This window comes from Helianthus annuus, chromosome 12 (assembly GCF_002127325.2).
Source record: "Helianthus annuus cultivar XRQ/B chromosome 12, HanXRQr2.0-SUNRISE, whole genome shotgun sequence".
Lineage (NCBI taxonomy): Eukaryota > Viridiplantae > Streptophyta > Magnoliopsida > Asterales > Asteraceae > Helianthus > Helianthus annuus.
In genome coordinates this window covers 151,833,050-151,905,138 of record NC_035444.2, presented here as the reverse complement: position 1 = coordinate 151,905,138, position 72,089 = coordinate 151,833,050, and the positions used below count along the sequence as shown (strand labels likewise).

The following is a 72,089-nucleotide window of genomic DNA, read 5'->3' as shown; positions in this document are numbered from 1 at the left end:
TCGATTATAACTATCCAACGATAGTCCAGGTGCTACTCAATTGAACTTGTACTTTGATTATTTGTCGTGATTTCGACTTGAATATTAGAGTGCTGTTCGAATTTGGACTATGCTCTGTTATTCGTTGTGAATCCGATTGAATTATCGAGTATTGCACTGATTAATCGTTGTGAGGGTTTAATCTCGTGAATTGACGTAACTGTTGTATTAGTTACTAACCTGCCTGTGTGTGCATTGTGTTAAAATTAGGTTTAATCAAGGCTAATCAGTAGGCTTATCTATTGTTCGTTAATCTGCAATGTGAGTCATTCTTCTTTTTAAACTATTTTCTCACAGTTTGTGAGTAAGTATTACAAAACTCCAAATTATTTTCAAAGTTATAATTACAGGGATTAAGTCTATGTAATCACCAAATTACAGCCGGTATGTGGGGTTTTGTATACATTACTTATTTCCCGTCACACTTGGACAAACGGGTGGCCAAGGGGTGATCTGACCACAGTCACAGACACCATTGGACAAATGGGCTAGCCAATGGGTGGTCGAGTGACAAATACTGTGGGTAGTTGGTTTGATATCAGAAACATTGTAATTCCCCTTAATACTGTAATTTATAACTAACAGGTCGTTTTAGAAAACAGAATGATTCACTCAGTATTTCCCGCTGACAAAACCTTTTTCCAAACATGTTTCAGGTGATCTGTGTGATCCAGGAAAAGTGCAGTAAAGCACTACAAGCTCAGAGAAGTGGCTCATTGTGAATAAATAAATAAAAAATGTTTTGGCAAATAATGATTTCTGTGTGAAATCAACGTATTGTAAATTATGGGATTTTATCCCTAAAAACTTTGTGTAATATATTAAAACGAGCATTTTACGGTGAAAAGATCCTGTAATAAAAGACTTCCGCTGCCGCATAAATTAAATACCACGGGTACCACTGGACTGCTCGCGGCTCCCGATTCCGTCCAGGGTGGGTCGGGGGTCGTGACAGAAGGTGGTATCAGAGCTAATAATTAATAACTATTGAGCCACTGATCGAGCCACTGATTTAAGCCTATTGCGGATTTAAGTATTTGACAAAATACTTAATCCTATTAGTTATCATTCTGTGATTATTTGTTGTACTAACTGATTATTTGTTAGTTACAGTATGGGTAAACAAAAGTTGTCTGCTATCTACCACAAATTAGATATTGTATCTTCTTCTAAAAACCCAGTAAACCTAGAAGAAGGAATCTTTGTCCGCAAGGCAAACTATGAGAATCCTCTTTCCCCAGAGAAAAGGGATTCGATACTTAAAAAGAGTCAGGAGAAAAAGAAACCCCGAACAAGAGAGTTAGGTTTAACCCAGAAGTCCAAGAGTTGGGTAATAGTACACCTTGGGAAGATAAAATAGACAAGAAATGGGCAAATCTCTATATGCTAGCTACTATAGCAGAAAATGCCAACCTCTAAATATCCGATAAGTTGGGTCTAGTAAAAGAAATCACTATCCAGTAAATAAATAAAGTCTTAGTGTATTTATTTCTGCTGTCCTTTGTATAAATTAGTATGCAATAAAACTTCAGTGTTTGTTTGTTAAGCTTTGTTCCAAAGTTTTAACATTGCATTCTTGTATTATGCATATATACTATGCAGCATGAATGAGATGTCGGAAGCATTCCAGAATCTCAACTTATATCCAGTGCCTATTGAAGTCTCTCACGACTTTACTGGTTACATTGCTGACATAGAAGAATCTGTGGAATTCAAAGCTCCACCGCTGGAAAAAGCCAAACCTAAAAAGAAGAGAAGATACGTAGGGTGGAGGAAAGTACGCCGTAGGAAACCAACTACTAGGAGACTTCCTAAAATAGAAAATCCTGTGAGCATGAACAAGGGAAAGGAAATAGAAACTGGAGAAAGTTCGAAACCACCAGAAAAGGAATTAGGAATAGATCTTAAGCAAAAGGGAATAGAAATTGGCGAAAGCTCTAAACAGTCTGAGGAAATCACGTTCCAGGACGAAATAGACCGCCTACTGGATAATTGTGATGTTCTAGAGCCTATCAATGATAATCTTTTCTCTTATCCTGTTACAGCTCAATTCCCACTAAACCTAGGACCAGCTATTCCAGACCCACTAGTTCACACCAGACCATTAGGCCAAATGGAGGAATGGTGGACTAATGACTGGCAATTCCAAAATATAGTTAATAGTCCCTATAGTTTTCTCCCACAGTTTGATCTAGAACCTATCCCTAATCCGCCAATGAGCTATGAAAATTTAGCTGAGTTACGTCAGTTTGGTGAAGAACTGATAGGTACAGGTAATAGGATCAGGGAAATGGGGGAGCAACTATCTTGGAAGTACGACGAGAGGGAGCGTCGTTACTAAAACTGCCAGTGGACCAAAAGATAGGAAGGGCTGGAAAAAGTTTGTCTGTATTATAACTAATATAGTAAAACTGATTCTGTAAAATGGGCAATAAAACCTTGTAAGATATGGTGTGTACGGATGCATATACAATATACAAAAACAAAATGAAAGTCGAGAAATCGACAATTTTGGTTATATTTGTATGTTGTAGTAATTTATGTATTCATCTGTGCTAAATTGTTATTAATAAGTTAGACACTAATAAATTCCTACTAATTAGCAGATGGAAAACGCTAACAATGAACCAATTAATGAAGTAAATCAATCTGAGCAAGAACCAGAAGATCAATATATAACCCGACAAGATATTGAGCACTTTATCGCCCAAGGGATAGCCAATGCTATTCCAGAAATTGTGGCTGCTGTTCAGAAACCTGCCGAACCACAATTAATTCCTAGTAAACGTATTCCAGAAGATAACGGCAGTAACAGCATAAATGGAGGCGGCAATCATGACGATCATGATCCGCAACAGGCCCCACTCCCTAAAAGAATAAAAGCTGCAACGCCTGGTTGCACTTACAAAGAATTTCTTGCCTGTAAACCCGCAGAATTTGCAGGTAATGAAGGGGCAACTGCAACACTGCGTTGGTTAGAGAAAACCGAGGCAGTAATTGCAATAAGCAAATGTGCCAAAGAGGATCAAGTGATGTATGCATCAAATCTGTTCAAAGAAGGAGCACTCGAATGGTGGAACACGGTCCTCCAGGCAAAAGGAAGAAGGGTAGCCTATGCAATGAATTGGGAAGAATTTAAGAGTCTTGTCGAAAGAAAATTCTGTCCCGAATACGAGAAGGAACAAATGGCAAACAAGTTCCTGAGTCATCGTATGTTAGGTGTAGACTGTCGAGGATATACTTCGACATTCTTTGAATACGCAAGGGTGGTGCCAACCCTGGCTTCGCCAGAACCGGTACTCATTTCCCGTTACATCTGGGGGTTAATTAGTGAAATCCGAAACATCGTTAAAGCTGTGAGACCTCGTACCATTGACTATGCGGTAGAATTAGCTAACACCCTAACGGATGAATTGGTGCGCACAAGAGAAGAAGACCGGAAGAAGGAAATAGCTCAGAAGATTACCCAAGGGTTTCGTATGGGTAATATCAAGAAAAGAGGAACAGGGCAATCCTCATCACCTCCTTTCTGCAGAAATTGCAAAAAGAAGCATTATGGACAATGCAATATAGTTTGCAATTTTTGCAAGGCAAAAGGACATCGTGAAGAAGACTGCAGGAAGAAAACAAGAATTTGTTATAACTGCAGAGAAAGGGGACATTTTCAATCCGAATGTCCTAAGCTAGCTAAACTAGTAGACAACAAAGCTAAACCCGCTGAAGGAGCAACCAAGAAAAATGCGCGTGCATTCCAGCTGACCACTCAAGAGGCCGAACTTATTCCAGATGTAATAGCTGGTACGTTCCTAGTACATGACGTATTTGCAAAAGTATTATTTGACTCTGGTGCAAACCAAAGTTTTATTAATACTTCGTTTTGTCAAGCTCTTAAGTTACCTTTAACCACTCTTAGGCAAATTTTCACAGTTGAAACCGCAGAAGGAAATTCTGTAAACATAGATAAAATCTGGCAAGAAGGAAAAATAGAACTATTAGGCCATAGGTTTTCTGCAAATTTGTTACCAATGAATTTAGCCGGATTCGATATAGTATTAGGAATGGATTGGTTAATAGCCAACCATGCACGAATCCTATGTGACAAAAATGCTGTAGAAATTCAAACCCCTACAGGAGAAGTAATTTTAATCACTGGAAATAAACCTCGAAAGCCACTGAAATTTATCTCAGTAATGAAATTGGCAAACTATTCGAGAAAGCAGGAAATGGTGTATATGATTTCAGTAATCATTAACACTAAAGATAAGGAACTTCAGGATATTCCAATAGTCTCAGAATACCCAGACGTTTTTCCAGAAGAATTACCTAGGTTACCACCTGATAGAGAAGTAGAGTTTAGAATTCATTTAATTCCAGGTACTGCACCAATAGCCAAAACACCATATAGATTAGCGCCTACCGAAATGCTAGAATTGAAAAAGCAGTTAGATGAATTACTAAGCAAAGGATTCATACAACCTAGTTCATCCCCTTGGGGAGCACCAGTGTTGTTTGTGAAAAAGAAAGATGGATCGAGGAGAATGTGTATCGATTATAGAGAATTGAATAAGGTTACGATTAAGAATCGATACCCACTACCTAGGATTGATGATCTTTTTGATCAATTGCAAGGAGCTAGGTATTTCTCTAAGATAGATTTAAGATCTGGATATCATCAGTTGAAGGTACAAGAAGAAGACATACCTAAAACTGCCTTCAGAACTAGGTATGGTCATTATGAGTTTACAGTCATGCCCTTTGGATTAACAAATGCACCTGCAGCGTGTATGGACATGATGAATCGAATCTGTAAACCATACTTGGATAAATTTGTGATCGTTTTCATCGACGATATACTTATTTACTCCAAAAGCCAAAAAGAACATTGTGAACACTTACACGTTCTCTTAACTTTGATAAGAAAAGAAAGGCTTTATGCCAAATTCTCGAAGTGTGAATTTTGGCTGCAAGAAGTACAATTCTTAGGTCATGTGGTAAATCATAAAGGTATCCATGTAGATCCTGCTAAGATAGAAGCAATTACAAAGTGGAAAGTTCCACAAACAGCTATGGAGATAAGAAGTTTTCTAGGCTTAGCTGGATACTATAGACGATTTATCAAAGATTTTTCTAAGATAGCCGTACCATTAACTAAGTTAACCTGTAAAGCTGCTAAGTTTGAATGGGGACCTAGACAAGAAGAAGCCTTTAATATTTTAAAGCATAGATTGACGAATGCACCAATCTTAGCTTTACCCGAAGGAACAGAAGACTTTGAAGTATATTGTGATGCTTCAAAATTAGGCTATGGATGTGTGTTAATGCAACGCAAGAAGGTAATTGCGTATGCTTCTAGACAATTGAAAAAGCACGAAGAAAATTATACGACTCATGATTTAGAACTAGGAGCCATAATTTTTGCCCTTAAGATATGGAGACATTATCTGTATGGAAGTAAGTTTACTGTTTATACAGATCATAAGAGTTTAAGATATATATTTGGGCAAAAAGAGTTAAACATGAGGCAAAGAAGATGGATGGAGATGCTAAGCAATTACGACTGTGATATCCAATATCACGAAGGAAAAGCGAATGTAGTTGCAGATGCCTTAAGTCGTAAGTACCATGAGAAACAGAAACGAGTCCGTGCTCTGAGGTTAAATCTACAAGTAGATTTAATGGCACAAATCAAAGAAGTTCAGAAAACAGGAATCAAAGATGATGCTGAAGGAATGAAAGGTTACCTAAAAGAACTAGAACAAGGAAATGATGGAATTTGGAAATTCCATAAGAAACGAATTTGGGTACCTAAGCAAGGAGAGTTAAGAAATAAGATTTTAGAAGAAGCTCATAAATCTAGGTATACCATGCACCCAGGAAATAATAAGATGTACCAAGATTTAAGAAATAATTTCTGGTGGATAGGAATGAAAAAGGATATAGCCGAATACGTATCCAAGTGTTTAACTTGTTCACAAGTTAAAGCTGAACACCAGAAACCTTCAGGACTACTACAACAATTAGAAATGCCTGTATGGAAATGGGAACTCATAACAATGGATTTTGTTACAAAGTTACCCAAAACCAAAAGAGGTAATGATGCGATTTGGGTAATCGTCGATCGATTAACCAAGTCAGCTCATTTCCTACCAATGAAAGAAACCTTTAGCATGGAAAGGTTAGCACAACTGTACGTGGACGAAGTAGTATCCCTACATGGAGTCCCGCTCTCCATTGTATCGGATAGAGATAGTCGTTTTACATCTCATTTCTGGACAAGTTTTCAGGAAGCAATGGGAACTCGACTAAATCTAAGTACTGCCTATCATCCACAAACAGACGGACAGAGTGAAAGGACAATACAAACTCTAGAAGACATGCTCCGAGCATGTGTAATTGACTTTGGTGGTAATTGGGATAGCCACTTGCCATTAATTGAATTCTCCTATAACAATAGTTATCATTCAAGCATCGAAGCTGCACCATTCGAAGCATTGTACGGACGTAAATGCAGAACTCCAGTATGTTGGGCAGAAATCGGAGAAAGTCAATTATCAGGTCCTGAAATTGTACAAGAAACTACTGACAAGATAACTCAGATTAAGGAAAGACTGAAAACAGCCAGAAATCGCCAGAAAAGCTATGCAGACAATCGTCGCAAGCCACTCGAATTCCAGATAGGAGACAAAGTACTGTTGAAAGTATCTCCTTGGAAAGGAGTCGTACGATTTGGTAAGAAAGAAAAACTGAGTCCAAGATATGTTGGACCATTCCTAGTGATTCAACGAATAGGACCAGTAGCTTATCGTTTACAACTACCAGAAGAATTAGCTGGAGTACATGATGTATTTCATGTATCCAATCTCAAGAAATGTCTATCAGATGAGTCCCTGGTAGTACCTCTTCAAGATGTAGAGGTGAACGAAAAGTTGAAGTTTATAGAGAAACCACTACAGATCGAAGATAGAAAAGTCAAGTTTCTCAAACACAAACGACTGGTGTTGGTCAAAGTCAAATGGAATTCAAAGAGAGGACCAGAATACACTTGGGAACTGGAATCAGAAATGAAGCGCAAATATCCTCATTTATTCCAATAAATCTCGAGGACGAGATTTTTCTTAAGGTGGGGAGGATGTAACAACTGTCACGAAAATCAATAATTAGGATGATAATTAGGCAATAAGAAAACCCTAATTGAAACACCCAAGTAATTCCGCATAAACCCTAAAATTTTCATAACAATCGGAATCAGGATCAGGGCCCCTAAAACTCAGGGGGGGTAAAACCTAGCTAATAATTATCTTAAAATTCTTGCTGGAGAAGTAAAATTCGTTTGTTTGTCAACTCATCTAAGCTACTGGACACGAAACAAACCTAGACCCGTCGCGCCACGCGACGGGTACACCTGTCTCTCTCGCGTGGCGCGAGGGAGCGCATTTTTCAGATATAAATAGGGGATGTTGGCACTTGAAATTCTGTGAAAATTCGACGTCCAAATTCCGTTTATACACGGAGATATCGTCTGAATACTACACAACCACACACTAAACTCGAAGTGCTGCCACAATCAGGGTAATAACTCGATCGCTATTACGATTCAACGTCCGATCGATTATAACTATCCAACGATAGTCCAGGTGCTGCTCAATTGAGCTTGTACTTTGATTATTTGTCGTGATTTCGACTTGAATATTAGAGTGCTGTTCGAATTCGGACTATGCTCTGTTATTCGTTGTGAATCCGATTGAATTATCGAGTATTGCACTGATTAATCGTTGTGAGGGTTTAATCTCGTGAATTGACGTAACTGCTGTATTAGTTACTAACCTGCCTGTGTGTGCATTGTGTTAAAATTAGGTTTAATCAAGGCTAATCAGTAGGCTTATCTATTGTTCGTTAATCTGCAATGTGGGTCATTCTTCTTTTTAAACTGTTTTCTCACAGTTTGTGAGTAAGTATTACAAAACTCCAAATTATTTTCAAAGTTATAATTACAGGGATTAAGTCTATGTAATCACCAAATTACAGCCGGTATGTGGGGTTTTGTATACATTACTTATTTCCCGTCACACTTGGACAAACGGGTGGCCAAGGGGTGATCTGACCACAGTCACAGACACCATTGGACAAATGGGCTAGCCAATGGGTGGTCGAGTGACAAATACTGTGGGTAGTTGGTTTGATATCAGAAACATTGTAATTCCCCTTAATACTGTAATTTATAACTAACGGGTCGTTTTAGAAAACAGAATGATTCACTCAGTATTTCCCGCTGACAAAACCTTTTTCCAAACATGTTTCAGGTGATCTGTGTGATCTAGGAAAAGTGCAGTAAAGCACTACAGCTCAGAGAAGTGGCTCATTGTGAATAAATAAATAAAACATGTTTTGGCAAATAATGATTTCTGTGTGAAATCAACGTATTGTAAATTATGGGATTTTATCCCTAAAAACTTTGTGTAATATATTAAAACGAGCATTTTACGGTGAAAAGATCCTGTAATAAAAGACTTCCGCTGCCGCATAAATTAAATACCACGGGTACCACTGGACTGCTCGCGGCTCCCGATTCCGTCCAGGGTGGGTCGGGGGTCGTGACACCTATTGTGCTTCACACAATGGGAACATTCAATGGAGAGAAAGCAATAAACCTATCAATGTTTCATATGATATTTGTAATCCTTATGATAATGATTCTTATGTGTTAAGACCATCACTATTGGTTTTCATAATTAATCAAATATTATTCTTGTTATCATCTAGAACTAAGTATCATTAATTAGTTTTAGGAAAAATTACAAGTTTTGTCTTTTATCTTTATACCACTTTTCAGGCGGTGTCCTTTTTAACGAATGTTGATAGGCGGTGTCCTTTACTAGGTATTTTGTTGCAAGTTTAGTCCTTTACACCCAACCCAGTTAAAAAACCTTGTTAATTGTTGACAGGCGGTGTCCTTTACTAGGTATTTTGTTGCAAGTTTAGTCATTTACCTAGGTATTTTGTTGCAAGTTTAGTCCTTTACACCCAACAATTAACAGGGTTTTTTAACTGGGTTGGGTGTAAAGGACTAAACTTGCAACAAAATACCTAGTAAAGGACACCGTCTGTCAACATTCGTTAAAAAGGACACCGCCTGAAAAGTGGTATTAAGATAAAGGACAAAACTTGTAATTTTTCCTTATTTTTAATCCCAGTCAATTTCTATATGCTTTTTTCTTTATGCTTGTATGATTTGCTCTAAGATGACAATATACGAGTAGGGATGAGCGTGGTACCGGTACTGGTACCGAAAATCATCAAAAGTGGGTACTGGTACCAAAAATGTTTACCGTATTTGAAGGTAAAAATCGGTAATATACTGGTACCGTACCAAACAGGTACCGAACCAAAAGCACCGATACCAAAAAGGCCAAAAAATGGGTACCGAATTGGTACAGAAAATAATTCGATAAAAATGGGTATCGAATTGGTATAGAAAATAATTCGGTACGGGAAATTCGGTACCGGTACCAAATCTCAAATGCTCATCCCTATACGTATGTAACATTCATTAGTTCTTTCATAAAAAAAAAGTCCTGGCCTTTTAATAGTTATTTCTTTTGCTATCATATGAAGAGAAAGTGGAGAGTTCAAATGAGAAGAAATTATAAATTAAGAATAAAAAGAATAAAAGGTACAAAGGTAATTTGAAAAAATCATTTAATGAGTCTATTCTTTATTTTTGCTTTTCAAATTAATAATTCAATGAGTCATCCTATAAAATAGTTTTGCACCTTACACAATAAAAACAATCATGCACATGATCCTACATATTCAACGTTTCCTACACCATAAAAACAATGTTTCCTACACTATAAAAATAATGTTTTAAAAGTGTTGGGGTCCTACACATTATGTACGTTACACCACAAGATTAAAATTCCACCGTAACACAGTTTGTTAAGGGTGTAAGAAACTTAAGGACCACCGTAGTGGCCAGCGTAAATTACGGTGGAGCCCAGCCAGAAATGTAACTCCCACTTTATTGGACAATTATTGGTGTCTTTTGTTCATTTTGATTATTGGTTACGTTTGGGAGCAGCTTGGAGGCGAAATTGGGCGGTTCTTGAGTGATCTTGAGGATTCAAAACATTAAGTTTGTGTTTTTAATTTCCATGAACAATACTTTGAATGTTATGATGATTCACCACACCATGAGTAGCTAATTCGATTGGTGATCATCCCTTGTGTAAGGTTTACTTGAGACACTTATGTTTATGCTTTGATTTCTAGAATAATAAACTTTGGATGTTTGTTTAGTTTGTTATGGTGTTTGGATAATCGTTTGTAAATTGTTAATTTGTGGTTGATCGTAGTTCTAATCCATACGTTCTTGGTGTCGTTGGCAATCGAGATATCGTGGGAGGGATTAGGGTTAGATATTTGTTAATTGGTCATCAGGTAACAACCTCGCGTTCTAGGAATCCGAGTACTTAGTTCCCTTTTATCACAAACGTTTAATAAAAAATGAGCCATGTCTATGTGGTTCTTTCTAGTTGAGCATGAACATTAGTTCACTTAAAACCTGAAACTTAGGATGATCGCTACCTCTTTAATATGTTTACAAAACTTAATATTGATTTGCAATTTAATTTAGTATAATTTAGTTAATCAAACCAATCAATCCAAATTCTGAAATTTACTTTTTGCAACTTAGTTTAATCTAGTTATTTAGAAAAGCTACTTAGATAATACATTTTCCACAAACTCCCTGTGTTCGATACCCACTTACCTTTATCTATTTAGTTGTAATTGGATTATTTTTGAGTGAGTCTTCGACCTCACGTCAAGGAGGAGATATAGGAAAGGTCTAGATAGCATTGAGTGAAAATTGCCTTGGAAGTTGCACCAAGTCACATCATATCTTCATCACATTGAAATCTTGAACCATTAAAAATATATCCGTTGGATTCGGGATATCCAACAGTTATATTTTTGGGGACAATTGTTATGGGTGGAATTTTGAACCCATATCCTGATAGTATATCTTGATTTTATGTTTCTAATTTGTGATCAGGATACCGAACCAGGATATTAGTAACATCCTGCGGAAGTATCTTGCTCGTTACTAATAGTTTGCTTGTATACTTCAGCTACAAGAGACTAACGTTCAGAGGGACCAAGTCTTCCTGAAGAATCGCTCAAGTTTGTTAAAAGGAGAACGTTGATGCCGGAAGAAGAGGTCTACAACGGTCACAAGTTGCTGCAAAAGACATTTTGGGCGAAGGAAATACTTGGGTGAAGAATCTTTCTACACACAACATTGATGGTCAAAGGAGGTTTGTCAATCAATTTATTATCTTAGTTATTACTTCTCTTTTACCCAATTTGTATATATTGCTAACAAATTTTTTCAAATTTTTTCTATGATAAGTACAGTGTTGTTGGATGGCATTATATACTTCAAGTTGAACATATTTCCTTAGGTGACGACTGTTTTTTCAACTGGTCTAAAACGAATTCCAGCAAGTAGAAGTGTTAAACCATATTTCTTAGAATTACTTATCGATCCCTTTTTTTTACGTTTGTAGTACAGTACGATGACTTGGTTTTTTTCAATATTTAAATTCAGATTGCCATGATAATTTCATAGGTACAGTCCGTTTATTTTATGATAAGTAACATAAATCTTTTTTTATCAAAAGTATAAACATATCATTTATTTAGTCAACCGAAGTATTAGGCATTCAATCATGTCAAATTTTGAAATCCACCTAAATATATTATTGGTAGGATGTATATGATTGCAAATATTATAAAACTCCAATATTTGGTAAATTGATTTCGAACAATTACATATATTATATAACAGATTATAATAACCAAAAACCATTGATTTGCATTGTAATGGGCTTTTAAACAAAACGAGTGTATAAATAAAATTAAATCTGGATATAATTCGTTCTCAGGGTCACGGTGTAGTGGCTTGTGATATGTTGGTTAAGTCGTTGGTGTGTGTGTGAACAGGGTTTGGCGTGGGTTCGATACCCGGCGGTCTCCTTTTTGTTTATTTTTCATATTTATTAGTTTTTAAAAATTCCACAAAAGGCCCTTGAATCTTAACTACCACATTAAGTTCAATAAAAATTCCACAAAAGGCCCTTGAAACTTAACCAAGTTAATGAAAAATTAAGCTTTTTAAATTATAAATCTTTATTTACTTAATTAAATATTAAATGATTAAAATAAATAATTAAATAATTAAATCAGTAAATAAATAACGTGTTTTATGTGTTATTAATTCATATTTTTATGTTTTTCTTAGAAATCCCAAAATGCGAAAATTTGAATTACATATATTATATAACAGATTATAATAACCAAAAACCATTGATTTGCATTGAAAATATTTGGTAAATTGATTTCGAAATCAATTTAGCATTGATTTGCATTGGATCGAACCAGGCCCATACAAAATCTTATGAAAGCCTTATTTGTGTTTCTTTAGTATAAATTAGTTTTCTAACCTATGTACTATCTGTTTTGTAAAGGTTTCAAAGTTTTAATACAATGGTTTATTTGCCATTTGATATAGTACTATTTGAGATTTTAACAAGGCTAAATGCTAGATCAATTGATCGCTATAAATGTGTATCTAGAGAATGACGTGACGGTCTATCATCCTTTGAGTTTCTTCTTCTTCTTCATTCTACCTATGTTGAAAATTATCTGGTAAGATCTTTATCTTATCTTATTTGTAGTATATTCATTATGATTATACAAATTTTCTTCATATTAATGTCATATTTTAAATATTTATGGACTCAGGATTATCTTCGAGACGAAGGCTTCTATGTCGTTAATGAGCACTATGCAGAATTTTGGTCTTCTGAACAGCTTCAGAAATATGACTTTTTAGATGAGAATTAGTAGTTCCTTGCTTTTAAATTTTGTGTTTTTGTTTTGGATGAGTCAATCGTTGTTTTTATTTTGAATAATAATATAAGTTTTATGCATTGTTTTATTAAAACCATTTATTCACAATTTTCGATTTATAATATTCAAATATAAATGACATTGTCTTAATAAATGACATATATTTTTTGATATAGTATTTTAGTAATATATAAGTTGAAAATCATTTAAAGTTTATATATATATTCAAAGTATCTAATATCTAATTATCTAATTAACAATACGAAATTTAGAAATGAAGTTAATTGTCAACAGATCTAACATCCACATGTGAATATGTTAAATTTTATTGTTATAACATTTATAAAAAAAATTAAACCTATATTATCTACTACTTCTAATAAAGTAAAATAATGTTTAGCCACTTGTCATTAGCTTAAGCCAATACTTGCCATGTGGCATTTGATTAATACCTCATTTTCTCAAATGACCGCCAAAACACAGCATCCCTCACGCCTTTTTTGTTTTCCTTCTTCTTTCTTTAACCTAATTAATGTTCACCGCTTCACACAATCAACTCTTCATCTTCACTCCAATCTTCTTCCAAGAATACTATCGGTTTCCATATAACAATGAATTATTTCACTGGATCTACATATATAGATGGTTCTACGTTCTTCATCGTCTTCATCTACTTCTTCTTTTTCTTGATTCGATTTCAAAATTTCGAATATCGATCTACAAATCTGTAAGTTGTTTTTGTTAAATTCCTTCTTTAATCATTATTCATGTGTTCCTTCGTTTAATTACTGTGTTAAAACTATGTTTCTGTTGATTTAACCCTAAATCCGATTTCATTGAAAATCTGTTGATTTTGGGGTTTGAATATTATGTTTTTGTTATAGAATATGATGTTTATGCAAAACCCTAAAACCGATTTTCATGTATAATATTGTTTATTTCTCATTTTTATTTATTCTACCAAGTATATACGAAACCATAGATCCGATTGTTATGGAATATCTTTGTTAGGTTTTATTTGAATTGATGTCTAATAAGTTTTATTTGATTGTGATGCTTAATAAGGTTTTGATTGTGATTCAAAACCCTAAATCCGATTGGGATTGAAAAATATGTTGATTTTGGGGTTTTAATTTTATGGTTTTGTTAAAGAATAAGTTGATTATGCAAATCCCTAAAACCGATTTTGATGCAGAACATTTTTTATTTCTAATGTTTATTTATTCTATCAAGTTTATACGAAACCCTAGATCCGATTGTTATGGAATATTTGTCTTAAGTTTTATTTGAATTGATGTAAAGTAAGTTTTATTTGATTGTGATGCAAAATAAGTTTGTGATTATGATGCAAAAGCCTAAATCTGATTGTGAGGGATTGTGATGCAAAAGCCTAAATCTGTTTGTTTTTGTGAGGGATTGTGACGCAAAAGCCTAATTCTGATTGTGATGCAAAATAAGTTTTATTTGATTTGATTTTGTATTCTATGAACCTCATTCGTGTATATCATTGTTATGAATTATAGTTTTTTATTTGATATGATTTTGTTTATGTGTTTTCAGTCTGATTTATTGGTTTTGGTTATGTTATACAAACCCTAATTCTAATTTTCATGGAAAATCTAATGATTTTGTTTTTATTTCACATGTTTATGTAATCTATGAACCTCCGTTTATATACTGTGTTAAAACTGATGAATGATTTTTCGTGTTAATGTTGTTTTTTTTGCTTAACGGTTTGATATTGTGATTGATCATCGGATTATGAGTGTTGTGTTTTTAATTTGTTGTTAGGCTAGATAAATTTGTGGAAATTTAGAAGTGTTTGGTTGTTTTTATTTCATTATATTGTCGAATCTTTGTTCCACCTTTCTATTGTTTTGTTTGAAGATTGATTGAATACATATGTGTTCTTGGAGTTTAATGGTTTGATCCTTGATGTTTGACAATTTAATTTCGGATCATGATAACGGTTCGATACTATCCATCAGTTTGTTACAAAATTATTATTGTTAATTATTATTTCCTTATTTAGAGGATAGATAATAACTTGATTTTAAATTCAAAAAATTGATTTGGATGATAATATGGAAGTAAACGATTTGGAGTTAATAACATTAATTGGATTTCCTTTTTAGGTGGGTTCAATGTACCTAGACATGTTAGTTGTTTAAAATTTAAAATTTTATATATAATTTTGATTAAATTCTTCCAACATATTATAGTAACTTTAAATTTAAATTATATTTGACTTATTTTTAAATAAAGTTACCTGAAATAGAAGTTGACTACATTCATTTTTTATAATTGCTAATTATCCCATAATTTTTAGTAACCTCTAATCAACAATTATTGGTTTCTAAATAACTAATTATATTCAAATTATTCAACAATTATATTAAAAACATTTATTGATTGTTAATATATATGCTTTAAATCATTAAAATAATAGATACGGAATTGACTTTTGAACTTTCAGTGTATTTTAGATGATTATGTCCCTCAAGATACTAGCATTTGTATGTTTTCAAATATCGTTTTAATTATTAGAAGTCTGTTTAAAGAATATATTAATATTCTTAAAAAACGTCAAAAAATGTGTTTTTAGTATTTTTGGCTGATAATTTCCTTATTTAGATGATAGATAATAACTTGATTTAAAATTAAAAATTTTGATTTGGAGAATATTATGGAAGTAAACGATTTGGAGTTAATAACAATAATTGAATTTCATTTTTAGGTGGGTTCAATGTATCTAGAAATGTTAGTGGTTTAAAATTTAAAATTTTATATAAAATTTTGATTAAATTCTTCCAACATATTATAGTAATTTTAAATTTAATTATATTTGACTTATTTTTAAATAAAGTTACCTAAAATAGAAGTTGACTACAATCATTTTTTTTATTATTGTTAATTATCCTTATTTTTAATAACCTCTAATCAACAATTATTGGTTTCTATATAACTAATTAGATTCAAATTATTCAACAATCATATTATAAACATTTATTGGTTGTTACCATATATGCTTTAAATCATTAAAATAATGGATGCGGAATTGACTTTTGAACTTTCAGTGTATTTTAGATGATTATGTCCCTCAAGATGCTAGCATTTGTATGTTTTCTAATATCGTTTTAATTATAAGAAGTCTGTTTTAAGAATATATTAATACTCTTAAAAAACATCAAAAATGTGTTTTTAGTATTTTTGGCTCATAATTCCTTATTTAGAGGATAGATAATAACTTGATTTTAAATTTAAAAATTTGATTTGGAGGATAATATAGAAGTAAACGATTTGGAGTTAATAACATTAATTGAATTTCCTTTTTAGTTTGGTTCAATGTACCTAGACATGTTAGTGATTAAATTCTTATTTGTGTATTTTTAATTAGGGGAAATCTTGGTTTTTGAAATATGTTAATTCGTTTTTAGGAGTTTATGGATCAAAGTAGTTGGGTAAAAAGTCAATATGGATTCAGGCTTTCGATTCGGTTGACCCAAATCATTTTTAATTTAGTAGTATTTTCATTTGCTTGAATAAAATGATCTATGATGTTTTGGCATGTTTTCAGTATTTATATTATCTGTTTGACCCACTTATAGAGAAAACATAACATGAATCACAACCCAAACATAAAATCTATATAACTTTTGATACTATTATCTGCAATTCTTGATTTTATGGCTTTTAAACGGGTAGCCATGAGGTATTATCATTTGTCATCTAAGTGAATCTTATTTGAGTAGTAACATGCCAACTTCATTAATTTTCCACTTCAAATACTTGGCAATTTCTATGGTTTTTTGAGGTTTGTTTGTTTTTAGTTCCAAATTCTACTTTTATTTTTCCTTCTATAAATCTATAATATGCAGGGCTGTAACCGTAATGAATGAAACATTAAAGCATGCCGAATGCTTGCCGACTCGGACATGCTTTGCCATGACGCAATATTGTGAAGGAACCCTTGACGCCATCAGGTGATTGTGCAATTTTGGGTGTGTCGTCGTTCCTTCACAGAATTTTCGATATGTATTTTTTTTTTAGTTTTCTATCTTTTGAGTTTTTACTTGCAAGTCCTTATTCTAATTCAAGATAATGTGAAATATTTTTGAGTTTTTCTTTGTCGTTCCTTTGTTAAGATAATCATAAACTTTATAGGTTTCATCATTTTTTTTTTAATTTTAAGAATTGTCATTGTGTTGTCTTTCATCTTTTGCAACTTTTCATTTTCTTTAACACATCCAAACATGTCTTCCATGAGATCTTTCAACAGATTATCAGGACACTGGAATCAAAAGGCGCTGGATCTGAATCTTATGCAGGTTTTCTTTTGATGAGTTAGATATTTACATGATAAAAACCATGTATTTTATGGAAACAGACTGAATTAAAACTATATTGAAGCTTTGCAAATTTTTATGCCCTTCAAAGTTGTTCATGTTCGTCAAAGCTCCTTTTTCTTTCAATATGCCTCTCCACTTTCTTCTCAAGCATGATTATAGATTCAATAAAAAGGTAATGTTTAATTATCGGAACATTTTTATTTGAGCATGTTGATGGCTTCAAAAGACCTATATTATTTTAAGTACTTTTAGAATGACCAGCTCTTTTTAAATTATTAAATCGTATCGAGTTTTCTTTACTAATGGTTCCTCTTATGAGCAATTTACTAATAAGTGATAACATATATATTGTATATATTCATACAAATCTATAACCTAGAGCTTGATACTGGACGTTCATATTTATTTGTTTGTTATCTATTTTTTTTGCCACATTTACAACTCCATCTAGAGTTTCAAGTTATAGTTGCTTTTAGAGGTTGCAAGATTAGTGGGATGGGTAATTGGTCAAAACGGGTAGTAGGTTTGGATCATATGTGATGCTGTCCTTTTACAACTCTATTTAGATTTACAAGTTACACTTGCATGTAGAGGTGGCAGGTTGGGTCACATGCTAAAACAATTAAATTTTTGTTGCTTAGGCAAAGCTTTTTAAAGGCGTTTGGAGGAAAGGATACTAGAGTTGACCAATCAAGTCAAGGTAAGACTAACAAATTTTATCAAGCTTGGATCTTTGACTACAACAAATGATCAGTTCGAAATAAAAGCAGCCTGATATTTTCTAAATGTCGTTACAATTGATCATTTTATCTTAAGGCTTCCTAATCGCTTAAATACACTAATTTGCAGTTTCTCCTATAAGTAATAAAAATTCTTCTTATTGTGGTGACCTTATAAACTCCATTTCCTTAGTCATGTCCTGAACAAAATGTAACTGAAATCTGTGGTATTGTTTTGCTTGGAATGGTCTGAACCTTTGATCATATTTGCTTTATGCAGTAGCAACTGATCTATGAAGGACTGGAGAGGCGAAAGATCGGTTTTTTCAGCATTATTCCTATCGGCACCAAAGCTGCCAAGGTATAGACCCACATTTAAAACATTCTCAAACTTACATTGCTTCATTTATTACAATTTAGGAGTGTTTTGTTTAAAAAAAGACCAAGTTCTTATCAAATGGATATAAAACACAACCCAAATGGGTTTGAGTGAAGAGTCAAAAAGTCATGGCTCTTCAACTTTTAACATAAACAAACTGAGTCTGTTGAAATAGGGTTTGTATACTAATAGTTTTTCATCCATATTTATAAACCTTTTATAAATAAATAATGCACTAAGTGTGATAATTAAAGACAATATTATCACATTAATAACATGCATTTAGGAGTTTTATGCACAGTTATGATGAACCACAACTCAAATGGGGTTGAGTACCAGGTGAAAACGTTAAACAAGTCCTCTTAACACAACTTTTATTAAATAACCGGTGCAACAAAGATTATTATTATTACAATAATAGTTGTAATTAACTACCTATTTGATCCGTTTGAGATAAGAGACAAATCACATGGTTTAGCGACTCATCTTTTGCTTATTCTAGCATCTGTCAATTTAGGAAAACCAAGATTGTAAAACATATTTCATTCCTGTTCTTTGTAGGTTATCGAGAAAGTTTTGCTAGCCCTCAATGGCACATTGAGCCAAATCGCCTTCCGTGTGACAACCATGGATGTCTCGGACTTGACCATGAGAATTGAAAGGTCGTCTACTTATGCCTAGGACAAGGCCGCCACAAGCAACTTTTGAAGGTTTGTAAAATGAAAATAATCAAATTATCTTTTCTCCGTTATATAAGGTTTAATGTCGTCGGGAAAGGTGATTTGATGAAGGTTATACGAAGCTACTAGGTATTGTTTCTCGAATGGTTGGTCTGCTATGGTTCGTGATGTTGGTCTGGAGGATAAAGATGTTATTGTTTTCCATGTTGTTGATGCTCAGATGCTAAAGTTCACTCATTTTAAGGCTGATTGTCTTTACGATGTTAAAAACAAGTTTTTTTTTGTAGAGATGTTATTTCCCGAGAACGATAACTTGGTAATTTATACTTTACTACTTAGGATGAAGAACCAACTGACCTTTTTATTGACGATTGCATTTATTCTTTATTTAGTGGTTGCCGAAAGAGTTTATGAACAGGTATTTCAAAACCGACACTTTGGACGATAACTTTACAATTCGTTTTGGAGGTACATACATGTGGAATGTCAAAGTGAATAGGCTCTGGGGATCGAACTACTTCATTCAAGATTTCTCACAAATCAACAAAGAACTTCATCTCATATCAGGTGATGTAATCGTTTTTTAGTTGGTTGCGAGACGTATTTTCAACATTCTGGTTTTCCGTCCTAATGGAAAATAGTCTGTTGTTCCCGAGGTTGCCAATAGTGTTGGTGTTGAAGAAGAGGAAGACACATAACAAATGGATGTTAGTGAAGATTTGTTATTAGACGGCGAAAATCAAGACATGGAAGATGACATTGTAGACGTTGAACATGATGTGCCAGTTATTGTAGCGGATCCTGTGTTGGAACCAGACTTTGTTGACGTTCCATATACTCCGGCCGTTGTTCATCAAGCCAACCAATACGAACTAACATGGTGTCCATCTTTTCGTTTTGTAAGTTTTTCATACTCTACATGCTTTATTTTAATATTATGTAACGCTTTGAAGTTTGTATTTTGTTTATTAGTTTTTTAATTTGTTTATTTTATCGGACTGTAATGCAGCGGTTCCCAAAGGCATTTGCAGCAAATGTAGATATGTCTGTCCTTCATGAGATGAGATGGTAGTTCAAACTGAAGACGGGTTCTCAATGACACTAGAGATCCGGCAAGAAATGGCACGTTGGAAAATGCTGCAGGCTGGGTTGGAAAATGGAGCTCAGTTTTTGCTGCGATATTATAGGGATCAAAACACGTTGCGAATTCTTAATCCGAACCCCTAGGTGATGTATCTATTGACAGATAGCGTCAGAAGTAAACAACTAATATCGTTACCAAGCATGTCGTATGTGTGGTAACAGTTTTGGAACAATGATTACTATATATGTTTTGTTTACAAAAACTTAATGTGTAACGAACATTATGTCGATGTACTTTTGGGACGTGCTCAAGTGTCTCAAAATATTAGGTTTAACAATCAAATTTTAACGGTTCTACGTTTAAATTATTTTGTGTGTTTAGTTGGTGTTTAGCCACCCGCGAAAGTCGCGGGGTCTTAGGCTAGTAATTATATAATTAAGAATACTAAATTTAGAAATGAACTAATGAACCATCGATTGGATAAGTGTTAAAGTAACTTTTCAATTTTTTTTAATTTTAGACATATATTCTAATAATTAACAAACTGTAATTCAACATTTATAAATAATTAATAATTTTTAACTCCAATTTAATAACTTCCTAATATATTTAAAATTCTGAAAGTTACATTTTATAGTAACTTAATTGACGGGCAAATTTACATTTTATATTATTGGTAAAATCTAATCATATATTTAAATAATAATAATCAGATGTTGTAATTAATTAGCATTCATTTTTTTTCTAAATATAGTCACGTTTATTTTAATATTGAATAGGTTGTTTGACCTTTATTTTATAATTGATTTAAAATATTTAATCGGTGGACTTATTATTTTTTCAATGATTCCTTGAAGGCATAATACAAATGTTTTTGTTCAATCCAAAATAACATAAAAACTGAAATTATTATTCAAACAAAGGAAACACTTATTATTATTTCAAACAAAGAAGCCATAACTCAAATGTTCCAAAAGACTAATTGTCTTTATCAGCAATGTTGCCTATATAGAACATACGTTTTGTAGTAGAGGTAGGCAATGTAGCATCAACATCATTCACTTCACTAACAGTGCGTTTGCTATTTTCATTCTTCTGCACATCATCACTGATGATCGATTCATTCTTAGTCGTGTTATCTTTGTTCATTGCCTCGTATTCTTCTATTCTTTTGCGATACATTTCAGGAGGAAAAAATTCTCTATAAACAACTTTATACAGCGACGGGGTATCCTCCCAGAGAGTTTCCTGCGTTTATAAAGGGAAAATAATTTTGAAGTAATAACAACAATGTTGATAAAAAGTAATTTAAATGGAATGTAAGTAAACACAACAATAATATATTACCAGATAATCTTCAGCATAGTTAAGGTGTAGCCACACAAACTCCCATGATGATAGCTCCTCACGCCATTCTCTACATACACATTTGTAGCGATTAATGGATCTAGCATTGAGCCTCATTAAAATCTCAAACAGTAGAATATCAAAAGGAAGAGAAACCATTATGTAAAAATGTTGAAACCTACAATTCAGTATGCTATGTAGATTCTTTATATATAAGATCAATTTGGGCCTAATTGAAGAAACATAAAAAACCCGATTCAAAATGAAATATGGTAATTCCTTTATAAATGTTAATGTGGATTCTTTATATATTTTATATTTATAATTTAAAATTAAATTAATTCATTGTAAGTTAGTCAACCGTAACATTGGTTTATGAATGGAATTTTGATTTCATTTTTACGAATTCATTTTTTAATTAATAAATTCTCTAACCAACCGCCCATCTATTAAGTAATAATTCAATAATTCGAAATATATGTTTTGTAAAAGTCACTGAAATATTTGTTCTAAATTAAATACTACAACTAACGTTATGTTTGCAATCAACTTATTCATATTTAAATAATTCAAAATATAAAAATCACATCTTTATATTATTGCTAAGATATAGATGGTTCAACATTTTGAAAAAGTGGAATATTTGCAATAACTTTGAACAAAGATTTCAATGGATTAATTGATTCTATTAAATAGTAATCACCATTTCAATCGATGGATATGCGCTAAATTGAATTTATGTTTCAAGTTTATTTTCATTTTACTTATATAAATTAGGTTATTAATATATATGTTATACTCAGTAATACATTATATGTTTCATTCGTTCATACAATGGTTTATATTCCTTTTGAAATGCTACTCTTTGAGATTTTAACCAAGCTAAATGCTATATCAAATGTGTATCCAGAGAATGACGAGGCGGGCTATCATCCTTTCATCTTGGTCTGAATCATTCTACATACGTAGAAAATTATCTGGTAATATGTTAAAAATTATATGGTAATTGTTACCATTGATAAATCGCATTGTTTGCATATATTATTATACTAGGTTATAACCACGTGTATTACACGGGTTGAATAAATGAATTTTATATACCAAATAATAAAACATTATCTTTTTAAAAGCCTCCTTTATTGCACGAGTTTAAGAAATGTAATTTTATATATTAAATAATAAAATAAGTTATATCTATAAGAACCATATGTATTGTACGTGTAGGATCGTGAAACGACCTAACGAGTCGATCAGAAGAGTGCTCAGACAGAATCAGAGGCGGAATTCATTGATTATGTCTTTGTTTAGCTTGATTTCACTATTAACTGTCTCTTGTATTGATCAGAATGCGATTACAGACTCGGAGACACCTCGACAGCACCTCGGCGTCGGAAACATGAACTGAATTGACTGCTACTGATTCCGCTCAGACTTGTCCTATTTATAGACCTTCTGATTCCGCTTGAACATGTTTCAAGCAGAATCTCAACATTCATTTGGAGCGGAATCTGACATTACATTTGGAGCGGAATTAGAAATTTATGTGATTTCGCTTGAAATGATCATGTGTCATTTCAAGCGGAATCACCCCTAATTCTCACTTTTTTCGTTTTACGTGCACTGTACAATCAGTTCTAAACTAAGACTCGAACGAAGATGAAGTCGACAGACAACTGCACCAACAGACTCCCCCATTGAATGTTGACGGAATCTTCAGTGAGAGTCTTCAACATGACGACTCTTCAAACTTGATCGGTCTTCTTCAGGAATTTTTCATGGAATCATGTACCCGGATCTTTCTCTGGCTCTAACTCTCGTCAGACTCCCCCTTTCACCAAGCTGGGATCGCGGTCTGGAATTTTTTATCACCTTTGAAATTACATCCTGGCTTTTTCTCTTATTAAGCTCTTCTCAGGTTCTGATGCATCTCCTGGCTTTCCGTAGCAACAGGATCAGAAACCTTTTCATTTCCTACACACATCTCAAACACTTATAAACAAATTTTCTCATTTAAGAACTTATCAAAAATTTGAAACTGTCTAAATTCTGATTCAACTTAATGAATCATCTAAACATTTTCAAAATTTTCAACTTAAACACTCTTATCCAAACCATCAGTTCGTCATGTTTAGCCTTTAAATTTTGAAAATCAGCTCTTCATCATCAGTTGTCGAAAATCTTTTTGGATTTTTCAGACTAACAGAAATTTAAATGCAGAAATGAAATATGTACAAACAGTATTTTTGTGAGTTTGTGAAAGAGGATCATATCAGTTTTGAGACACATCACAAACACCGTTAAGCTTTTAATCATTTTAAGTTTTAAACGATTCACATAGATTGACGATATATTTGTCCTCTTAAGCTCAATCTAAAAACTTTTGAAATGCTTACCGATGCATTAAGGTATATTAATTATGCACTAAATTCTTATGGACCCCACGATCTAAACATATCCCCTCATCATGCAATACACTGACTCAAGTAATGCCTTTAAACTTTGATAAACTGTGATTTGTGCGAAAAATAAAGCAGAATGTTTAAACATTAACAATCAGGTCGATACTTCCATATACGTAGAGAAAGTCCAATGTTTAAACAAAATAAAGAAACTAAAAACAAGTTGAAATTGTTTAGGCTTTAACCACCAGTTCGATACTCACGTATACGCAGAGGTGATCCAAATGACGAAAACGGTGCTTCAATTCGGGTGTTTAAACTTCCAATTAACAAAAATCAAGTCGTTTGAAGCACCGTTTCGAGGTAAGTTTTACATAAATCGAATCGTATCCTCGTTCTGATCAAAATCCATAAAACATTGGTTTGTAATTCGGAAAAAAAGCTTAACTCCGTTAAGCTATTTTTAACGGCGGACTATTATCAGCCAAAAGTGGACCAGTTCGGATTATTATCGGCCAATAACTGAGTTGGAATTATTATCGGCCAAATTGAGCAAGTTGGGATTATTTAAATCCAATTTGCCTAAATTTTAACCATATAAATCATAAATAGATACGGTAGCCCCAGATTTGATGAGTAATGAATAAGGTATATTTGGTCATATATACACAACTTATAATTGAGTTTGAGATTAAAATTACAATAGTTAATAAAACGTCATCCACTGATACAATGCCTATAGTTAAAAACAGCGTAACCTATCAAACTTATCAACCAATAAGTTGAAAGTGGTATGACACAAATTGAAAGTTGATAGTGCTATCGGCTAGAGATGAGCATGGTACCCGTTCGGTACCGAAAAACGAAGAAAATGAGAACTGGTACCGAGTATACCTAGTACGGTACCAAATGTTCATCTCTATTATTGGCCAATTGATTTATTTAGATATAAAATCACTAAAATTAAACTATTATCAAAATATACCACAAATCAGAAATTCAAGCAAATTAAACAATTGACTCTAGTATTAGGGAGAGGCCGCGCGAACGCAGGCCTCCACTACCACAAATTATGACATAGGCTCGACCACTTAGGCCGACCTTAGGCGGGCACCCCTCCTAAGTGCAATGGAGGTCACCAACCTAGGCCATGGACCTTTTTGATCACCCATTGACCCCGTCCAGGTAAGTGAGTAACCCAAAGGCCTCTTTTCCGTTTTATATCACACCACTTACCCTTGGTATGTATGTCTCACCGATGCGGGATACCCTCAAATGTGCTACTTCTGTTTCTCTACAGTTTTTTTCACAACTTGTGAAACATTAGCAACTACTCTTTCGGAATATGTATAATTGTATATTTTCTTTTTTAGATTTAGATGTTTATGTTTTGGTAGTTATATCTTTCTTTTTGTATAGGATTAGTTTTGTATTTGCCAAGTTTAAAGGCAAATAACCTTAGTTCTGTGTTTCGGTAATCTTATTTGGCCCAAATCAAACCGATAGACTTACCGCTTTTTGTTCCAACAACGATAATTGGATCATTAATGGAAAAATGAAGAAAAAATCAATCGAAGATCATGAGAAAGCATGACGAACAAGACGTGTACTATTGGATTGAATACGACATCAAAAAATAAGTTGTTTTTGCTAAATGTGAAATCGTTGTGCTTTTTATTGAAGTTTTATTTGTGGTTTCACAACTAGCCAAAACAATTTTCTTGAAACAACTATGCTTTTTAATTAATGTTTTATTTATGTGTCTACTTTTATCAAACATGTTTTAATCATTTTCTCTCAGCTGTCTATTATTACAGTTTTAGTTCATTTCAAACAACCCCTTGACAATTTTTATATTATCTCTGTTGGGCCGGACTTTCAATCACGAATATACAAAACCAAACACAAACGATTTGGAGACTAACACGTCTCATACTCTTTTATTATTAAACTTAACTCGACAAATAAAACTGAGTACATAACCATCTATTTATGCTAAACATGAACTAATCATAAACCTACTCAAACTCTATGTAATATAAACATATATAGAGGAAAGTTCATTTGAGAAGAAAATTTAATTGAGAAGAAAAAGAACAAAGGGTAATTTTGTAAAACATTAAATAGTTTTTTCACTTATCTCATTTATTATCATTTTGACTAATTAATTAGTCATAAAGTCTAGTATCATCCACACTAACTTTTTTTACCTACACACATCAAAAGTTATCTTACATATTTCGAAATTCATCCTACACGTTGAAATTTATCCTACACAACTTTTAACTTATCCTACACAACTCGTAATTTATCTTACACTTTAAATTATTTTATTTATTTTTTTAAAAGATATATATATATTTTGAAGATAAGTTACAAAAAAATTAATGTAGTTAGCTATTAAAAAGGAAGACTACAAATTAATGACCTATATAGATTTACCAATGTACCATTATAGTAATATTAAATACTTATATTAAATGAAGTAAAATAAAGCATTATTATTGTTTGAAATTTCTTCTTTTTTTCTTCTTACAAAAAATTTCTTCTCATTTGAACTCTCCACTATAAACCTATCTATTAAACAAATAATTCAAACTAATTTTATCTCTAACTAACTTTAATTATCTTTAACCCATATTAACTTTCTGGATAATCCTTCAAATCAGAATTATCTCTTCAATCTCACATAAAATAATAAAAAGATGAGGTTAAAGCAAGTCACATTTTTTTGTAATAACACAATAATAATCTTCCACTTCTATTTACCCATAGATGCTTAACTGTTTTCATCCCATATGTGTTTAGAAAGGAGAAAGAAAGTGTACATGACAAAAGGTGTATAATTAATAATCAAAGTCTTAACCAGATGAATGTGTTATATTTACAATAATTACTTGGTTGTATGCAGTTTATATATATATAGGTATATGTTGATCTCTCTATTGTTCGATGTTATGCAATGCGCATATTCCCCTCGATTTGAAGCACGCTCAAAATTATATTGCTAAGTTAGATTGTTCAGTTGGTCGACGACTTACTATTACTATTTGCCAATGTTGACATTGTCAAAATTATATTGTTTAACATGAAAAAAGGACAAAGATATGGGAGTAAATTTGAGAAAAAGGTTAAATAGTCATTATGTTCAAAGTTTGAATGATACTTGGGATGTTTTAGATGGATGCATCTGAAATTTACCAAAACAAAAGACAATTTCAACTCTTAAAAATTGCAAAGGACACCTTTACCAAATCAAAACTAAAAAAGAGTTATTTATGGTGAAAATAAACTAAAAGCCAAAATTCCTTTAACTATTTGTATTTGAAAACATTGCCAGATAGAAAGGGTCAAAAGCTGAAAATAAGAAAACCTTATTTTGTGTCTCAATAATGATAATTAGAACACTAACGGAAAAACATTGAAAAATCGATCGACGATCATGAGATGACATCAAACTATAAACTGTTTTCGCTAACAGTGAAACCACTTGTGCTTTTTATTCAGTTTTATTTGTGGTTTCATAATTAGCCGCAACGGTTTTCTTGAAACAGTTGTGTTGTTTCATTTGACATTTCTATTGTTCGATGTTCTACCTCTTTAATTGATTATGGGTGTAGTTTTTAGATGACTTAGTTTTGCTATTCAAAACGTGGTAGCAGCTCAGCTTGTTGCCAGTTTATCTTCTATTTCGGTATAATTTCCAAGTTTTTAAGTTGAAATTTGTGACAACTCGAGTGTTTGACTTTCACTTTCGCATTTATTGCGCGTTGACTTTGACTTTGACTGTTTAGTTGTTGGATTGTGGACTTGAATTATACGAGTTGTGTGTTAATGAAAATATATATATATACGTTTTGATTGTTTGATCGTGCATAGTTGTTTGTTACATTGTGAAACTTGTAAACTAGTTAGCATGAAACACATTACATTACACAAACAACCTTCGAAGGATGTCCACGAAACATGGTGCATGAATCGAAGGATGACGAAACACATCCTCCGATCCGGAAGATCATCCTTCGGATTGATAAGTCTCGAAACATATCATTCGGGCCATGAAGGAATCCTTCGACATCCTTCGGCCCAGTCATTCAGATGGGCTTGGCCCATTTCTGTAATACGTATATATACGTATAAGCACATAACCGGCTGTCATTTCTGTCATTTTTCAACCCTAAGAGCCATTTCACTGTGACGGCAGACTAGAAACCACCGGAACCCTTTTTGCGTGACCAAACCCTCATCTCGGTTAGTAAATCTATTTGATTTGATTTGATCGTTCGCTCCTCTGCGTATGTGCTCATGTGTCGTGTGTTTTGGTTGTTGAAGTAATCTGAAATTGATGCATGATTAAATATTAGGATTCTTGTTACGATATTGATGATATAGTTTTCATATAGGATTGTTGTTGACGGATATGTATATGATTCTATGTGAAACTCGTTACGATTGAATACTGATTTCTGGGTGGCGTTAATCTGGATTTAGTCATTATTTCTGATAGGGTTTGATAATGTATTACTGTGTGTTAACCGGTTTCGGGATACGCATAAACTAGGGATCACGATGGGTATTAGAATTATGATGATTGCATGATGATTAGATGATGATCCTATGATTACTGCATGATTGTTGTTTGATCGATAATGTTGATTGACGGCTGTTAGCATGCTTAGGGTTTCTGAAATTGTAACTGTTGTTAATGTAACTGATTGTATCGAACGATACTTGTCTACTCGAAACATAGTTATTGTCGAAAGATAATGTATATGCCGAAAGATAATAGTAGTGACCGAAAGATAGTTTGACCGAACCATAATTTGACCGAAGGATAGATTTGATCGAAGGATAGCATGCTTCGAAACATGACAAAACTGTTGGTCGAAAGATGAATTATGAATCGAAAGATATTAGGGTTTTGATAATGCTTTGAACAGTAGAACATATGTTGAATTAATTGTTATGCCATGCTTGGTGATGAACATATTCGTGTAATACTACGTGTTGTGCCGATATGCAAACTGACTGTTATGTGAACATTAAATTGCATGCGTATCGTTGTGAACATGAACTGATTTGTTATACGTGCATACGATAGGACGTGAATGAATTACTTGTGAGTGCATAACCTAGCATACCGAGCAAACCAAGGTGAGTTCACACAGCCAAGGCATGGGTTCCCAGGGTGGGAATGGGTTGGATGATTACTTGTGCATACTTTGATACTGTAACGAACGATTAAACTGTTGATGCTTACGAACTACTCAACTGCCTTCGCACCCACCCTGGTCGGTAAAGACTATGGTCGCGAACGAACTGATCAATTGCCTTCGCACACACCCTGGTCGGTAAAGACTACGGTCGCGAACTAACGAACATAATCTTCGCACACATGCCTGTGAGGCCGCGATGGAACTGATACGATACGAAACTTAATTGAACAAACGCACTATTACCCAAACTAAACTATAAACTGTGAACTCGCTCAACTAGTTGTTGATTATCTGCTGCATGCCTTGCAGGACCTTAGGTACTTATGGAGCTTGCACAAGGAAGGAGCAGGTCGTTGTGGGAATTGGATAGCGAACGTTAATTGAACTCATAACTACATTTGAGAATTTTATTACTATGCTTCCGCTATTTAAACAATGTTTGGTTTCGAAACATCAGTCATATCTTTATGAATTGTATTAACTACTTTTGATTATTAAATACTATGTTTGATATGATTGATGGCTTGATCCTGGTCATGTCACGCCTCCAAGCGGTGGTACTCCGCGTGTGGGATTTTGGGGGTGTGACAGATTGGTATCAGAGCCATTGGTTATAGAGAACTTGGTTTTAATGTGGGAAAACGTTTTATTAAAACCAGACTATAACCAGAACAGTGCTCTCAACGATCCACAACGACGCTTCGCTCCACGTGCAAGACTCAACTTCCTAGGTAATAAGGTTTATGTTTATTGCCTACATGCTAGAATTTGCATAGAACTTTGCTCGTAGTATGCTTACATTACCTTGCTCACAACTTGACATTGCATGAGAATACTTATGTGCTTACACTCTTCTGTCATCGCACTACTCGCGAACCTTTCTCACTTATGTTGCCTTTGATGTGAAGATCAATGGCCGCACGAATTACCATGACTCAAGCCCAGCTAGAGGCTCTCGTTGCTGCGGCAGTTGCAGCCGCCCAAGCAGGTAGTATACCCTGCAGTATAGACACTAGGATCTTTAGATCCTACATTAATTCTCGTACTTAACTTTGCCCTATTCGTACACAATAGGTCAACCCGCTCAGCAACAACCTGGGTGCACCTTCAAGAATTTCATGGATTGTCGTCCTAGTTCGTTCAGTGGCACGGAGGGAGCAGTTGGACTCCTCCACTGGTTTGAAAAGCTCGAGTCGGTTTTCGAAATGTGTGAATGCCCTGAGGCTCGCAGGGTGAAGTTCGCCACTGGCACACTTGAAGGGATTGCGCTCACTTGGTGGAACGCACAAGTGCAGATCTTAGGGTTGGCAGCTGCTAACGCCACCCCATGGAACGACTTTAAGGAACTCATCAAGCGTGAGTACTGCACGCGTGAAGATATTCATAAGTTGGAGGATGAGCTCTATAATCTGAAAATGGTTGGTTCGGAGATCGAAGCTTACACCAAGAGATCGAATGAGTTGGCTGTGTTATGTCCAACTATGGTGGACCCTCCTTACAAGCGTATCGAGTTGTATCTCAAAGGTTTGGTGCCAGAAATACAGAGCCACGTTACCTCGGCTAACCTCAACAATATCCAGGAAATACAGCGTCTCGCTCACCGCATCACCGATCAGGCAGTGGATCAGAATAAACTGCCGAAGCGTGTCGGCGCTACTGCTACAGCTGTTACTACAGTCACTCCCACTGCTGCTACTTCTGCCACACCCAGCGAGAATAAAAGAAAGTGGGACGGGGATTCCAGCAGGGGATCAGCGTCTGTTCAGTCCCAAACTCAGCAACGTCGCACCAACGATTACCAGAGTCCGAGTCAGCAGTCATCGGGCAGTCAGGGACATAGTGGTTATAAGGGAAATCACCCGTGGTGTAACAGGTGCAACAAACACCACAGTGGAAGATGTCGCAGGAGTCAATGTCAAAGATGCCACAAGATGGGCCATGAGGCCAAAGATTGTAGAAGCGCGCGACCAGTGAATCAGAACCAGCAACTTCCACCGCCAGCTCCACAGAATCAGCAGCAGCAGCCACAGCGTGGAAACCGGGGGTGTTTCCAGTGTGGGGCTGAAGGTCACTACAAACGCGATTGTCTCCAGTTGAACCAGAATCGCAATAACAACAACAACCAGGGCAACGGGAATAACAACAATCAGGGTAATGGTAACAACAACAACGGGGGAAACAACAACAACAACGGCAATGAAGCTCGTGGTCGTGCTTTTGTGTTGGGTCGAGGAGATGCAGTGAATGATCCCAATGTGGTTATGGGTAAGTTTCTTCTCGACGATATTTATGTTACTGTCTTATTTGATTCGGGTGCTGATACAAGTTATATGTCACTGAAAATGGGTAAATTATTAAAACGTACACCAACACCCCTAGACACCAAACACGTCGTAGAACTAGCCAATGGTAAAAGTGTAGAAGCCACACAGGTAGTCAAGGGTTGTAGTATTGTTCTAGCGGGTCAGACTTTCTCGATTGATCTCATACCCATAGTTTTGGGTAGTTTCGACGTCGTCATCGGAATGGATTGGTTATCCCAACATCACGCGGAGATCTTATGCAAAGAAAAAGTTATACGTATTCCTCGCTCCAGTCAAGAACCTCTCGAAGTACAAGGTGACAAGAGTGGTGCAGTGGTTGGCATCATCTCATTCCTAAAGGCGCAGAAATGTTTACGAAAGGGACATACTGCCATTCTGGCACTTGTCACTGACGCATCAACAAAGGAAAAGAAGCTGGAGGATATACCAGTTGTGCGTGATTTTCCTCAAGTGTTTCCTGAAGATTTACCTGGTTTACCTCCTCATCGTCAAGTCGAGTTTCAGATTGAGTTAGCTCCTGGAGCAGCACCAATAGCCCGCGCACCGTATCGTTTAGCTCCAACTGAACTGGAAGAACTGTCGAAACAGCTGCAAGAGCTCTTGGAAAAGGGCTTTATTCGTCCAAGCTCTTCGCCTTGGGGAGCTCCAGTGTTATTTGTGAAGAAGAAAGACGGTACGTTCAGAATGTGTATAGACTACCGTGAACTCAACAAGGTGACGGTGAAGAACCGTTATCCTCTTCCGCGCATCGACGACTTATTCGACCAGTTGCAAGGGTCGTGTTACTATTCCAAGATCGATTTGAGGTCAGGGTATCATCAGCTGAGAGTCCGGGATGAGGACGTCTCCAAAACTGCTTTCAGAACCCGATATGGTCACTACGAGTTTCTGGTCATGCCATTCGGGCTTACAAACGCACCTGCAGTCTTCATGGATCTTATGAACAGGGTGTGCAAACCGTATCTCGACAAGTTCGTCATCGTTTTCATCGACGACATTTTGATTTACTCCAAGAGTAAGGAGGAGCACGAGCAGCATCTACGTATTATCTTGGAACTTCTTCGAAAAGAGCAACTGTACGCAAAGTTTTCAAAATGCGACTTCTGGCTTCGTGAAGTCCACTTCTTAGGCCATGTGGTAAACAAGGATGGGATTCATGTCGATCCATCCAAGGTTGATTCGATCAGAAACTGGCCAGCACCGCGTACACCGACAGAAATACGCCAATTTTTGGGTTTGGCAGGTTACTACAGGCGATTTATTAAAGACTTCTCCAAGATCGCGCAACCACTTACTATGCTAACACAGAAAGGTGTCGTTTACAGATGGGGTAATACACAGGAGACCGCTTTCCAGTACTTAAAGGATAGGCTTTGCAGCGCGCCTATTCTCTCACTGCCCGAGGGCACGGATGACTTCGTGGTTTATTGTGACGCATCAATACAAGGGCTTGGTTGTGTATTGATGCAACGGGATAAAGTTATCGCATACGCCTCTCGGCAACTAAAGGTTCATGAACGGAATTATACGACGCACGATTTAGAGCTGGGAGCTGTTGTTTTCGCGCTTAAGATATGGCGACACTACCTGTACGGTACCAGGTGCACGATTTACACCGATCACAGGAGTCTCGAGCATATTCTTAGGCAAAAGGATTTGAATATGCGTCAACGAAGATGGGTTGAACTTCTGAACGACTACGAATGCGCCATCAAGTATCATCCAGGCAAGGCCAATGTTGTGGCTGATGCCCTCAGCCGGAAAGACACTCTACCTAAGCGCGTGCGAGCGCTACAGCTTACCATTCAGTCCAGTCTTCCTGCACAGATACGAGCTGCTCAGTTAGAAGCACTGAAACCCGAAAACGTCAAGGCTGAAGCCTTGCGCGGTTCGAGGCAGCAAATGGAACAAAAGGAAGACGGCGCCTACTATGTAACGGGGCGTATTTGGGTCCCACTTTATGGCGGCTTACGCGAACTTGTGATGGATGAAGCGCACAAGTCTCGCTACTCGGTACATCCAGGGTCGGATAAGATGTACCACGATATCAGAACAACTTATTGGTGGCCAAACATGAAAGCTCTTATCGCAACTTACGTCGGCAAGTGTTTAACTTGTGCAAGGGTTAAAATCGAGTACCAGAAACCATCAGGCCTGCTTCAGCAGCCTAAGATACCGCAATGGAAATGGGAAGAAATCTCCATGGATTTTGTTACGGGCTTACCTAGATCCCAGCGTGGGAATGACACTATTTGGGTGATCGTTGATCGGCTCACAAAGTCTGCTCACTTCTTGGCTATCAAAGAAACGGATAAGTTTTCTACTTTAGCAGACATTTACTTGAAGGAAGTTGTTTCGAGGCACGGAGTGCCCACCTCTATTATTTCGGATCGCGATGCACGATTCACGTCAGAACTTTGGCAAGCGATGCACAAATCTTTCGGCTCACGATTAGACATGAGCACAGCATATCATCCTCAGACGGATGGGCAGTCTGAGCGAACTATTCAAACTCTAGAAGACATGCTTCGAGCGTGTGTCATCGATTTCGGCAACGGCTGGGAAAAGCACCTCCCTTTGGTGGAGTTCTCGTATAATAACAGTTACCATACCAGCATTCAAGCCGCTCCATTCGAGGCATTGTACGGACGTAAATGCCGGTCACCTCTCTGTTGGGCAGAGGTGGGGGATAGTCAGATTACGGGTCCAGATATTGTTGTGGACGCCACAGAAAAGATAGCACAGATACGTCAACGCATGGCGGCAGCACGCGACCGTCAGAAAGCCTACGCGGATAAGCGTAGAAAACCATTGGAATTTGAGGTCGGGGACCGGGTTTTATTGAAAGTTTCACCCTGGAAGGGTGTGGTACGTTTTGGCAAACGGGGCAAACTAAATCCGCGGTACGTCGGACCATTCGAAATTACAGAAAAGATTGGCAAGGTAGCCTACAAGTTGAACCTACCAGCTGAACTCGGAGCAGTTCACAATGTCTTTCACATATCGAACTTAAAGAAGTGCCTATCAGATGAAAACCTCATCATTCCTTTTAAGGAACTCACTATCGACGAGCGGTTGCAGTTCGTCGAGGAACCAGTTGAAATCACGGACCGGGATGTTAAGGTCCTCAAACACAAGAGAATCCCTCTTGTTCGAGTTCGTTGGAACTCCCAGCGTGGCCCGGAGTATACATGGGAACGCGAAGACCAGATGAAAGAAAAGTACCCCCAGCTATTCGAAACCAATGCATCCACTTCTGAGGCTGAAGCTACTACTACTGAATTTCGGGACGAAATTCCAAATCAACGGGGGGATGATGTGACACCCCAGGAAAACCAGTGAACGATACCTAGCTTCCTCAGTAAGTGCGTACTAAATTTCGGGACGAAATTTCTTTTAAGTTGGGGATAATGTGACAACTCGAGTGTTTGACTTTCACTTTCGCATTTATTGCGCGTTGACTTTGACTTTGACTGTTTAGTTGTTGGATTGTGGACTTGAATTATACGAGTTGTGTGTTAATGAAAATATATATATATACGTTTTGATTGTTTGATCGTGCATAGTTGTTTGTTACATTGTGAAACTTGTAAACTAGTTAGCATGAAACACATTACATTACACAAACAACCTTCGAAGGATGTCCACGAAACATGGTGCATGAATCGAAGGATGACGAAACACATCCTCCGATCCGGAAGATCATCCTTCGGATTGATAAGTCTCGAAACATATCATTCGGGCCATGAAGGAATCCTTCGACATCCTTCGGCCCAGTCATTCAGATGGGCTTGGCCCATTTCTGTAATACGTATATATACGTATAAGCACATAACCGGCTGTCATTTCTGTCATTTTTCAACCCTAAGAGCCATTTCACTGTGACGGCAGACTAGAAACCACCGGAACCCTTTTTGCGTGACCAAACCCTCATCTCGGTTAGTAAATCTATTTGATTTGATTTGATCGTTCGCTCCTCTGCGTATGTGCTCATGTGTCGTGTGTTTTGGTTGTTGAAGTAATCTGAAATTGATGCATGATTAAATATTAGGATTCTTGTTACGATATTGATGATATAGTTTTCATATAGGATTGTTGTTGACGGATATGTATATGATTCTATGTGAAACTCGTTACGATTGAATACTGATTTCTGGGTGGCGTTAATCTGGATTTAGTCATTATTTCTGATAGGGTTTGATAATGTATTACTGTGTGTTAACCGGTTTCGGGATACGCATAAACTAGGGATCACGATGGGTATTAGAATTATGATGATTGCATGATGATTAGATGATGATCCTATGATTACTGCATGATTGTTGTTTGATCGATAATGTTGATTGACGGCTGTTAGCATGCTTAGGGTTTCTGAAATTGTAACTGTTGTTAACGTAACTGATTGTATCGAACGATACTTGTCTACTCGAAACATAGTTATTGTCGAAAGATAATGTATATGCCGAAAGATAATAGTAGTGACCGAAAGATAGTTTGACCGAACCATAATTTGACCGAAGGATAGATTTGATCGAAGGATAGCATGCTTCGAAACATGACAAAACTGTTGGTCGAAAGATGAATTATGAATCGAAAGATATTAGGGTTTTGATAATGCTTTGAACAGTAGAACATATGTTGAATTAATTGTTATGCCATGCTTGGTGATGAACATATTCGTGTAATACTACGTGTTGTGCCGATATGCAAACTGACTGTTATGTGAACATTAAATTGCATGCGTATCGTTGTGAACATGAACTGATTTGTTATACGTGCATACGATAGGACGTGAATGAATTACTTGTGAGTGCATAACCTAGCATACCGAGCAAACCAAGGTGAGTTCACACAGCCAAGGCATGGGTTCCCAGGGTGGGAATGGGTTGGATGATTACTTGTGCATACTTTGATACTGTAACGAACGATTAAACTGTTGATGCTTACGAACTACTCAACTGCCTTCGCACCCACCCTGGTCGGTAAAGACTATGGTCGCGAACGAACTGATCAATTGCCTTCGCACACACCCTGGTCGGTAAAGACTACGGTCGCGAACTAACGAACATAATCTTCGCACACATGCCTGTGAGGCCGCGATGGAACTGATACGATACGAAACTTAATTGAACAAACGCACTATTACCCAAACTAAACTATAAACTGTGAACTCGCTCAACTAGTTGTTGATTATCTGCTGCATGCCTTGCAGGACCTTAGGTACTTATGGAGCTTGCACAAGGAAGGAGCAGGTCGTTGTGGGAATTGGATAGCGAACGTTAATTGAACTCATAACTACATTTGAGAATTTTATTACTATGCTTCCGCTATTTAAACAATGTTTGGTTTCGAAACATCAGTCATATCTTTATGAATTGTATTAACTACTTTTGATTATTAAATACTATGTTTGATATGATTGATGGCTTGATCCTGGTCATGTCACGCCTCCAAGCGGTGGTACTCCGCGTGTGGGATTTTGGGGGTGTGACAAAATTAATCAGTTGATTATTTGGTTTATCTTCTATTTCGGTATAATTTCCAAGTTTTTAAGTTGAAATTAATCAGTTGATTATTTGGTTTATCTTCTATTTCGGTATAATTTCCAAGTTTTTAAGTTGAAATTAATCAGTTGATTATTTGGTTTATCTTCTATTTCGGTATAATTTCCAAGTTTTTAAGTTGAAATTAATCAGTTGATTATTTGTGACTGCAGTACGCATAAACAATTCGATCATTGCGAGCACGGTGATCCTTCTTGATGATGAGAAATGAAACCCCTCAATTTGAAGAACGCTCATCAGATCATCCACCGACTGTTAGTGAATGCTTAGCTCAACTTCAATAAGCACTATGACGAGATGATTGCTAAATCTGATCGTTCAGTTGGTCAACAACTTACTATTACTATTTGCCAATCTTGACATTTTTAAATTATATTTTTTTAACATGAAAACAAGGACATAGATATGAGAGTGAAATTGAGAAAAAAGGTATAAAGCCATTAACTTCAAAGTTTGAAGGGGAATTGGCCTATAATAATCTCACCTAGACCTTATTGGCCATTAATAATCCCACCTTAGAATATTCCCCCTGCCAGTCCCACCTTTCACCTATTTTTCCTACAATGGTCCCCCGTTAAAAAAACTTAACGGAGTTAAGCTTTTTTACAAATTACAAACAAATTATTTAGGGCTTTTGATCAGAACGATTATACGAGTCCATTGATGTAAAACTTACTTCGAATTGGTGCTCCAAGTGACTTGATTTTGGTTAATTGGAAATTTAAACACCCGAATTGAAGCGTCGTTTTACATCAATGGACTCATATGGTCGTTTTAATCAAAAGCCCTAAAAAATATGTTTGTAATTTGGTAAAAAGCTTAACTCCGTTAAGTTTTTTTAACGGCGAACCATTGTAGGAAAAATAGGTGAAAGGTGGGACTGGTGGGGGGAATATTTTGAGGTGGGATTATTAATGGCCAATAAGATCTAGGTGAGATTATTACAGGCCAATTTCCCAAGTTTGCATGATATTTGGGATGTATCTGAAATTTACCAAAACAAAAGACAATTTCAACTCTTGAAAATTGCAAAGTACACACCTTTACCAAATCAAACCTAAAATAGATTTATTTGTGTTGAAAATAAACTAATAGCTAAAGTACTTTTTAACTACTTGTTTTTGAAAACATTGCCAGTTAGAAAAGGTCAAAAGTTAAAAACACCAACATTAAAAAAATCAAGCAAAACAAAGGAAACTCTAGACTTAAGAATTGGGAAGAGGCCGCGCGAACACAGGCCTCCACTGCCACAAATTATGACGTAGGCTCGACCACTTGGGCCGACCTTAGGCGGGCACCCCTCCTAAGTGCAATGGAGGTCACCAACCTAGGCCATGGACCTTCTTGATCACCCATTGACCCCGTCCAGGTAAGTGAGTAACCCAAAGGCCTCTTCTCCTTTTTGTATCACACCACCAACCCTTGCTTCTTTCTATACACCGATGTGGGATACCCTCATATTTGCTACTTCTATTCTTCTTCAGTTTTCACAACTTGTGAAACATTGACCCCGTCCAGGTAAGTTTGTAGTTATATATCTATGTTTTGTAAGCAGACGCTTTAGGATTAATTTTGGTTTGCCAAGTTTAAAGTGAAGTAACCATATTTTGTGTTTCAGGCCCGAATCAAACTGTCAGAATTACCCGCTTTAAATGTATCTAACAAAGATAATTGAAAGATTAGTGGAAAAAAGGAGAAAAATCAATCAGATGCAGGACGTTGACAAACAAGACATGCACAATTGTATCGAAAATGACATTATAAAATATACTGGTTTTCCTAACTGTGAAACCCTCGATTCAAAAGTAGTTATATCATGTTCATATCTTTTAACAACTGTAAGCAGTGGCGGACCCAGAAATTATTTGCTGGGGGTGCGGATGAGGTGTTCAGCCATATTTTCAAGGGGTGCGGTCGAATTTTTTGCCTAAAATATACACTAAATTTTTTTTCAAGGGGTGCGACCGCCCACCCTGGCCAAAGGCTAGGTCCGCCCATGACTGTAAGTTTTAGGAACTTGTTTGAAGTGGTAATCTGGTATGGCATGTTTGGAGTACATGTTCTTTTTAAGGTTCTCTAAAAAGTCACAGGGGCGGATATACATTAGAACAAGGGGTAGCCCCCTGCCCCCCGCTACCTTTGACACTCAGGCGGTAGTGTAATTTTTTTTTTTCAAAATTTGACGTTTTCTTGATTTTGCTACCCCTATAGATTTTTTTTATTTTTGAAATGTTGCCCCTATAGTTATTTTATAGATCCGCCACTGTTTATGTTTAGATGGTATGTGAGAGGTGATAACTTTTATTTTAAGCTTCCATAATCTACTTCATATAGTTTTCTAAGAGTGGGGATCTTTTACAGACCAAATACGCTTTAATTAACTACACTTGTCGATTAGAGAGAAAGTATACAAATTTGAAGCGAAAGTAAGTCATGTTTTGGTGGTAATAAACTTTTAATAATCCTGCACTTCCATTTAGCAAATGAATTACTACATAGATGCTCAACTGTTTTCATCCCCCATGATGAATTCGAACATTGTATCCCTTATTCACGTTTCTATGGCCTATATATTCTTATTCCTTTTTGGTTTTGTGACATAAAGAAAACAACATTCAGTAACCCCATTGTAATACACCTTTTGATCTTTTACCATAATGTCTTTTATTATGGTATCAGAGCGGTCTTAGAAGATCCTCTAATCATGATTTGTGATGATCAAATGGCCTGTCCTATTCCAGGAATAACAGAGGCACAATATCAACAACTTTTGAAGATATTCAGAAGCAGAGAAGGAAAAATCGATGAAGAAAACTCACCGGCAGCCAACACAAGAGGTAACATTTGTAGAGAAGGAAAAATGATCATCGACTCCGGAGCAACCGAACATATTATTTGTGATGATTCGTCACTAAGAGACAAGACGAAAAGAGGTTATGAACCGCCCGTTACTATACCCAATGGTGAAGCCATCGCCGTTGAAGGTAGAGGAAATTACATTATGCCTAACGGGATGATGCTTAAAGATGTTCTTTATGTTCCCAAGTTTAAGTGCAATTTATTATCAGTTGGTAGATTGTCACGAGACCTCGAATGTGCTGTAACCTTTTTCCCAGATTTTGTTGTTATGCGGAGCTTACGTTCAAGGGCATTGATTGGAGTAGGTCAATACAAAAATGGCCTATACGAGATGGAGTTAATGGGAGACAGGAGGCAAGCCATGATGACAACGCTTAGCACATAGCACAAAAGGTTAGGCCACCCATCAAATTCCAAACTACAACATGTTGATTTCCTCAAAAATTCCACTTTGAAGTCTAAAGGTTTTTGTGATTCGTGTATTAAAGCCAAGTTTGCTAGACTACCATTTCCTGTTAGTACAACTAAAACACATGCTTGCTTTGAAGCCAAGTTTGCTAGACTACCATTTCCTGTTAGTACAACTAAAACACATGCTTGCTTTGATTTATTGCATTGTGATATATGGGGCAAATACCGCACACCTTCCTTTACACGTGCAAGCTATTTTTTATCAATAGTCGATGACTTTAGTCGAGCAACTTGGGTGTTTCTCCTCAAACACAAACACGAGGCAAGCACGTGTCTCAAACTTTTTCACAAAATGGTGCAAATACAATTTGAGAAAAATATCAAAAGAATTAGATGTGACAACGGAGGAGAATTTACCTCAAATCATATGCTCGACTTTTATGCGAAACAAGGAATGGTGCTTGAAACAACTTGTCCACATACGCCACAACAAAAAGGCGTGGTGGAACGAAAGCACAGACACTTGTTGGAAACAGCACGAGCATTAAGATTTGAGGCAAACTTGCCCATAAGATTTTGGGGTGAATGCATCCTAACGGCTACGCATGTGATAAACCGAATGCCATCGGAGGTTATTGGACACAAGACGCCATATGAAATATTGTACAACGAAAAACCTGATTACGAGTACATGAGGGTTTTTGGTTGTCTTGCGTACTACAAAAGTACGGAGACAAAAGGAGATAAATTCGTAATGAAAGGGAAACCTGGAGTTTTTCTAGGCTATCCACCTGGAATGAAGGGATACAAGATTTTGGATATTCAAAATAATAAGATTGTTATTTCAAGGGATGTGAAGTTTATAGAAGAAATCTTCCCTTTTGCAAATGGCAAGGTAGAGAAAGAAGAAATATTTGTTTTACCAAACAAGTGGATCGATGACCATGTAATCGAGGTGGACCAGTCTAAGTCCGAGTCCACTGTGAGCCAAAGTGAGCCCAACTTAGGAGAAGATGCAGATGAGCAGGCTGGCCTTCCACCAAATACCGAAAATGGCACATCCATTGAATCAGCAGAAGTGATTGGGCCTGAAGCCCATGTTGAAAATGAGGGATTGGAAGAAAGCCCACAAACTGGATTTTTTTTGAACCTAGCACTGAGGAACGAACAGGTTGGTCTTGATTCAGAAAATATAATACTTGAACAAGTTCAGCCAATTCCAGAAAATGAAGAGCAACCAAGAGGAAAACGAACCAGGTCCCGTCCGAAACACTTTGACGACTATGAGGTCAAGCTTCCCCCTTCTATGGATCACAAGCAATCCACCACCTCAACGATACATCCCTTAGCACATTTTATTTCATATGATAAGTTCACTAAATCTCATAAAGCTTTTCTAGCGGCCATTACCTCAAGTAGTGAGCCAAAACAATTTGATCAAGCTGCTCGAGACCCAAAGTGGATAGACGCCATGAAGAAAGAAATCCAAGCCCTCGAAAGCAACAAGACTTGGACTTTAGAAGAGTTACCAGAAGGGAAACGGGAAATTGATTCCAAGTGGGTGTATAAAATCAAATATAAACCAAATGGAGACGTCGAAAGGTACAAAGCTCGCCTCGTTGCTAAAGGTTTCACACAAATGGAAGGGGTAGACTTTCATGAAACCTTCGCACCCGTCGCAAAACTTGTGACTGTCCGAACCCTATTAACTGTTGCCGTAAAAAAGGGAATGGTATATACACCAACTTGACGTAAACAATGCTTTCTTGCATGGGGAGTTACATGAAGAAGTTTACATGAAGTTACCTCAAGGATTCAGAAAGCCGAACGATAATAGAGTGTGTAAACTAAAGAAGTCACTTTACGGGCTCAAACAGGCGTCAAGGAATTGGTATCAAAAATTCACAAATTCCTTAATTGAAGTGGGTTTCAAGCAGACTGGGGCAGACCATTCATTGTTCATATTCAAAGGGGAAGATGTTTTTGTTGTTGCGCTCAGATATGTTGATGATATTATCATCACAGGAAATGACTCGAACAAAATATAAGAAACAAAAAACTTTCTCATCAAACAATTCAGCATTAAAGATCTCGGTCCTTTGAAGTTTTTCCTTGGGATAGAAGTCGCTAAAACAAGGGAGGGAATGGTCCTAAGTCAACGAAACTACACGCTAGACATTTTGGAAGAAACAGGAATGATGGGTTGTCGACCAAGTTCATTTCCAATGGAGCAAAATTTAAAACTTGGCAAATGCGATGACGAGCTGCGGGTTGATCCCAACCAGTATCGACGGTGTTAGGGGTATCAGATCAGAGTAGGCTCGAGCGGAAGCGGAACAAACACACACACACACTAGCAGAAAATAAAGAACATGAGAATTTACGTGGTTCGGTCAAGGTGACCTACATCCACGGGTTGCAACTAGGGTTTTACTTTTATTAGATGCTCACAACTGTTTTTAGAATGACACAGACTACAATTACATCATAGGTATTTATAGAACAAGATTAGGTTTCCTACTTGGTCAACAAGTTAACTAAGTGGGCCTAATAACTAGGGACGGCTAACCCTAACTAGCCCTAATTAGGGCCGGCTACCCTAAAGCCTACGAACCCAACAATCTCCCACTCGGAGGCTTTGCATAGTCCACAAAGTGCATCCAAGAAACCCATCACCAGTAACTTCAGTAATCTTTACGTTTAAGTCTTCCCAGCCTCCAGTTCCAAGAACAAGCTAAGACTTCAGTCACATCCAAGCCACCTAGTTGCAACCACACCTCTCATCAAGTAACTGAGAGACCAGTTGAAGCTCCCACAAGCTCCAACCCAACAGTCTTATCAGACCCATTCTCTATTTCAACCGGCTTGCACGATCCACCAGCTCCAGAGATACACCGAGAATTAATACCACTCTCCACATTTTGCAAACTATTTCCAGGAGAGCTTTTTTCTTTAGTCGGAATCTTCGTCTTCAAAACCCAACGGTTCTTTGTGATTGTACCCGGAACATGACCCATGCTCCCACTATCACCAAATCCCCTGACTGGCTTAAACTTAGACCCCCGACCACATTCAACTGACATCCCCAAAGCACCAGGATTCAAGTTCGCAAATTGAACCCTCTTCCGCTTACTAGATTCAGTGAACCAGACTTTATGTTGTACAGGGACGGCTACTCCCTCAACAGGTATCTCAACTAGATACAACGATCCTCGTCTCCTCCCACAGGCAACAACAAGATTTCCATCAATCACCTTCCACTTCCCACCACCAAACTTAACAACTAGTCCCTGTTTATCCAGTTGACTAACAGAAATAAGTTTCTTCGTTAAACCTGGAATTACCCTGACGTTCTTTAAGTTCCATGTAGTGCCCAGTGGAGTCTTCAGATTGACATCTCCCATACCCGTAACATTAAGAACATGACCGTTAGCTAATCGTACCTTTCCAAAGTCTCCTTTTTTCAAATTCACCATCGTCTCCCCGCTGTGCATGGCGTGAAACGAAGAACCAGAATCCATAGCCCAAGAATCTATAGACTCTTCACAGTAAACTAGTACGTCACCATCATATTCATCTGACACAACACTGTTTACATGCTGGCTACCACCCTCTTTCTTAGGATTAGGACACTCGTTTTTAACATGCCCTTTTTCACCACAGTTCCAACACCTCACATTCTTCCCAGCTTTAGACAAGCTTTTCCCACGACTCCCACTGCTTCTGTTATTACCTCTTCCCCTGCTAACACTGAACATACCCGAAGTAGATCCTCCACTAGTGTTCCTTCGGCGACCGTCTTCACCCAAAACACTATCCCGGACCCGATCAAACTTCAAATTTCCAGTTCCAGCAGTTTCAGTGACCGTTGTCACAAATCCTGACCAATTATCAGGTAAGGAAGATAACAAAACCACAGCCTGAGTGTCATCATCCAACTTCATGCCCACAGTTGCTAATCAGGACAAAATTGAATTGACCTCGTTAATCTGATCAGCAACTGAACTGCCTTCGTTCATTCTCATATTAAACAGTTCCCTCATAAGAACACCCTATTACCGGCAGACGGCTTCTCATACATATTTGACAGAGCTTCTAACATATCACGAGCAGTTGTTTCTTACATGATATTAAATGCAACGCTCCTCGTCAAAGCCAATGTAATTTTACCTCTTGCCTTTTTGTCCTTTGAGTTCCAAATTGCCTCGGTAGCTTTATCCATTCCAGCAGGTTTTTCTTCCAGTACCACATCCAAATCGCATTCACCAAGCAACGCCTCTATTTGCATTCTCCACCAAGTAAAATCAGTACCGTTGAACTTCTCGATTCGGAACTTCCCGTCTTCAGCCATAGCAAACGAGAAAAACCAGAAAAAACCACAAGGAACCAAGCAACCGAAACCCGAACAACTTTCAATAAACCAGAAACCCGAAGTACCCGAACCAGCGACTTCTCTTGCAAACCCGAGCGTAAAATCAGCGAATAACCAGGGTTCAAGAACCGAAACCCTAATCGTCAAACACCCCAAAACCACCAGATCTGCAACAGCAGACCCTACGGCGCAAACCCTAGACCTTACGAGCCGTAACCAGGGAATAGGTACGGGCCGTAAACAAGTCAGCGGCGACGGCAGCAACAGCAGATCAAGATCTCCCGTCCAGCTCTCTCCCTCTCCTGCGATAACCGTGTGAACCGTGTATTTAACTAACTGAACCTTTAGCTCTGATACCACTTGTTAGGTGTATCAGATCAGAGTAGGCTCGAGCGGAAGCGGAACAAACACACACACACTAGCAGAAAATAAAGAACACGAGAATTTATGTGGTTCGGTCAAGGTGACCTACGTCCACGGGTTGCAACTAGGGTTTTACTTTTATTAGATGCTTACAACTGTTTTTAGAATGACACAGACTACAATTACATCATAGGTATTTATAGAACAAGATTAGGTTTCCTACTTGGTCAACAAGTTAACTAAGTGGGCCTAATAACTAGGGCCGGCTAACCCTAACTAGGGCAGGCTAACCCTAATTAGGGCCGGCTACCCTAAAGCCTACGAACCCAACAGACGGCTGGTTGGTAAACTCCTTTACTTGCAGGCGACAAGACCTGACATCACATACGCCATCAATGTTCTAAGTCAACTTGTAAATGACCCAAGACAGAGTCACATGGATGCGTGCAACCGAGTTTTATGATACCTTAAGACGACACCGGGTCAAGGTATTTTGATTCCAAAAGGGGGAGGTACAAATCTCACCGCTTACTGTGACTCGGATTGGCTTGGTTGTCTATTCACAAGGCGGTCACGAACAGATTATCTTCTTCTTTTAGGTGGTGCTCCTATTTCATGGAAATCGAAGAAGCAGTCTGTCGTCTCTCGATCATCCGCCGAAGCAGAATATAGAGCAATGGCAAATGCAGTTAGTGAAGTGTTGTGGATGAGGTGGCTCCTTAGCTTGCTTGAACTCGCCCCCATCGGCCTAACACCCTTGTTTTGTGATAATCAAGCCGCTCGTCATATAGCAAACAATCCGGTGTTCCATGAACGAACCAAGCATGTACAAATGGACTGTCATTTCGTTAGAGAACGTGTTGAGTCCAAAGAAATACAACCGATGAAAATTGACGCTAAAAATCAGATTGCCGACATTCTCACGAAGCCCTTGGGTACCTATCAGTTCCGCACGTTACTAGACAAGTCGGGCATTCAAGACCTCCATGCTCCAACTTGAGGGGGAGTAAAGATAGACATTATTTTCTCCCATATATTGTGCTAATCTCTTTATCACCTACCATAGATGGCTCCTATGATCATGCCCTTATTCACGTTTCTATGGCCTATATATTCTTATTCCTTTTTGGTTTTGTGATATAAAGAAAACAACATTCAGTAACCCCATTGTAATACACCTTTTGATCTTTTACCATAATGTCTTTTATTATATTAAACATGTTTTTAATGATTTTTTTTTCTCTCAGTTATCTGTTATTACAGTTTTGTTTCATTTCCAACAACATCTTGATAAATATGTTATATTATCTCACATAAAATGATAAAAAGATGAGGTGAAAGCACGTCACTTCTATTTACCCATAGATGCTCTACTGTTTTCATCCCATGTGTGTTTAAATAGAAGAAACAAAGTGTGCATGGCGAAAGGTGTATAATTAATAAGCAACTACTTAACCAGATGAATCTGTTATTTTTACAATAATTAGTTGGTTATATATGGTTTATATATATAGATATACGTTGACATTTCTGTTGTTCGATGTTCTACCTCTTTAATTGATTATGGATGTAGTTTTTAGTTGACTTAGTTTTGCTATTCAAAACGTAGTAGCAGTTCAGCTTGTTGCCAGTTTATCTTCTATTTCGGTATAATTTCCAAGTTTTTAAGTTGAAATTAATCAGTTGATTATTTGTGACTGCAGTACGAATAAACAATTCGATCATTGCGAGCACGATGATCCTTCTTGATGATGAGAAATGAAACCCCTCAATTTGAAGCACGCTCATCAGATCATCCACCGACTGTTGGTGAATGCTTAGCTCAACTTCAATAAGCACTATGACGAGATGATTGCTAAATCTGATCGTTCAGTTGGTCAACGACTTACTATTACTATTTGCCAATCTTGACATTTTTAAAATTATATTGTCTAACATGAAAAAAAGGACATAGATATGAGAGTGAAATTGAGAAAAAGGGTATACAGCCATTAACTTCAAAGTTTGAATGATACTTGGGATGTATCTGAAATTTACCAAAACAAAAGACAATTTCAACTCTTGAAAATTGCAAGGTACACACCTTTACCAAATCAAACCTAAAATAGATTTATTTATGTTGAAAATAAACTAATAGCTAAAGTACTTTTTAACTACTTGTTTTTGAAAACATTGCCAGTTAGAAAAGGTCAAAAGTTATAAAAACACCAACATAAAAAAAATCAAGCAAAACAAATAAAATCCTAGACAAAAGAATTGGGAAGAGGCCGCGTGAACACAGGCCTCCACTGCCACAAATTATGACGTAGGCTCGACCACTTGGGCCGACCTTAGGCGGGCACCCCTCCTAAGTGCAGTGGAGGTCACCAACCTAGGCCATGGACCTTCTTGATCACCCATTGACCCCGTCCAGGTAAGTGAGTAACCCAAAGGCCTCTTCTCCATTTTAAATCACACCACTTACCCTTGTTTTTTTTCTCTCACCAATGTGGGATACCTCAAATTGCTACTTCTGCTTTTTCTTCAGTTTTCATAGCTTGTGAAACATTAGTAACTACTCTTTCGATATATGTATAGTTTCTTTATTGTATGTTTTATGTTTTTGTAGTTATATGTTCTTATTCTAAGATGAAGTTTTGAGACTACTTTAGATCTGCCAACTTTAAAGTCAAGTAACCGTAAATCGTGTTTTCAGTGATCTTATTTGGTCCTAATCTAACAACGATACCTGGAACATTAATGGAAAAACAAAGAAAAACCAATCAAAGTTCACAAGAAAGCATTGCTTTGACGAACAAGACGTGTACAACTGGATTGAAAACGACATCTAAAAATATATGGCTTTGGTTTAACTGTGAAACCACTTGTGTTTTTTTATTGGTGTAAAATTTGTGGTTTCCCTGTTAGCAACATTTTCCTTGAAAAACAATTGTGCTTTTTATTTGATGTTTTAATTATGTGTCTAGTTGTATCAAACATGTTTGTCATTTTGTAATTGATTTTTTTGTGACTGCAGTTCGGATAAAATATTCGAACACGGTATATCCCTTCTTGACGATGAGAAAGTAAACCACTCGATTTGAAGCACGGTCATCAGATCATCCACTCAGCGTTGGCGAAACTTCATTAATCCCTATGACAAGATGATTGCTAAATTAGATGGTTCAGTTGGTTAACAACTTACTATTTACCACTCTCACAGGGTCAAAAGTAGAAATATAACCAAATCACGCAAACCAAAAGAGACTTAAGACTTAAGAACTAGGAAGAGGCCGCAGAAGTCCTTATCAAGGGGGATGGAGAGAGAGCGGAGGAGGGGTCAACCGGGTCTTCACGGCCTAAGCAGGAATAACCAAGAGTGGGCAACATACAAAAGCAAGCATACAAGGAAGAAGGAGGCCAGCAACATCAAAGCATGGAGACCAAAGGAAGCAGCGGTTAGTATTTTCGTCAACAACATCCCTGATGGGATTTTTGAAGAAGATTTGAAGTTGAAGTTCAGGGATTTTGGAGTGTTATCTTCTGTTTACATTGCTAGGAAGAAAGACAAACTTGGCAACAATTTTGGTTTTGTCCGATTCCTCAATGTGAACGATAGGGATGGCTTTGTAAAATCGATTGGAGACGTGTTTATCGGGGGGGCAAAGCTGGGAATCAACTTAGCGAAGTACGACAAATGGGGCGAACAGGCTAAGACCTCCCCGGTCATTTCAGGTAGGTCTTCGCAGCAATCGACGGAGGGGCTCAAGCATGCTCATGCATGGCCATCGCTAAATCTCAATACTCGTTCATGGGGCGCTTTTCGTGACTCGGTTTCGTGGGATAAGCCGAAACAAAATACCAGAACTGTTTTGTTAGCCCCTGATGAATCCGAATCGTCAGTGGCTTGGAAGAAGGCATCTTTGGTAGGTGAAGCATTAGGTCTTCAGGAGCTTTGTAATATTCATGGGCTTTTAGGAGGGTTTGGTGTGCCAGAGTGTAAAGTTAGATACCTGGGAGGCCTCAATGCGCTTATCGAATTTAACCTCATTTCGGATGCTATCGAATTCATGGAAGGTAAAGTGGAGGAATGGAAGTCGGTTTTCAGGTCATTGGAGCACTGGAGTCCAAATTTCAAGCAACAGGAGAGACTGGCTTGGATCATAGTTAGAGAAGTTCCTGCTCACTTATGGTCCAGTTCTACTTTCGACTTAATCGGTAACTGTCTGGGAAGAGTTGTTCAATCGTCGAAGGCTTCGAGTTCCGATGTAAACTTGTCTTTCGATAAAATAGCGATTCTTACCAAAGAGAAGTGTCGCATCAAGGATCAAATTCAGGTTAAATGGAATAATTTTTCTGTTCCGATTTGGGTAGAGGAAGATTGCTCGAGTTGGGTTCCGTGGAAAACTGAGGAATTTCGCAACTCTGTTGGGAATTCTCACCGGCCGGTGGAAGAGGAAAAGTCTCCGGCAAGGGGCGGTACGTCGGGTATCGAAGTTGATGGGGAGTTGTGCAATTCTTGTAGAGAGACCAATCAAATGCCACCATTGGAGGACACAAGCATGCAAAACCGTTTGGTTTCCCCAGAAGTGTGCATGATAGAAAAGGCGGCGAGAGAGGATAAGGTTGTTGAAGTGGGGCCTGATGTTAATGTGGAGTGCCAGGAGACTTTTGGCAATGAGCCCAGGAACTTGGTTGCAAATATCGACATGGAGGTGGGCCATGTGGATTTTCAATATTCTAGAAAGAGATCAAGGCCCAACTCGTTGGAGCCCACCTCAAAAGGGTTTCTTGAGGAGTGGGACCTCAATTCTCCTCCTGTTGATGGAATCTTCAGTAATATCAATGTCTCTGTGCCTTCAAACTCGAAAAGAAACATGAGAAGAAAAGGCAAAAGAACTCAATTGCACTGCGATGGAGACTCTTCAGCTCAGTTGGAAGCATGGGATTTTCCTATGCCGCCCCCTTTTATAAATCACGATGCCCAATCAGATCTGGTATCTGGCATAGATAATTTAAAATCCACTTCAGACGTTCCTAATGATTTAATCAGGAAGGCGCAGGTATTGCAAAATGAGGTTGATAATACTATTCATGTGGGCAATGCAGTGGGAGTGGTTTTTGAGGAAAGGGAATCAGAGGCTAGACAATTTGTTTCAGGAGAGGTGTCTAAGATGGGTATCCAATGAATTTTCTCAGCTTAAATATTAGAGGTTTGGGTGACTCGCGGAAACCAGGATGGGTTCGTGATGTCGTGCGAAAACATAAGATCAGTTTTTTGGGATTGCAAGAAACTCAGTTTGTTGATTTGGAGGGAGTGGATATGAGAAACTTTTGGGGTAGAGCAAATTTTGATTTTGAATATGTTGGTTCTAACGGCAGATCTGGGGGTATTTTAAGCGCTTGGGACCCCTCGATTTTTTCTAAATCAGTTGTGGTGAAGAATCGGAATTTTCTGCTTATCTCTGGTACAGTCAAAGGCTTTAGTGAGGGCTTCAATATCCTCAACATATATGCTCCTCAGGGTACAGTTGCGAAGAGGGCTCTATGGCAGCAATTGAAGGATCTTCGACAATCGACGCAAGGTTTCTGGGTGCTATTCGGAGACTTCAATGCGGTCCGCTTCCAGGAGGATCGGAAAAATTCTGTCTTTGATGTCGCGTCGTCGAATGATTTCAATGATTTCATCTACGCTTCGGACCTGCACGAATTCTTAATGAAAGGCAGAAAATTTACTTTTTGTAAAGGTAAGGGTTCGAACCCCAAACTGAGCAAAATTGATCGTTTTCTTGTTTGTCATGGATTTATGGAAAGATGGTCAGATGCGTGCCTCTTAGCCCTTCCCCGCTTTCTTTCGGATCACTCGCCTCTTGTCCTAGCGATTGACCCGATTGACTACGGTCCCATTCCATTCCGTGTTTTCAATTCATGGATTGATAAAGGCAGTTTGGCGGATGTGGTAAAAAGCGCCAGCGACTCGTTCAGCTTTACGGGCAATCCGGATTTATATCTTGCAAAGAAGTTGCAACATTTGAAGAAGGCGATCAAGGCTTGGGCCATGGTTACTAAAAATAAAGAAGAGGAGCTAAAAGATAGCCTTATTTCAGATCTATGCAACCTTGATGAAGTTATGGAAAGTAGAGATTTGGAGGAGGATGACTTATGGATCTACTCTGAATGTAAGTCAAAACTTCTGGAGCTGGAAGAAGGTAAATTAAAAGACTTAAAGCAGATATCTCGGGTTAAATGGTCATCGTTTGGGGACGAAAACTCGGCTTATTTTCATGGGATGATTAAAAATAAAGAGGCTAGAAGCAAATTACACGGGTTAGTCATTAATGGCCAATGGTGTAATAATCCGAAGCTAGTGAAAAGAGAAGCTCAAAAATTCTTCGCCAACCGATTTAAAGAAAATTGGGCACACAGACCTTCGTTAAGTTGCCCAAACATAAAAAAGTTGTCTGATGAAGAAGCTTTTGGGTTAGTTGAACCTTTCTCAGCTACGGAAATCAAAGGAGCGGTTTGGGATTGTGGAGGGGATAAAGCGCCAGGGCCCGATGGGTTTAATTTCCGTTTCATAAAACGGTTTTGGGACATCCTGGGGGCAGATTTTGTGGCAGCGGCAAATCATTTTCATGAAGTTGGGTCCATATCAAGAGGTTGTTCTTCTTCCTTCATCTCTCTTATTCCCAAAACTAATGACCCGGTTAGTCTTAATGAATTTAGACCCATCAATCTAATTGGGTCCTTTAGTAAGGTCATTTCCAAGATCCTTGCAAATAGACTCAAAAAGGTGTTAAATTCGGTTATTTCGGACTCCCAATCGGCTTTTCTAAAAGGTAGAAACATTATTGACGGTCCCCTAATAATAAATGAAATTCTAGCTTGGATCAAGAAAAAGAAATCAAAGGCTCTCTTATTTAAAATTGATTTTGAAAAAGCTTTTGACAATATAAACTGGAATTACATTATTTTCTTGTTGGAACAAATGAATTTTCCTTCAAAATGGAGGATTTGGGTCAAAGGCATTTTGTCTTCGGCTCGTTCGTCCGTGCTTATCAATGGTTCGCCTACTTTCGAGTTTGATTTTCAAAAAGGAATAAGGCAAGGGGATCCGCTGTCGCCCTTCCTTTTTATTATCGGTATGGAAGGCATGGTTTGTATGCTAAATAAAGCGGTCGAAAATGGCATCTTCAAGGGGTTCGTATGTCCTAATGGGGGGCCCATTATCTCGCATCTTCTCTTTGCGGACGATGCACTTTTATTAGGGGAATGGTCGAAGGAAAATACTATCAACATGGCGCGGATTCTTCGTTGTTTCCATCTTGTTTCGGGGCTCAAAATTAACTACTCCAAGTCAAAACTTTTTGGGATAGGGGCGAATGAGATAGAAGTTTTATCATTTGCTAACTCGATTGGATGTGACATGGGATCCCTTCCTTGTTCATATCTTGGTCTTGTAATTGGTGCAAACATGAATAGAATTAATCATTGGGCACCGGTGTTGGATGCTTTTGATAAACGCCTTTCGCTTTGGAAGGCGTCGGTCCTTTCTACCGGGGGACGAATCACCCTTTTGAAAGCGGTTATGGAAACATTGCCCACTTATTATTTCTCTTTGTTTAAAGCGCCCGCTTATATCTTAGCAAAGTTGGAAGCAAAAAGAAGGAATTTTTTTTGGGGTGGGAAAGATGGAACGAACAAAATTAGTTGGGTTGGTTGGAAGAAAATTACTACCCCCATTGAGGCGGGTGGTTTGGGTCTTACGCCTCTTAGGGACGCAAACATCGCTCTCCTCACGAAGTGGTGGTGGAGGTTTAAAATCGAGAATAATGCCTTATGGAAAAAAGTGGTGGTTTCTATCCATAATTCTAACCGGTCTTGGCCTATCCTCCCGTATTCCAAAAGCGTACCGGGTACTTGGAGTACGATTGCAAAATTGGAAAATCACTTGGCTAATTCTAATGTGAACTTGGGGAAGCTTATAAAGGGGGAGCTTGGGAGGGGAGATAAAATCCGTTTTTGGATTGACCCGTGGTTATTGTTGGAAATCTGATATTAGGGTTTGAAGAATGCAGAAATCTTATGTTCATATATCGAATGAATTGATAAAATATCAAGTGTGTATTACATATGTATATATACGGACATTAGTGACAGTAACCGTCACATATAACTTAGGTTAGTAAAATAAATAAATAAATAAATATAACAGTAATAATGATCTAGCTTATAATTATTATTCTAACACCCTCCCGTAAGCTTGATCATTTCAGATTCATTTGTAGTAGTCCTCTTAATCTTGTGTAGTCCTTTGGCTGTAGAGCTTTTGTCATAATGTCTGCTAGCTGATCCTTTGTAGCACAGAATAGTACGCTTACTTCCCTCCTTTTTATTAGATCTCTTATGAAATGATACTTAACTCTTATGTGTTTGCTTTTACCGTGATATACTGGATCTCTGGCCAAACAAATAGTTGACTTGTTATCACAGTAGATTGGTATTGTATAATCTTCTTTTCCTTGTAGGTCATCTAAAACTCCTTTAATCCATAAGGCTTGACATCCAGTTAAACATAGAGCCATGTATTCAGCTTCAGTTGATGATAATGCCACTACCTTTTGCTTCTTTGACTGCCAAGATATGGGACCTGATCCTAAATGAAAAATGTAACCTGACGTGCTTTTGCTATCATCTATATTTCCTGCGTAGTCACTATCACTGTACCCCATCAAGTGTTTCTTCCCTCCTTTCGAGTATGTGATTCCTAATTCCTGAGTCCCTTTTATGTATTTAAGTATACGCTTCGCCGCTTCCCAGTGACTTCTCTTTGGGCATTCCATAAATCTACTTACTTTGCTTACAGCAAACATAATGTCTGGCCTGGTATTCGTTAAATACATCAGACTTCCAACCAAACTACGATATATTCTTTCATCTATAAATTCGGCTGGATCTTCTTTTGACAATCTTAATCCATACTCCATGGGAGTTGACACTGTATTGCAGTGTGTCATATTATATTTCTCCAGCAGATTTTTCATATACTTCTTTTGTGATAGAATAATATTTCCATCCTCATACGTAACTTCCATACCAAGAAAATAATGCAAACGACCCATATCCGTCATTTCAAACTCCCTTTTCATTGAATCTTTGAACTCAGAGATCAAGTTCATCGAGTCACTTGCTATTATCAAATCGTCTACATACAAGCATATCACAATCTTTCCTTCTTTTGTATTCTTGATGTAGAGAGTGTGTTCATAGATACATTTTTTAAACTTATTCTTGATAAAGTATGTATCTATTCGACTGTACCAAGCCCTAGGAGCTTGTTTTAAACCATATAGTGCTCTCTTGAGAAAACATACCTTTTTCTCTTCTCCTTTTTTGATGTAGCCTTGAGGTTGCTCTATATAGACTTGTTCATCCAGATTTCCATTTAGGAAAGCAGTTTTCACGTCCATTTGATGTAGATGCCACTCATGTTGTGCTGCTAAAGCTAATACCAGACGAACAGTCTCAAATCTAATTACCGGAGCGAAAACTTCTTGATAATCTATTCCGTATTTTTGTTTATACCCTTTTACAACTAACCTTGCCTTGTATTTGTCTACATTCCCTTTCTCATCATATTTTGTCTTGTAAATCCACTTAACACCTATCGGTTTTTGTTTTCCTGGTGGATCCACAAGTTCCCATGTTTGATTCTTTTGTATTGATTCTATCTCTCTGTCCATTGCTTCTTGCCATTTTGAATCCTTGCTAGCTTCTTCGAATGTTGTGGGATCAGAACTAGCATATAAAACAAAATTGACTACTTGGTTCTCTTTATACTTTTGCTGAACTTCTGCCTCAGTGAGTTTCCTCGTCCCTCGATATATATTCCGTATGGTTTTGGTTCGGATAACTTCATTTTCAGAATCTGATGAAGATGAGTTGTTATCCTGTTGATGATTTGATGTCGATGAAGCCGCATTATCTTGCTGTTGACAAACAGATTCTGGTTCATGTAAGGTTTCAACTTGCTGTTCATCACTGATAGTTTGAGATGGTGTTCCTGTTTCTTGCAGTGAGTTTCCATTGTTCACGGGCGAGTCATCCGATGATTGCTCAACTTGTATATTATCCGGTATATCATTTCTATGAATCTGAGGTTCGTTTGTATCAGATATTATGAAAGGAGTCCCTGCACTTTCTGTATTTGTGACCCATTGCTTATTTTCATCAAACACCACATCTCGACTTATAATCATCTTCTTAGTTAATGGGTTATACAATTTATATCCTTTACTTTGTTCACTGTAACCCACGAATATTGTTCTTTCGGTCTTTTCATCTAACTTACCTCGATATTGTTTAGGAACATGAGCGTAAGCTAAGCTTCCAAACACCTTAAGATGTTCTACGTTTGGTTTTCTACCGTTCCATGCTTCATACGGTGTCACATCGGGTCTTGTTTTGGTAACTGTGCGATTTAGAATGTAAGTTGCACACGCTATTGCTTCTGCCCAGTAGTTATTCGGTAGGTGTTTGACATTCATCATACTCCTGCTTAGTTCCATTAACGTCCTATTTTTTCTTTCTGCCACCCCATTCTGTTGGGGTGTGTAACTGTTTGTTAATTGATGGCGTATTCCATATGTCTTTAAGTATTCTTGGAAAGGCTTACTACAGTATTCTCCTCCTCGATCCGTTCTCAGTGTCTTAATTAAATAACCTGATTGTCTTTCATTTAAAGCTTTGAAAGTCTTGAAGAAATTCAATGCTTCTGATTTGTATTTTAGAAAGAACACCCAAGTTTTCCTTGAATAATCGTCGATGAAAGTGATAAAGTACTTACATCCTCCTATTGATTCTGTCCGCATAGGACCACATATGTCGGAGTGAACTAACTCTAAGGGTTTACTAGCTTTCCATGTAACTCTCTTTGAGAACGACATTCTCGCTTGTTTACCCGAGATGCATCCCTCACATACATTTTCATCCTTGGTTATTTTCGGTAGCCCAAGTACAGACTCTTTATTTTTCATGCTAACTAGTGTGTCCATGTTGACATGAGCATATCTTTTGTGCCATAAACTTGAAGTCTCTTTGGTAGTCATCGTTAATGCAAGGTTCAGATCATTGCCTAACTGCAGCGGAAACATCTTATTGCTAGTCATCTTAACATCTCCGACAACATCATTCTTAATGTCCTTAATAATGCATCGATCTTTCTTGAAGAGTACAGTATAACCTTTTTGGATAAGTTGCCCTATACTCAACAGATTATGTTTTAATCCTTTGACATAAAATACGTTCGGTATTTTTCGTGTATGCTCCTTAATTCTTATTGATACTTCTCCACTTCCAAGCACATCCAAACGTTTATCATCTCCGGTTCTAACTTCTCGATTTACTGACTCATCTAATTTAACAAACAGATCTCGATTGCCTGTCATGTGGTTGCTACAACCACTATCCAAGTACCAACAATCCTGTTTGACCGTTTCTTCCATATTAAATATCATAAACATTGTGTCATCTTGATCTATGACCTCTTCTTCTTTGTGTATTAAAACATTATCCGACTTGTCATTGTCCTCTTTTCTTTGACAAAATTTAGCCGTGTGACCCATCCTTTGACAATTATAACATCTAACCGAACTCCAGTTTCGGCCTCTAAATTTACTTCTTCCCTTTCCTCCTGTTTCGCTTCTTGATTGTCCATATCTATCATTACTTGCGTTTTGTAATTGAAATGCATGCTCGGTTGGAGTATCTTCATATCTCTTCAATCTCAATTCATGAGATTGAAGGATTCCCATTAATTCTTCAGTCGAAATACTATCAAGATCTTTTGTTTCTTCAACAGTGATTACAACCGACTCGAAGTTTCGTGTTAAACTTCGTAGAATTTTTTCTACTATTCGTTGTTCACTGATTGTTTCTTCATTCATCCGTAATTTATTAACAACAATAATTATTCTGTTGAAGTAATCTTCAACAGATTCCCCTTCCTTCATATTTAGTGTATCGAATTCATAACGAAGGGATTGAAGTTTAACAGATTTTACCCGATTTTCGCCCTGATAGGATTTTCGTAAGATACTCCATGCTTCCTTTGATGATTTTGCAAGTGCAATCCTTTCGAAGATAGTGTCCCCTACCGATTGAAACAGAATATGTAGTGCTCGCTTGTCCTTTTTTACTGCATCTTTGTATGCAGCGGTTGCCTCTTCTGTGGGATTAGTACCCAATTCGCGAATTCCTTCTTCAATAACACCCCACAAATCTTGTGATTCGAATAGGACTTTGATTTGAATGTTCCAGTGATAATAATTCTGTCCAGTGAATTTTGGGATCTGAGTTTGTATTCCTTGCATCGGATTCATCATTGATTTGATTTCTGCAGATTTGATCGATGTGGCTCTGATACCACTATGTTGGAAATCTGATATTAGGGTTTGAAGAATGCAGAAATCTTATGTTCATATATCGAATGAATTGATAAAATATCAAGTGTGTATTACATATGTATATATACGGACATTAGTGACAGTAACCGTCACATATAACTTAGGTTAGTAAAATAAATAAATAAATAAATATAACAGTAATAATGATCTAGCTTATAAAATTACTACCCCCATTGAGGCGGGTGGTTTGGGTCTTACGCCTCTTAGGGACGCAAACATCGCTCTCCTCACGAAGTGGTGGTGGAGGTTTAAAATCGAGAATAATGCCTTATGGAAAAAAGTGGTGGTTTCTATCCATAATTCTAACCGGTCTTGGCCTATCCTCCCGTATTCCAAAAGCGTACCGGGTACTTGGAGTACGATTGCAAAATTGGAAAATCACTTGGCTAATTCTAATGTGAACTTGGGGAAGCTTATAAAGGGGGAGCTTGGGAGGGGAGATAAAATCCGTTTTTGGATTGACCCGTGGTTATCCGCGGACCCGTTACGCAACACTTTCACTAAACTTTTCGATCTTGAAAAGGATAAATCGCGGTCCATAAAAGATTGTTACGAAGAGTCAAACGGTATGGTTACATGGAAGTGGAACTGGAAGAGGACCACTTTTAATGTCGAGGAGAACATGGAACTACAAGATTGCCTTCGAATGTTGAACAATTGCTATACTCAAGACAAAGAAGATAAATGGAAATGGCTGGGCAAAAGTAGTGAGGCTTTCTCGGTTTCAGATATGAAGGACCTTCTGTTTGAAGCCTCCAACCAGGTATCAAATCATTCTCTCAACTGGAGCAAATGGGTTCCTAAAAAAGTCATGATTTTTGCATGGCAAGCAAACCAAAATAGGATCCCTACTAAGATGGAATTAAGTAAAAGAAACGTCAACGTCGGGTCGGCGATTTGTTCTCTTTGTTCTGAAGGTGAAGAATCATGTGATCATTTGCTGAATGAGTGTGCATTTGCTGCTCATATTTGGTCAGCAGTCTCTTCTTGGTGCAAGGTCTCCCCCATATACGCGTTTTCGGTCCCTGAGCTTCTTAATGTTTACAAGAATGTCAATCTGCCAAAAATCGAAAGCAACATCTTTTATGGTATAATTCTCACGACTTGCTGGATTATATGGAAGACGAGGAACGAGTGTGTTTTTTCTTCCGGAATATTGAACGTTACCAAAGCGGTGGAAGAAATAAAATCGTGTAGCTTCCTTTGGATTAAGAACAGATCACCGTGTAAGGATTTAGTTTGGGCGGAGTGGACTAAATGCCCGTTGTAATGCTTTGTTTCTTCTTGTAGTGTTGGTTCCTAGCGTCTTGCTAGGTTTTTTAATGAAAGTAGCCGTTCAAAAAAAAAAAAAACTAGGAAGAGGCCGCGCGAACGCAGGCCTCCACTGCCACAAATTATGACGTAGGTCAAAAGTAGAAATATAACCAAATCACGCAAACCAAAAGAGACTTAAGACTTAAGAACTAGGAAGAGGCCGCGCGAACGCAGGCCTCCACTGCCACAAATTATGACGTAGGCTCGACCACTTGGGCCGACCTTAGGCGGGCACCCCTCCTAAGTGCAATGGAGGTAACCAACCTAGGCCATGGACTTTCTTGATCGCCCATTGACCCCGTCCAGGTAAGTGAGTAACCCAAAGGCCTCTTCTCCTTTTTGTATCACACCACCAACCCTTACTTCTATCTATACACCGATGTGGGATACCCTCATATTTGCTACTTCTGTTCTTCTTCAGTTTTCACAACTTGTGAAACATTAGTTAAGTACTCTCTCCATATATAGTTGAATTTGTAAACTTGTGAATTATATATTTATTATTATGTGTTTGTAGTTATATATCTATGTTTTGTAAGCAGACGTTTTAGGATTAGTTTTGGTTTGCCAAGTTTAAAGTGAAGTAACCATATTTTGTGTTTCAGTGATATTATCTGGCTCGAATCAAACTGTCAGAATTGCCCGCTTTAAATGTATCTACCAACGATAATTGAAAGATTAGTGGAAAAAAGGAGAAAAATCAATCAGATGCAGGACGTTGACAAACAAGACATGCACAATTGTATTGAAAATGACATTATAAAATATACTGGTTTTCCTAACTGTGAAACCCTCGATTCAAATGTAGTTATATCATGTTCATATCTTTTAACAACTAGAAGTTTTAGGAACTTGTTTGAAGTGGTAGTCTGGTATGGCATGTTTGGAGTACATGTTCTTTTTAAGGTCTCTAAAAAGTCTCAGGGGCAGATATACATTAGAACAAGGGGTAGCCCCCGCTACCTTTGACACTCAGGCGGTAGTGTAATTTTTTTTTTCAAAATTTGACGTTTTCTTGATTTTGCTACCCTATAGATTTTTTTTTTTAATTTTTGAAACGTTGCCCCTATAGTTATTTTATAGATCCGCCACTGTTAATGTTTAGACGGTATGTGAGAGGTGATAACTTTAATTTTAAGCTTCAATAATCTACTTCATATAGTTTTTTAAGAGTGGGGATCTTTTACAGACCAAATACGCTTTAATTAACTACACTTGTCGATTAGAGAGAAAGTATACAAATTTGAAGCGAAAGTAAGTCGTGCTTTGGTGGTGATAAACTGTTAATAATCCTACACTTCCATTTAGCAAATGAATTACTACATAGATGCTCAACTGTTTTCATCCCCCATGATGAATTCGAACATTGTATCCCTTATTGACGATGAGAAAGGAAACAACCCGATTTGAAGCACGCTCATAAGATCATCGACCCAGTGTTGGCGAATGCGTAGCTCAACTTCGTTAAGCCCTATGGGTCTACTCTATGACAAGATGATTTCTAAACTAGATGGTCTAGTTGGTCAAACAACTTACTATTTACCAATCTCACATTTTCAAAATTTATTGTTTAACATGAAAATAAGGACATGGATATGTGAGAGATTGAGAAAAGGGTAAGTAGTCATTTAAGTTAAAAGTTTGAATGATTTTTAGGATGTTTTAAAAGGAATGCATCTGAAATTTACCAAAACAAAAGACTATTTCAACTCTAAAAATAATAGTAAGTACACCTCTACCAATTCATTTCAAATCTAGAATAAAGCTATAAGTACTTTATGATGAAAAACAACTATAAGCTAAACTACTTAAATCTGTTTTGTGTTTGAAGACACTGGCAGATAGAAAGGGTCATAAAAGCAAATCAGGCAAACCAAAAGAGACTTTAAACTAAAAATTGGGAAGAGGCTGCGCGAACACAAGCCTCCACTGCCACAAATTATGACGTAGGCTCGACCACTTGGGCCGACCTTAGGCGGGCACCCCTCCTAAGTGCAATGGAGGTCACCAACCTAGGCCATGGACCTTTTTGATCGCCCATTGACCCCGTCCAGGTAAGTGAGTAACCCAAAAGCCTCTTCTCCTTTTTGTATCACACCACCTACCCTTGCTTCTTTCTATACACCGATGTGGGATACCCTCATATTTGCTACTTTTTCTTCTTCAGTGTTTCACAGCATGTGAAACATAAGCCAATTACTCTCTTGAGATATATGCTTCTATTTCTTTGTTATATAGTAATGTTTTTGTGATTACATATAGAATTCGTTAATTATTGTTTACCAAATGCAAAGTAAACCATATTTTGTGTTTGAGTAATATTGTTTGGCTCGAATAAAACTGCCTGAATTGCACGCCTTTTTGATCTAACAACGTAATTAATGAAGAAAAGTGGAGGAACTTGACGTGCACAGTTGTATTGAAAAATAGATTGTTTTATTATCTTGATAACAAAACCCCTCTATTCAAATGTAGTTAGGGTAGTCGGAGTGGTGCGGGGAGTGCATTCGGGGACATGCTTTCACCGATCGGTGATTGACCCCGCCCCTTTTTTCGGTGATTCGGTGACTTCTTTTTCGTTGTACACTCACCGATTGTTTGAGTGGGATTATTGAGGAATGTAGCCGTTAATCAGAAATAAAAAATAAATAACTCAAACACCCTAAAGTGATTGAACCATACCCTTTGATTGAGTGCAAAATAGGGAGTGGAATGTGGAGTTGACATGGCATGATACTATTGGCTAGAGAATAACTCAAACACCCTAAAGTGATTGAACCACACCCTCCACCCTTAGTTCATGTTCATTTCTTTAATTTACAGCCATAACTACTCTAAACTTGTTTGAAGTGTTAGTCTGGTATGTATGGCATGTTTGGACATGTTCTTTTTATGGTTTTCTACAGACAGGTCTTCTGTTTATGAGTGATAACTCTTATTTGAAAAAAAGGCTTCAAAGAGTTCTTTGTAAAAGAGTGGAACCTTTTTGTAGACCAAATACACTTGCTTTAAATAACTACACTTCTTGTTGATTAGAGACCAATGGTGAAGCAAAAGTAAACTGTTAATAGTCCTGCACTTCCATTTAGCAAATGAATTGATGTTCAACTGTTTGCATCCCGTCGCGTATGTTTAATCAAATTATTTACTACTAACGAATGTGGATTTCGATAGTAATTAGTTGGATATATACAGTATAGGTATATTATGTAACAAGATGTTGTTAAAACCTCACAAACTAATCAATGATAAACTCTTATAAATAGTGCCTCTAGAGCCTTTTCTGCATCAGGTCCCTACTTAGATATCCGTAGTCCAATATCCTAGTAGAGTTGTCCTAATCAAAAGAAAACTAACACATCTACCATGTCAATAATAATAATAATAATAATAATAATAATAATAATAATAATAATAATAATAATAATAATAATAATAAAAATCATCAAAAAGAGGGATAAAACCAGAGGCGGAGGATAGTGGGTGCTCGGGGGTGCACCCGCCCACCCCAATATTTCGGTTAGAAGTGTACAAGTTCCGATTTTTCGTTCGAAAATTTTAAAATTATATAGGATAGCCCCCCAGATTATTTTACCTAAATTGTATATTCTAAATATTTATAAACTTTGTATATAAATGATGGGTAGTTTGGTAAATATACACTTTGTTTTATTTGGAACTATTATTATTTGACCCGATTTGAATCGAATAGCCAACCCGACCCGAACCTAAACATAACGATAGGAAAAAAGTTTTTTGGGTCCCATTACTTTATGCCCCCTCGAAATTTTTGGTCAAGCTCCGCCACTGGATAAAACTAATGTTGAATATATCTGGCCGGTGAACTTTCTTCTTTCCTTAGGCACTTTAAGAGAAGATCATTCAACTACAAGCTCTATCATGTGATAATTCTCCACTCCCCTGAATAGATCTTTGAGTAAACACCTTTCACCTTATGAATGCAACACCTTAAATTAGCATCATAAAAGATTAAGACCATAGACATGCATGCCAGTTTCATTTTCTAAAGGTATCAGATTGGCATGCCCAAAATAGTGACATAATATAATGCTAAGAAAATAGCACTACAAATTATAGTACCTGAAGGGGTATGGTCCTAAATCACGCGCCACCTGACTGCGAGTGACCATTACCCTTATCAAAGAACCCCCACCAGCAAAGAACTGCGTCCACGCGGACACATCCTTCGAATCTAATCGGTCAAATGATAAGAAGAAGCCTTACCTTGTGTATGAAAGCGGACGTACATAGCGATGCGGCTGGCACCGCATCATATGGACATTTTCGTCACGACACGGATCTGGGCAACAGCAACAGTCACCACAAACGGTGATGCGGCTTGACACCGCATCCCGCATATGTCTTTGTCAAAGCATGGAGCGCGGGAACATCAAAGGTTACCGCAGGCAGCGATGCCGCCCGCACCGCATCCTGCCCACTAGGCAAGTAGGACTGACAACACAGAGCAAGTGGCACCACTGGCAGCCGTCTGTCAGGCCATACGTAAGCAACGGACTGACACTGCAGTAGGACGTGGCTTCATCTCCACAACCGACAAGCCTGACACACCTGCAAAGGGGCAGCACGTCGTCAGTCCGTCCCTTCAGCTCCTCCTTCACTCCTCGGCTATAAATACCAACCCCAAACCAGGTTTGAGGTATCTCTTCACAACTCTCTCACTACTACTATCACACTTTGCTTCCCAAGCAAATTACTGATTCTCACGCCGGAGAGTGGTAACAAGGAGCACTCCCCACCTCATCCTCCTTGTTACGAGTCACGGCTTGTTCCCTTGTGCAGGAGATCAACCGGCGGACGATCCAGCCAGCGATCCTCGAGAGGAAGGGATTAACCCTTCTTGACGAGACCAGTGTGTTAACCCTGCCCGGTTAACCATTGTTTCATCATTGGCGCCCACCGCTACTCTTAGCACTTTCTAAAATCATCCCTCTCCCTCTCAAAAGATCATGTCTGATCGTTTAAACAACATTACCAGGGATAACCTAAACCCACCAACCCAGGGCCTGCGGGGACCATCCCTCCAGTTCCAAATCCTGGCCACATTGGCACATCAACGCAAGGGGACGCATCCCTTACGTTTGGACACGATCTTTCACAGTACGCATCTGTGATCCCTCTAGACATGAACCCTCATGCCTGGTATGACCAGCAAGCAACCCTGTTGGCCGCAGTATACAACAGAGCTTACGCAAAAGCGCAAATACCGGTCGGGCCCACCCCGGCACCATATACACCTGCGGGTCGTACTTTACAATACGACGGCAGGGCTCCCTCACGCCCAGCCTCCCGAAGCAGGCGTGAAGACCGTGGATCCTATTACTGTGAGGTCCGCACAATCGATGAGGATGATTCCTCATATGGGTCTCGTGCCAGAGGCCCAATACAAAGCCGCCTGGGCCCTCAAGGCGATAACAAGCGGCAATCCACAGCTCACCGCGGCTCCGGCATTCAAAGCCGGCTGGGACCGCAGTCCCATCACGAAGGTTATGGCCGTACCGACCCGGACGACCATACATATTGCGGGGAATCTCATGCTACCAGCAGCAGACCAGGAGGACGCCACTACGTTCCTCCCACTCACCCCCGTAACACATACCTCCGCGCCGCAAAGCGCCCCGAGAGCCAACCCTACAGGCCAAAATATGCGGCCGGAAACTCCAAGTTCGTCCCAAGAATCGCTCACGCCGGTGTCAACACCACCAAATTTCCATTTAATATTGGGAAATACAATGGTTCGTCCGATCCGGACGGCCATATAAATATCTTCACCGGCGCGGGGTGCAACAATAACTGGGACGAACCCACCTGGTGTCATTTTTTCCGTCAGACCCTTACGGGTCTGGCAAGGGCTTGGTTCGATTCTTTGCCAGTGGGATCACTGGACTCACTCGAGGACTTGGAAGCCAAGTTCCTTGCGCATTTTAGCCAGCAACGACGCCATGAACGTGATTCCATGGATGTCATGAACATGAACATCTGGCGCAGGGACGACGAATCGCTTGAAGCGTTCGTCGTCCGATACAACAAAGAATGTCTGGAGATAGGTGACGTGGTAGACCAAATGGCACGTAACCACTTCATCGTAGCCGTTAGAGACGAACAGATGGTTATGACTATCTCCGGCAAGGACGGCTTGCCAAAGAAATGGGAAGATGTCATGGTTGCGGTCAAGACATACGCCCAGACTCAGCGGTCCCTTAAACCGCATGTTGGCAAGGCACCGCCCCGGGTGGAAGGCCAGACCTCCCACCAAGAGCCTAAGCGCAATAATAAGCGCAACCGGTACACCTGGAATCGCGGCAGCGAGTCCAAGCCATACGTCTCGCACAACAGCCAGCCCGACGCAAGGGCAACTATCAACGCCCGGCGTGAGAACCGGGCGTCGAAAAAACAGTCTCGGGACCGTAACAGGACCGAGATTACTCAGTCACAAAGCGACGTCCTCCTTACGGACGCGCATTTTCTGCGACCGGCCCAGCCGATGAAGTCCAAGAAAAACCAGGACCTTACACTCTACTGTGACTATCACAAGGACTCGGGCCACGCAACAAACAACTGCATCAGTCTCCGGCTGGAGATTGAGCGAGCCCTAAAGGAGGGGAAGCTGCAACACCTGTTGCCAGTTGGGTAAAAACCCACCAAGCGCATCACCCCCCACGGCGAGGGCACCTCCACAGGGAAGAGGACCATGTATGTGGCCTCAACCCATATGATCAACGGAGGCAATGGAAGGCCGCGCAAGGCGGCGAGAAGACCGGACAATAACTGGAAAAATGTGCAAGTCATCTTTCCAAAAGTCTGAGGCGGCCCGCGCGACAGGCGCGCCGTCATTATTACAGGCCACCTGGCTCATTACTGCACCGAGCGATTATTCATCGACCCGGGCAGTACTTCTGATATCATATACGAGCAGTGCTTCAACCAGTTTGATCAGGAGGACAAAGATCGGTTGCAAGCGGAGGACTAACCGTTGGCTGGGTTCGCAGGGGAAACTCTTTTTCCCCTGGGCCAAATTACTTTTCATGTGCGCCTCACTAGCGGAAGGCACACACGAACAAAAGAGGTGAACTTCATGGTTTACCTCACACTTCCAAATATGACGTGCTCCTTGGGAGAGAATCCCAAGGCGACTTCAACATAATTACGTCCGTACCCCATTCTGCAGTCGGTTTCCCAACCGAAACAGGGGTCGCGATAATCTATGCACGCAGGGAAGTCATGGCCTCGGACGAGCTGCGTCCGACCAAAATAACAAGGCCTACCCCCAACAACCAACCAGAAAAATGGGTTCTCAATGCGAGACACCCAGAGCAAACGGTCACGTTGGGACACGCCTTGTCCCCCAACATTAGAGCGCACCTGAAGCAGCTCCTCTTCAGGAACTAGGATATTTTCGCGTGGACACCCGCATACATGACAGTGGTGCCACGCGAAATTGTGCAACACTTCTTGAATACCTTGCCAGGTATCAAGTTGGTGATCCAAGGCCAACGCCACCTTGGATCTGCAAAAAACGAGGCGATGCATGAGCAGGTCAAAGAACTGTTCTCCGCAGGCATCCTGCGGGAAGTCAAGTACCAGACTTGGTTGTCCAACCCAGTCATGGTAGAAAAACCATCCGGGGGCTGGCGCATGTGCGTCGATTATAAAGATCTCAACAAAGCATGTTCCAAGGATTGTTACGCACTTCCGGAGATCGATGAAAAAGTTGATAACCTCGCACCATTTCGATGGAAGTGCTTCCTCGATTGTTACAAAGGCTACCACCAGGTACAAATGGCAATCGAGGACGAAGACAAAACGGCATTCCGCACACCTACCGGAAATTACTGCTACACAAAAATGTCGTTCGGGTTGCGCAATGCAGGTGCAACCTATCAAAAGTTGATGAACGACACTTTTCGCGGCCAAATCAGAAAAAGTGTCGAAATCTATATGGACGACGTGGTCGTCATGAGCATGGAGGAAGATACCATGCTCACAGATATCGAAAGAACATTCCAAACTCTGCGAAGCGTCAATATGAAGCTCAATCTAGGGAAATGCTCGTTTGGAATGGAAGAAGGCAAGTTCCTTGGATTCATCGTAACAAAAGATGGATTCAGGGTAAACCCGGAGAAAGTTCAGGCGATTGAGCGCATGCCATCGCCCTCCACGATGAAAGAAATGCAACGACTAGCCGGCAGGCTAGCCGCGCTAAACAGATTCTTAGCCAATCATGCGGCTAAGTCCTATCCTTTCATCAAGACACTGCGGAACTGTTTAAAGAAGGAACAATTCCAATGGACCGCAGAGGCCGAAAATGCCTTCCGGGAGATGAAGGAGTGTTTGATCCAACTTCCAACTCTAACCGCGCCACGCAAAGATGAGCTACTTATCTTATACCTGTCTGCCGCAGACAACGTGGTAGGTGCGGTACTCATAGTGGAGCGAGAGGGAGTTCAAACACACATCTACTATATCAGCAAAATGCTCAATGACCCAGAGACGAGGTACTCCATCATGGAGAAATTGGTATTGGCACTGGTACACGCATCACGACGGTTGCGACGTTACTTTGCAAACCACGTCATCACAGTGTTAACCAACTACAGGATCGGCCCAATCCTATCAAAACCTGACATCTCTGGGAGATTAGCGAAATGGGCAATTGAGCTGGGCGCACTCACGCTGAACTACAAGCCACGCCCCGCAATCAAGGGCCAGGTCCTAGCTGATTTCGTTACCGAAGTACCGGCAAATCGCATTGAACAAGAACAAAACCCTGCACCACCACCATCCTCCTCAGAAACCTGGGCACTATATACTGATGGTGCGTCCAATGAAGATGGTGCAGGCGCAGGTCTGCGACTCGTCAGCCCCGACGGCTAGGGCTGTAAACGAACCGAACGAACACGAACAAGGCCTTGTTCGTGTTCGTTCGTTAAAGAAATAAATGTGTTCACGAACGGTTCATGAACACTTACCGAACGAGATTTTATGTTCGTATTCGTTCATTAAGGAAATGAGTGTGTTCGCGAACGGTTCACGAACACAAACAAACACAAATAAATTTGGCGAACGCGACGAAGGATAAAGATAGATAGCCCAGAGAGTAGCACTCGAACTTGAATCCCTTATTGTGGAACGAAGGTCGATCGTATTCGCCGATGTAAATAATGAGAAATGAAAGCGGAATGATGCATAAACAAGGTGAAAGTTGATTTTCTAGTTTAATTGTTAGGGTAATAAGATAAATAAAAGTTTAATAATATACAAAAGGACAAATAAAATATAAAAGATCTTCAATCAAAACACAAACATACGAACATAAACGAACAGATATCAATGAATGTTCACGAACACGTTCACGAACACCTTACCGAACGTTCACGAACACAATCGAACGAATGAGACCTCTGTTCATGTTCGTTCATTTAACTAATCGAACGAAATTTCTTGTTCATGTTCGTTCGTTTATTAAACGAACGAACATAAACGAACTTCCCGCCGAACGGTTCATGAACTGTTCGCTGAACGTTCGGTTCGTTTACAGCCCTACCGACGACCAAGAGCTTACCTATGCAATTCGCCTCGACTTCAAAAGCACAAATAACGAGGCAGAATACGAGGCTCTATTGGCAGGGCTACGTCTCGCAATCAAGCTCGACGTGCAACATTTGGAAGCACACGTCGACTCGTTGTTAGTTGCAGGGCAAGTACGCAGTGATTATGCCGCAAAAGGGGATATCATGATCCTCTACCTCAAACAAGCTTTGCAACTGAAGTCAAAGTTCACTTCCTTCAATATCCGCCATATCAACAGAAGTGAAAACAAACCCGCGGATGCACTGTCAAAACTCGCATCCACCAGCTTCCAACACTTGGCAAAAGAGATACGTATTGAGATTCTGAAAAATCCCTCAGTACCCCTGCGCCAAGTCAACGTCATCCAGTACAGTACGACATCCTGTATGACACCAATCATTGCATACTTGCAATCAGGTGTGACTCCCGAACGCAAGTCAGAGGCACGAAAGTTACAATACAAAGCGTGCCATTATCAAATGGGAGACGGTATCTTATACCGTAAATCATACCTGGGCCCACTCCTACGCTGCGTCGACCCCCAAGATGCCACATACCTCATCAGAGAGATACACGAAGGAATATGTGGCATACACGCAGGTCCACGCATGGTAGTGGCCAAAATCATGAATGTCGGATACTACTAGCCCGGCATGCACCTGGATGCAATCAAAGTCTTGCGCAAATGCTTCAATTGCCAGCGACACGCTCCAAAGACCTTGCGCCCCAAGAATAACTTGATCCCTGTCACCACCGCATGGCCATTCCAAAAATGGGTAATCGACGTGGTGGGACCATTTCCAGATGCACCAGGTGCGGTGATATTTATCATAGTGGCCGTGGATTACTTCTCAAAATGGGTGGAGGCAAAACCACTCGCCTCGACGACCGCTATGATAACGAGGAAATTCATTTGGGAACATATCATCTGCCGTTTAGGTCTACCGATGTGCATCGTTACCGACAACGGCACCAACTTTGCTGCCGACGAATTTCAAAAATGGCTAGAGGAACTACACATTGAACACATATTCTCCTCAGTGGCGCATCCGCAAGGAAACGGCCAAGTAGAGAGTATCAATAAAAGTTTGGTCAAAGGCATTAAAGCACGGTTGGGAACAGCCAGACGCGGCTGGGTCGATGAACTCCCAGGTATCTTATGGGCCCATAGGACGAGCCCAAAAAACGAGCAACGGTGAGACACCCTTCAGCCTGGTTTATGGCTCGGAAGCGGTGATCCCCGCAGAAGTAGACATTCCCTCACCCCGGATGTTAGCTATCAATAAGATAGCCAACAATGAGGCACGCAGGCTTGACCTGGACCTCCTAGAAGAAAGGCGTGAAAACGCTGCCATCAATGAGGCCAAGTACAAAACCAAGCTCGAAAAGTATTACAATTCGCGCGTGCGCGTTTGTACTTTTAACCCGGGAGACTACGTCCTTCGCGATAACGAGGCATCTAACGCTGAACGCCCAGGAAAACTTGCCCCCAAGTGGGAAGGACCCTACCTCATCAAAGAGGTCTTGGGCAAAGGCGCGTATAAACTACAAACGTTAGAGTGCGAAACTATCGCACGCACATGGAATGCACAACAGCTTCGACGCTGTTACATGTAAGCCATGTTTTTACATTCTCCATGTAACCTATCGGGCCGCAGGCCATTTGCAAATAAATAAATGAACGATTCACTGCAATATTGTTTATTACTACTATTACAAATGCGTGTTCCACTTTGCAGTATCTGCAAAAACAGATTGGCAAAATCTTCATTCGCGATACCCACACAAAGTGGTGACCACACACAAACATTGTAATAGGCCAGCAAAGGCAAAACATTAAGTGTCTATCCGGCCGAATACACACATACGGTTTTCACAAAACCTACACAATTCCTAAACCCTAACGGGACGAACACAGGAATTGACTAATACTCATACGACAAAAGTATAGAGTATACTCAACCGCGTTTACAACGGGTAGAGTTCTGCATACACACGTTCAAACATACAAGAAGTAAAAACACTTCTCCAAATTGAGCAAAAACAATTGAACTTTATATTCAAAAAAGTCTTACACCCATGCGGTGTACAACGGATTTACATAAAGTTCTAACATTTACATAGAGGAAAACAAACAAAGGGGGCACGCAGGCCAACCTAGTCCTACTTTGTATCGCTGGTACCCGCGCCATCTTTGCCGTCACCAGCAGCCTCTTCCTTTTCCGATTCATCAGCATCAGCATACAACATCCGTAAACGATCTACATAGTCTTCCGCATCCAAGCATTCATCAAGCTTCTCAAGGGCAGAAATAGACATGTCATAGAATGATGCAGAAGCCGCGTTCAGAAGCGCTTCAGTATTCACACCATGGAAACCAGACCGTTCATCGATGTATTCGCCTTGAGCCAGAATGTTCATATGACTGATGCATCGGTTGTAACCAGCTTTAAAGCCAGCATTCCAGGCACGCTGCTTAATCAGGTCTATACCAGTTGCAGTCTCAGGCGCATCCAGGATAGCCCTAACAATTTGCAACACACAAGTAATAAAATTATCACATGCAAATCCAAGCAAAAGCGAAGGCATTAGATACTTACATGCCCAATACCGTGACACTGCATCCACTCACGGTCGGCCTCAAGCTGATTGAATGAAGAGGTAAGGCTATCTCTAGCCTCAGCAGCCTCGCTAGCCCGCTTTTCAGCTTCAGTCGCACGGGCAGTAACCTCCGCAAGCATGGCCTCGCGATTCTGCACTTCAGCCTTTCAAAAACAAGGAACACAGGCATACAAAGATAAGCATTTATGTAAGAAGTCTACAAATTCAAAAAGCAAAGACAACTCATACCTGGAGGCTCCCAACGGTCTGGTTTAAACGGGTGCGATCAGCATTCGCTTCTTCAAGACCCTTAGAAACGCGGCCCTCCCTCTCCTTGGCCTCTTCAAGAGCCTTTGCAGCACGGGCCTCCACCTCTTTGGCTTCTTCCAGAGCCTTTGCAGCTCGGGCCTCCGCCTCCCTGGCCTTACCAACGGCCGCCTCAAAATTGGCGTGCAGTCGCGGTACACGCAAATTTAATCCCAAAAACAACTATAGATAGTGGTAATCGGGTATCGAACTCAGGGAGTATGTGGAAAGTATGTCGATTGTATAGCTTTGCACTTAAACTAAAATTAAACTAAAATGCAGAAATTAAAACTCAGTGATTTAGAATGTTGTTTTGGAAAACTAAATTAATAACTAAGAGCAAATTGAAATTGGTTGTTTAACAGATTAGGAAAACAATGACCATCTTAGGATTCAGTTTCTTTAAACAATTGTGTGTAATTCCAACTAGAAAGAGTTACATAGACATAACTCGTGTATAGATAATTGTTGTGATAAAAGGGAACAAAGTACTCGGATTAGATAACGCGAGGTTGTTTCCCGATGACCAATTAATCAATAACCAACCCTAACCCTTCCCGTGATATCTCGATTGCCAACGGCACCAAGAACGTACGATTGAGACTAGAAATTGCAATACCAATTAACACGCTACAAACAATTATGCATACACCATGATAAACAAGCTAACACAAGTTATCATTCTAGAAATTCAGAAATAAACACACAAGAGTTCAAAGGAAACCTGCACCTAAGATGATCACCGAAAGTTCTAGCCACTCATAGCTTGGTGAATCATCATAACAAGCAATTCAACGTT

The 72,089-nt window shown here is 38.6% G+C and overlaps 5 non-coding genes across 5 annotated transcripts; all 5 read right to left on the bottom strand.

Moving 5' to 3' along the window:
- Positions 1-24,941: 24,941 nt before the first annotated feature.
- LOC118485231 lies at positions 24,942-25,101 on the bottom strand. Its single transcript, XR_004875536.1, has one exon. It is a non-coding gene; the product is annotated as a U1 spliceosomal RNA (small nuclear RNA).
- Positions 25,102-38,229: 13,128 nt separating this feature from the next.
- LOC118485198 lies at positions 38,230-38,389 on the bottom strand. Its single transcript, XR_004875503.1, has one exon. It is a non-coding gene; the product is annotated as a U1 spliceosomal RNA (small nuclear RNA).
- Positions 38,390-47,278: 8,889 nt separating this feature from the next.
- Positions 47,279-47,438, bottom strand: LOC118485264. Its single transcript, XR_004875569.1, has one exon. It is a non-coding gene; the product is annotated as a U1 spliceosomal RNA (small nuclear RNA).
- Positions 47,439-58,928: 11,490 nt separating this feature from the next.
- Positions 58,929-59,088, bottom strand: LOC118485187. The gene has a single exon (XR_004875492.1). It is a non-coding gene; the product is annotated as a U1 spliceosomal RNA (small nuclear RNA).
- Positions 59,089-60,676: 1,588 nt separating this feature from the next.
- On the bottom strand, positions 60,677-60,836 carry LOC118485209. Its single transcript, XR_004875514.1, has one exon. It is a non-coding gene; the product is annotated as a U1 spliceosomal RNA (small nuclear RNA).
- Positions 60,837-72,089: the final 11,253 nt, after the last annotated feature.